This window comes from Harpia harpyja, chromosome 6 (assembly GCF_026419915.1).
Source record: "Harpia harpyja isolate bHarHar1 chromosome 6, bHarHar1 primary haplotype, whole genome shotgun sequence".
Classification (NCBI taxonomy): domain Eukaryota; kingdom Metazoa; phylum Chordata; class Aves; order Accipitriformes; family Accipitridae; genus Harpia; species Harpia harpyja.
The window spans coordinates 59,323,817-59,384,764 of NC_068945.1; the positions used below are offsets into that span (position 1 = coordinate 59,323,817).

Genomic DNA, 60,948 nt, shown 5'->3' on the forward strand with positions numbered 1-60,948 from the left:
TCTCTTTCCCTCCCTTCCTTCCTTCTCTTGCTTTCTTGTGTCTCTTTCTCCTGTTTTCTTTTTCTCTCTTTATTTTCCAGTTTGTACATATCAGACTACTCTATTTCCTTCCCCAGTTGTTTTACACAACATCTTTCAATTTCTAACCACTTTATTTATTTCTTTTTCCAGGGAATCCAATGAATTTGTTTTCTCTTTTTCTTTTTAGTTTTGTAACAATGGCTTTTTGGCCATGTGAGAAAGCCTTCTTTACTTTTTATATTATAACATTTCTTCCAGTCTGCTCTGTCTTTCTTTGTCTTTTCTTCAGAAAAAATGACCTACTGATTACACGTTATCAGATAGGGTTGCTTATACTGAATATAACAAGAGCATGATCACAAGTCCCTAGGCAGTCATAATCTTCCGAAGCTCTTCTAACTTTATCTCATATAATGAGGCTTAAAATATGGTTTCCTCATGCTGGGTGCAGTATCTTTTGTATAAAATTAACATCTTTTTTTTTTAACTCATTATTGGTTTCGTAAGTGTTCAGCAGCTTTTCATTTTATCATTGTCTAAGTGTCTAAGGGGTAAGCCTAATTTGTTCTCTGCTTCCACTCGGTAGCAGACTCCCCCTGCCCACCTTCTTAGAGTCTGTTAATTAGGACCTACTCATCTATGCACGCTGCAGAAGGTGTCCATAAGATTTGACCCTGTAATATTTTTCTGGTTCCTCTGGTGATGGGATCCACAATATTAATATTTCAGAATATGAAATGTTAATTCCTATTCTGTGATTTTATAGGCTTTCTAGTTCTTTTTCCCTTCTCTCTGTCATGTGTATGCCACTTTCTTCAGTGTCTAATTCTCTCAGACTCACTGCTGCCAATCTTTTCAGGAAGGTTTCTGGCTATTTTATTTTTGCTCTCCAAGAACTGTTTCTTAACGTTACTGTCCAGTTGACACAAACCTGGTGAATGCTGCAGTGTCAGTACCATGGAAGCAGGATCCCAGCTCCATGCTGTTGGGCTGAACAGGCAGCTCTGACATGTGGGACAGTGAGTCCAAGAGGAAGGCTATAGTTCATGTAGTCGTGGACTAGTTCAGAGAGTGTTTTAGTAACATTTCATCAGAAATCAGTACTGACTAATGGGTTAGAAGGGAATGAAAGACTGAATTAACAATATCTTTAAACACTTACTGGGGATGTCTGTAACTGTATGGGTATGTGTGAGAGAGAGAGAGATTTATTTCAATATTGTGTCACCAAACAATGAAATTAAAGGATTTAGACAGTTACCATCTGTTGTGTCTGGTCTGCAAGTGTCCTGACACTCCGAGTTCCTTATGGCTCTGGCTTCTTAATTTGATTTCCTGGCTTAGTGTCTTAATTACTTAGCTGGCTATCTCACTCAGGGTTGTATTATTTTTAGAAATTTGGACAGGCCATAACAAAGTGAAAGTCACCTTGGGAATAGTGTATCCCAAGGAAATAACCAGAAATAGATACTATACAGAAAGGATAAACTTGGGTTGTTTTTTTTATAAGGGATTGGGCCTTATCCAGTTCCACTGAGCTATTTGTGAGCCTTTCCACTTCACTTCACTTCACTTCACTCACTGGACGATTGCAAAGGCATTTCAGCCTTTCTCCTGAAAAGTACTTCACTGTATAAAAAAAATCACTCAGGTGGACTTGAAAGAAGTAGATACAAACCTGTGATTCATGTACACACAGCTATTAAGCACTGAACCCTGATTGTTCCCAAACTTCACCAGCTGGTCTCCAAACTTCCTAGGCACCCACAGATCTCCTTGTTCAGGGCTGCCTTGAGCTGAACTGCTAAGGGACAAACTTTAGCTGGAAAATATAATCAAAGTTCCCTGAGTGACCATGTCCAAGAGTCAGAAAGGTTAAAAGTGAATGAGATAGAGTTTCCTAATTTTTTTTTATAATTTCCTAAGACATTAGCACACTTTCAAAACCTCTCTTCAAACCCTTCAACTCCTACCATCACCCTGTAGAGGAATACGGAGTTTTGAAGATGCCACAAATCCCAAGCATCAGAATATCCAGGCAGTTTATTAATCTTCTTGTTTATTAGATTATTTGAAAGAAGACAAGTGGAGCAACCTGTATCTCTAGGTTGTTCCAGTTAGACAAGAGCAAACCCACCTTAGTTCTTTCAAAGAACAAGTATGGAAACTCAGGCCTGAACATAGAGGTGTATCTGAAATACCTGCATAAGCTGTTGCAAGGCACAAAATAATATATAATTCTGCATTTAACATTTGCTGTCACATAGCTTGGTTGGTCCCTATAAGATGTGCATTTTTCTCATGCCAGTCATGACCCTGAGTACTCTATAGATACCTAGGCTCTCTTTGAATTTTTCCTTTGGCCAAATATCCACAAATTTTGGCATCTAACTGGCTGGCAAAATTTTTCCATGAAAATAGTCTAATATGACAGCCAAATAACATAGATGATGCTTACCCTGGTTTGTATCAGGCAGGTTCTACTTTATTGTACACTGGCAAATTCATAGCTCCAATACCACTGTTTGCATCAAAGCACCATTAGTGCAGTTAGGATCAGTAACCAAAAAGTTTATCTCTGAGTATAAGGAAGATGCAGGTGATCCATCTATAAAGATAAAATAAGAAAAGAGCTACAAAAGCAATGAAAAGCCAGGAGAGACTGACTTACAAGAGCCAGGTAAAATAACTGACTAGCTGTATTTATGTACATACACAGACACAACAGACAGACACACACTCATGGGATAAGCAATCTGTTTAGAGTGTTTCATTAAAGTGCTTTATTGCCGGAGAAGGAATCTATCATTATCTCCTGATTCTTAAGTAGAAAGGCAGCTGAAGAGAGAATTCAAAAGCAATTTCAAATCTACTTATAATACAATACTAGTATTCTATGACATAGCAGTGTGAGTAATGGCAACAAGGTGGGCGTGATACCAAGCAGAACTTGGAGACAAATACATAAAGGTAGAATATAGACATCCATACAGAAATTTGGCTAGGATACTGATGTTAAGCTTCAAATTCTTGCAAAAATTGGTATATCGTGATTAAAGTAAAAACTGTTCCTGGTTTCTATCTTATCCAAGACAGAAAAGTCTCCAAGACAACATGTCCTTCCTCTTACTGGCTTAGTTTCAGACTATAGAAACTGAATTGTTAAATTGTCTTCCAGCACAGTTACAGCAATCCAGAGAGCTTGCTCTAGATTCTTCTCACTTAATTTTAGGCAAAAAAAATTAGCATCTAAACTAGGAATACAGTTGCCCTAGAGTTTCTGTATACTATGTGTTGTAGAATAAACATCCACAAGGAAAATTTCAGATGACAGGAAGTTAATCCTGTATTCCTTTGAAAGATTTTTTTTTCCCCCTAAGTATGATTCTTAAGCCTGTAATTCACTGAAGTATATCTCACCTTTCAAAAGATCTTTATTTTTATTTTACAAAATCATAGCCAAACTATTATGAGGTCACAGACAGACTATGATCTTATATCAGCAAAGTGCACTCATGAGATTAAATTAAAATTAAAATATTCCACTTTCTGATCTCGTTACAAATGTTGAACAGAATAGACTGGGCACTCACAAAAAAAGATGCTAATCACACGTTATTTTGAATCAATGTTCATATACTCACTGACTGGTATGGAAAAAGTCTGACACTGCTTCAGAGGAAAATCAAGCACTAAATGTAGCACCTAGTGCAGCCACAGGCATGCTGGTGCTAAGAGCAGGCTGAACAGTTGTTCTTGGAATCAAATGTACTAATACAGTTTTTCGTGCTGGATAGCTTTGTTTCTACCTAATTCAACAGTCACTTACAGTGGCTGTAAGTGTAATATTATGATTTTTTTCAAAATGCATCCTACTGGACAGCCTAATCCATTGCCAGAGAAGGAGTGTGAACCAATTATTTGTGTTGTCTGGAAATAATAAGATTGTAGACTAAGGGCAAAAAACCAGAAGATTAAATGCCAAGTTTTTTAGTTTTATTATGCTGTCCTCTTAGTTTCTAAGCTTATGGGATTTACTGCACACGTAGTATCCCAACATTTCATTTTTGGTTTTCTTTTAGAAGTATTCCAGAGTAATAGAGAGCTATCTTATCAATAACGAATGTGTGTCACTGTTATTTCTCATGATAGAATAAGTAAAGTGATTAAATAAATCTTTACCCAAACAGTCCAAATGAAGAAAATGGCTCTAACTTTTTACTTTATATGCCAGACTACAAACAGGAGGTTCATAATTCTCATCCTATGAAACAAAAAAATAAACTATTACTAGTATAAACTCAGCTGGATTTCCTTCTTCCACCTGTCCAACATCCAGTTAATCCCTTGCACAAACACATACCTACATAACTCACAAACATGCACGAACACACATGTCAAATCATTATCAGTCTACTGTCATTTGATAATACAAATGAATAACTATCTGTTGCTACTATACATGTTTAGAAAGACACCCACAAAAGAAAGCAGCTACCTACGGATCAGGTTAGATAGACTTTAATCAGCACTGATAAATTCACACATGCAACTATTGATTTCAAATCCCAATGATTTTGTAACAAAGAGGTCAATGCGAAAAAAAGCATCCATCTGAAGCTGGACTTCTGATATCAGAGAGACTGCTGAGTAGTGTCCATGAATAAATATTGAAAAATTGGGTGATATTTAGAAATCTTTCACATAATAACACTTTGCTGGTCGTGTCCTCTGATGTATTACTGTTTCTCTTTTCCTCATGTGTTATAATCTGCTAATGGCAAACATCTGTAATTTATAAAACATGGTTTATTAGTCCAACATATTTTATTTCTGCTGTTATGCTCAGAATCTTGTTTACGGGAAAAGAGGAAAGTCCTCATGTAAAGCACAGAATTTATTGTTAACATAATTGAAATCTTAAGAGTTTATTCAGGAATCACTATGAGCCCAGATCTAATTATTATAGAAAAAGCAAAAGAAAAGATAATTAAAATATTTAATACTTCTATAAAGAAATAGTATCAATAATGATAATAATTATACAGTTTAAATTGTTATATAGACACTTCTTAGTTTCTATCCCTTTTCCTGGTGTTGGACTCACTGTTCCCTTTCTCTTCTGGATCCCAGATCAGTGGCTTGGTCTGGTGCTAGGGGTTGTTATGGTGAGTTGTCCAGAGTCCCCACCAAAAAGATGGTATTTGTGTCAATGGTTTATTCTTTCTCACTCTATGATCCACTTGGGCAGATTTTTATAAGTTTGCTAACACATTTTTACACCTTTTCTCATTTTGCATTGCTCTGTAACTCCACGTTACATCTGAATTTACTGTATGCAGTGAGTTTTGCAGATGTTGCATACTTTTTTCTCATCCCTAAAACTAGCTTTGGCCAGCTCCACATCTGCATTTCTTTAACTGACCACTAGTGAGTTGTTTATAGCCATTGGGTGTCCAGTGCCAGACTGTGCTCAAACTCTTCTCACCCCAGCCCTGCACTCCTCTGCACAGCATCCTGCCTCTCTGTCTCTCAAGTTCTCTGCTATTGTGCCAGGACTTTGTGTTAGAACCGAAAATACCTCATTCTGCACAAAATATTTACTTGTCAGTACAACCTCTATAAAACTATGCTTGTACCATTGTCATGGTTTAACGCCAGTAGGCAGTGATAAGCAAAGGTAAACCAAACTAACCATAGCCACCTGATCAGATGAAAAAATCTGTTACAGCTAAACCAAGTAAAAACAAAGCTGCAGGTAGGGCAAGACAAGTTCAGACAAGCAAATCTGACAAGCCTCAGTCCTCAAGCCTTGCAAACTCAGTACAAAGCTTGTGGTCTGTTACCAGCAATGGCAATAATTTATTATAGGGGTACATGGTTATACTTGTTAATGTTCAAAATATTATCACTGAAAAAAATCCATACGGGCTTGCCCCTATCTCACACAGTAAATACAAAGTAACTCTTCCTAGTCCAGTTCAAATAAAATAAATTAAAAATAGACATATTCTATTATGTCTATTGCCAAAAGTTCAGATCACAATTAAGGTAAAAAATATCCATATGAAAAGTTTTCTGACACAAAATTGTGACTGCACCCAGGCACAAACTTTCCTCTGAGACGTAAGTTTGACAGATAATGCAGGATACTAATGAACTTTGTTTTTGCCTTTTAGATAGCTAAAAAAGTTCTCAGGAAAACCTGCCAATCACTGAGAATAGTGCTGGACTAAGATTTAACAATGTTTTGCCTTTTCAGGCATTATGAATAATGATCACTAGCTTCAAAGACACTAGAAACTAAAGTTTTCCTGATGATTTATGAGATTATTAGTATTTTCTAACACAGTTCCACAATAGCTAGAATGTAGTGGGCAGACATCTTCCAAAGTGTTTTACAAAAACATTAAAATTTATGTTACATGAAAAAGAAAATCTTGCATTCTCTTTTTTCCACATTTTCCACTGCAATGCCCCAAAATGTTCCATTTCAACAGTAACAAGCTGAACCTGCCCCCCAGTCAGTTATCTGCTCTTTCCTTCTATGATGCTTTTCATGTTGTCTAGGTCTATATATAATATGCCAGGGCTGTGAGCCAAATTACACTTGGCAGACAGCTATGCTTTACCATGGCTCAATGAGTTTCCTATAACCAGGTAGAATAACACACTAATTTTTCTAAACACACCTCATGTGTGGTTTATATATATGGCCTAATTTCTCAAATATACCTTACTGAGTATTTGCCAAAGTCTGTCAAGCAAAAGCTGAATTATGCTTTTAATTGTCACTAATTGCACAGGACTAAAATAGCATTTATATAAAATAAGCCTTTGATGAAAGTGTGAATTACTACTTTTCCATTGCTGGGTATCACTCTGGATTAATTTCCAAAGGCAACCGCCAGTGATAAGCTCCAAAAGGTGCAGTGTCAGCCACAGTTTTAGTGCTTTGCAGAGAGGTAATATTACTCAGGTTGCAATGGTGTCTGAAGAAAGGACCTGCCAGTCAATTTGCAATATATGTCTTTATAATCTGTTCCCAATTAAAAGAAATAAATCAAACCATGACCACTCAGCTAGTCTTCCTTTGTAATGGTGTAAACAGGAAAGTAGTTTTAAATGCTTATTTTATTAAATACTCCAATAAATGATTTAGTAAGTTAAATAAAGCTGCGTACTGTTCCCTGGTGATTGCTCGTTACTTTTAGAAACAAAATATAATACAGTCAATCCATACTTACATTAAGATGATATAGTTTAAGTTAATGAAGTGGTAGAATAAAGAACAGTGGGTGAGCCATGAAGCTGTGAATGGTTGCAATAGAATCTATTAACAAGACGGCAAAATCTGCCCTGAATTTTGTAGTTGCCAGCACAGCATAGAAGAATCAAAATAGCTCTCTTTAGCCTCAGATCCACATTGTCTGTTATGCTTTTTCTATGCCAAATGTTAAAGGCACCTTGCCACAAAAAAAAAGCCTGAGCCATACAGATAAAAGAAGTTGGATTCCTTTTATTAATTGCAAAATACAGATCTGAAAATGCTATACAGAATTGGACTTCTCAATTCATGGTCACCACCATTCTTCATTCTATCACATCATTAACTTAAAGTGTATCAGAAGTATTCAGACACAGTTTATTTCTTCTGACCCTTTGTACAAATAAAAGACAATTCAGAGATAAAACTGCATTTTACCAAACAAATCTTTTTTCTTTTTTTTTTTTATTGGTTTTCATTTAGGCTTATTTCTACTTCTAAGCCTAGATTTTAAAATAGTATTATCAGTCTTTATGATGTAATGGCTTTCAGAATCGACACTTAATAACAATGAAGAGCATATTCTGGTGTGAATGCATTTCTTTGATTTACATATACTGATTTGGATGTGAAAGAACTTTAAAATTTGTTTCAAAGCACATATGATTCACACTGCAAGCCAGGTAAGTATTTTCTCAAAAAAAACATAGTTTCTAAGATAGCTGTAATAGAAACTGTTATCTATTTGGACTAAAAAGCAAAGAGGCAGCTTAATGTGTACAAACTGCCAATTTTTATAAAAGGTTGTTTTCCATTTACAGAGCATATACAACTAAAATTATTGTTTTCAACTGTAGCTTTGTTTACACCAATGTTGAAAACTGTGGTGCATAGTTCTCACAGGATTGTGCTCAGCTATTTTATTCAACAACTCTATGAGTGATGGCAGTATGTTTTAATGTGAGAAGAATGAGCATCAGCTAATCTTGCCAGGGCTCAGAACTGAGCTGAACTAGCTGGGCATCATACCTCTATTTTCAGAATGGGGGGGACACCAAAATGTGGCATTATTTAAACTTAATCTTCAGGAGTTTCAAGAAATCTTATTATGTTTCTTTAAAATTCAGACATCCATACAGTGTCATCATCTAGTCTTTCTTTAGGTAAGAAGGTATATTCAGAGGGTGATTCATCCCATCCTAAAATCAGTATTTGCAAGATAGTCTCATATATTAATTAAACTTTTATCTGTATATCAGATTGCTCTGATATCCAAAGTCAAGCAGAGACCTCAGATCTACATATGCCTCTTTTCCCATCATTCTTCCAGCTGGAGGATGAAGGACACAGAGAAAGTTCCCTCGTCCATTTTGGGGATCAGTTATCAGCCAGATGCAGGCAGTGAACCTCCAGAAAAATGCTGATGGGTTTGGTAGGTTTTATTTTTACAAATATATTTGTCCCATCCCACTCATAGCTAAATGTCTGGGAGCTTCTGCTTCATCTGTCCAATTGCATTATTAGGTGGCCTGTGAATAATTCAAAAGGTATTTAATAAGGATCAAAAGCATAGGTCACAGCAGATCAACACTTTATATTGTGCATGCAATATAAACATGGGCGGTGCCTTTGTTTAATCTGGGTCTGAAAAATTTGATCATATATTTCAGAAATTTGAGACACCTTAGGCAGAAAACTCTATCTCTGAGAGGCTGTTGTATCATGTCATTGATTAAATATTCAAACCTCTGTCTATTAACAATACATTGAAACAATTTCAGCTACACACACACACACACAAATTACCAACATGATATATTACACAATACCTGTGAGAAGTGTGACAGAGTTCTTTTCTTTTTAGCTGTACTTTCCTGAAATTCATCTCACAACTTCTCTTCTTTGCTTTTGTGCCCTCTCCATCCTTATTTTTGGCCCAGTTTTACAGATAAGTAACTGAACTAAAAAAAAAAAAAAAATTACTTTTTTTCAAGCTTTCTCTTGGAAAAGTGGTTACGAGCCTATTGGTATCACTGCTTGGTGCTTACCAGAGAGGTAGCTATAACTGGCTTTGTGGTTTGGTATTTCTCATCAAAGTTCTCCTTGATACTTCTGTTCTTAGATTTATTACTTACAAATTCTTGCAGCTCACTTTCTTACTTCATTGTGATGTTTTTAAAACTTGGCTACCCTGTACAACTTAAGTACTCTTCTATCAATGATAATTAGTCATCTGAAGCATAAACAATCCTCCACTCTAGGTTAAACTGGTGTCAGCATGTTGTGTTGGCTGGAGCCTTACTTATGTTTGTCTTCACTTATGTTAAAAGACTAGTCCTTCCAACATGCTGTGGGATAGTCTGTGCAGACCTCCACATGCTCACCTCTTTTGTTTTGTTCAGGCTCAGCCTTCCAGAGAGCGTTTCATTGCTAAATGGAAAGTTTTAATTTGGCTTTCCCTATTTTAAAATATACATGTACTTGCCTTCCTGGAAGTCTACAATATTTCACTTGTCTCAAAGGACTCCTGGCAGACTGCTTCAATGTCATTTTTGTGTTTAACACATGACTTGGCCACAACTTCTGTTTGCATGATTCGGATGAGACTTTAAATACTTTGAGGTTAAAGGATCTCTCAATAGTGGGTAGGCATATTGTGTAATTCTCTTTTACAACAATTGTATTTTCATATCTGAATCCTACTTAGTCTGCATTAAAAGATGCTTCCATCATTGTAATAGCTTTTGAGTTTTCTGGGTAGCAAGCTGATTAAATAAATCATAGAGGCAAACTACATTTATAAGAAGGCTTCTCCTGCTGTAAGATCACAAGATGTCTACAAGCTTGATAAACTACATGGAAACTGTTAATAATGCTAGAGAGACATGTTTTTTGGTTGTTTTTTTTCCGACCACTACCACTGGTGATGGATAGTACAATGCAGTCAAACAATGATATTTACTCAAATGCAATAAAATCTTGCCTTAGAAACCGTAAAATAGATCTATTATGTCTGAGAGACGCTTCAGTGAAAATAAGACTAAATAGAACAAAAGTGGCATGTTTATTCCTAGTGCTGACCTGTACTTGGTTAATTTTCAGCCATTGAGCTTTATTCGTATGTACACATATAGCACTTTACATGATTTGAGCCTGGTAAAGAAGCTTTTATACTGTAGTCGGTTTATAAAATGGCCTCAGTGTAAATAAGTATCCAACCCATATTTTTAAATCATGTCCATTAAATAAAATCAGAAATTGCAAAATGAAAACTCTTTGACTTTATTAAAAACATGCATGTCTACTAAACATGAGAAGGCTATGGAGTCTGGTTGTGTGGCAACTCAGAAATAAAATAAAACTATTGGAAGGTGAAGAGGTAAACCTTATTGGGAGGGTAGTTATTGACTAAAAGACAATGTAAGATTCTGAAGCCATCACATAAAATAGTTCTCCTTAGGCAGAAAAATAAATGAAAGGACAATATAAAAAAAAGATTACAATTCCGAATGCTTCAGTAAAGATAGCTATTAACAAAAGTCCAGTGTATGAATTGAAATGGTACTCTGCTATAAATTTTAAAGTTGAAATTTGAAATCATATTAAAGTTCTGCTGAGAAGTTATTGATAAAGGGTGAAGAGCTGATCAGCAGATGTAGAGACTGCAAACATGGCTATTATGTCTTGTAGACAGTCAGAAGCTCACCAGTAGAAAGTGTGACAGACTGTTTTACTGACATCTAGGACTTGACAGAATTTAATTTAAAGTTTATTAGTCCTTTATAAACTGAACTGTATTATAAACAGTGACCAAATAACCATAGTAATTAAACAACAGGTGGCCAACCCTACTCACAGATCACAAAATCTCACTTCCACAAGTCTTTGTTTTCTTGTGCTCACTAGAGGGAAGTAAACATCTGGAATCCCCAAACTAAAGCAAACATTTATGATGGTGAATCATAGCTCAGCAAGCAAAGAAAAGTATGAAATAAATTCCAGTCTTCATTCTGCCATCTTTGTTATTTTTAAAGAGTAAACTTTTACTTGAAATAGGAAGATCAGAGACTTCTAACAAGAGATGCAAGTTAGGAATATATAAACATCTTGGGATAGTAGACCCTACTAGTGCCATTAAGAGCTCCACTGGCAGAGACTCATGTAATTCCTAATAATTTCTATAAATACACATCAGCATTGCTATACAGTCACATTATCTGTCACATGTTCCACTCCACTGCAGCTTTTTGGGTTTCTAGGTTTTTTTATTTTATTTTCCAGATAAATCTGCTCTGTGCCTGAGACAGTGATACCATCATTTCTACAGCACTATGATTTAAACAAAGACTGGATCTAGTTAGAGAATGGTGTTCTAATGCTGAAGCATGCAAGGCAATAAGAACTTTTTTTGCTGGCAATCTGCAAATGTCATTGTGCAACCACAAAGCTATTAATATTATTATTTAAATATAACAAGACAGAGAAGAGACAAGATGAGAAGAGAAAAGAAAGGAAAAGAAAGGAAAAGAAAGGAAAAGAAAGGAAAAGAAAGGAAAGAAAACAAAAAAAAAGAAAAAAGCAAAGCAAAGCAGAGAAAAGCAAAGCAGAGAAAAACAAAGAGGAAACAAGAGAAAAGCAAAGAGAAAGCAAGGAGAAGAAAAGCAAAGAGAAGCAAAGAGAAAAGAAGAGAAGAGAAGAGAAGAGAAGAGAAGAGAAGAGAAGAGAAGAAAAGAAAAGAAAAGAAAAGAAAAGAAAAGAAAAGAAAGAGAAAAAAGTAAGAAAAACTACTATAGTAGCAAAAGACTGAAATTATCTGTCTATAACACAGACTTCAGTGGAGTAATGAAATATCCAACCTAATTTTAAATGATCAGAAACAGTGATAAAAAGAAGGTTTCATATAGGTCAGTTTTTGCTTCCACTTCTACAGGACTGTAGCTGACTCTCCATAGCAGGATATATTTCATCTAATGGTAGATATCTACAGATCAGCTTCTTCTCCAGGCTTCCTTAATAATCTTTTTGACTATTAAGAATAATGAGAGTAGTCAGATCTATCTTAATGGAGTTGTCTAAAAGAACTCTTTTTAGAGTACAATTTTTCTGACATATTTCTCTCCCTTACTCTAAACTGAACCTGAGAGGACAGGCTCAGGTGCAGAGCTCTAGACTGTAATCAAAATTCAGTGAATTAAATTCCACCTCAAGGCCAATTACATATGTGAGGTCTGAATTCCAGCATAATCAATTAAAAGATTGACATTGACATGAATTACCTTGCGTAGACAGTGTGGCATCAATGAGATGAAATTGCCCATAAACTCAACACTCTAAATATTTAACTTTAGCAGAGAACTTATAAAATACATTTTAGTATTTAACATTTATAATGTTCTTTTACTTTCTAATCTGAAAATTTGTCAAAAAGGCCACACCAAAATGGCTTACCTTCCACCTAAATAACTCTTTGTATCCAACTTGTTTCCTGACTTTAGGCAGTTTCATGCTCACAATTTTACTTCTTTTTGGAGAACCTCAGAAGTGTATTGTTCTTGCCAGTTCTTCATTCCAGGGGCAGGATTTTTATGGAATTCAAGCCTCTCAATATAGATCTCTAAAGCAATTTGTCTCTATCAATCTGCAAACTCTCTCTCCTTTGAAGTTTAGTCTCACAGAAGGTTCAAAGCATTTTCAGTGTTAAGACAGGTTGTATAAGGCCATAGCTTGATGACATAATAAATATGGATGTGGAGAGGAGACAGAGAGAAGCAGAGGAGCTGGAAATGGACAAAAGCTTCTTTTTCTGGCAGCAGAATTGTTAAATAATTTCATCTTTATTGTATCATTGCTCACTTTAGGCAAATGAGAAATGGAACAGAAAAGGAAGGAGACATAACAGCAGGTTAAATGTTTATACGAGCTAAGAAATGCTTCCTGCCTTAAGGACTGGCAGCACCTCAGCACTTCCAGGATAGAAGTATCAGAGTCTCCATGTGGAGCCAGTAATTACCAATGCATCTCATATACAGGTCTTGTTGGAACTAAGTTAGATGAAAGACAGATGAGGACCAAGGCAGAAACACTGGATGAAAATGTTTTCTTTAAAAGATAAGAAAAAAGTAGACACGGAGTGTGCTTGGACATTTTATATAAAAGTATTCTCAATTTATATTACATGGAACTGTTATACAAGAGTGAGTTGCAGCAGCAGAAAGTATCACTTCAAAACTCAGTATATGGTAAACCAGGTTTTCTTCTATGGAATTAAAGCAAAAATCATGAGCAGTAATAAAAAATAAGAAGAGTCTTGACTATTTAAGCACGAAGTATACCTTAATTTCTTGCACATCAAATAAATTGGCATTTGTGTCTAATTCTATGGGGTGATGTTTTCATTTATAAGCCTTTATTATAATTATTTAAATTAAACAACAACAACAAAAGAGGAGTTTTATATGAGCAATGCCAAATCATAGAAAATCACAAAAAATTTAGACTGGAAGGGAGCTCTGTCTGTCATGTAGTCCAGGCCCCTGCTCAGAGTAGGACTAACTTCTGAGTTAGATCAGGTGGTTTGGGTACAGTTTGATTTTGAAGATCTCCAAGGATGGAGATTCCCCAACCTCTCTGAGCAGCTTGTTTCCTTTCTTAAATAGGTGCATAGTATGTTCTTTATTCCCTATAACTAGTCAGCATTCTTATTGTTGCAACCTGTCACAGATGTTTTTTGCCTTCTTGCCTCTGAGAAGGTTTTGGCTTCTACTTCTCTATAAAAACTCTTTAGGCATGAAAACTGCAAATAGGTCTTCTGTTAGTCAGAAAAAACATAGATCTCTCAGCCTCCCATTATGTAGCAGTCTCCTAAACATCTAAGTGGCCTTCCACTGGACTCTTCAGCTTGTCAATCCTTCTCTTACTTGGTGACCCAAAATGGAACACAATATTCCAGGTGAAACCTCATGAATTCTGAGCAGAAAGGGATACCTTCCTCTGGTTATGCTTGTCCTGATGCAGTCCAACATGCAATTAGCCTTTATCGATACAAGGACACTGCAAATTTGTCTGCAAACCACCTACGCTGTTTTCGGGAAAGCTGCTATATAGCCACTCAATTCATAGTCTCCGCTGATCCATCCCAGATGCAGGACTTTGCATACGTCTTTGCTGAAACTCATGAGGCTCCTTTTGACTTATTCCTCCAGCTCACTAAGGTCCCTTTGAGCAGCAGCTCTGCCTTTCAACATAATGACTGCTCCTGCCATTTGTGAAGGTTTTAAACAGCATTATCCTCAGTACTGACCCCTGAGAAAGGCCACCAGTTAGGAGCCAGGCAATTGACCACCACTCTCTGAGCCCAGCAGTTCATCTAGTTTTCCGCACACCTTGTAGTCCACCCATCCAGTTGATATCTCCCCAGTTTGGCTACAAGGATTCTCCAGGATACTGTGCTGAAAGCCTTGTTAGAGTCAAAGTAACTGACACGCACTGCTTAACAAGTTACTTCATCATAAAAAGCAATCGTGATCAGGCTCAATCACCAGGTAAAGCCCTGCTGGCCAAGTCACCTTCCTGTCCTGCAAGTGCCTGAAATTGGCCTTCATAAGGATTTGCACCACAATTTTCCCAGGGACTCAGTTGAGACAAGCAGCCAACAGTTTCCTGGACTCTCCTTCTTGTCCTTCCTGATCATGAGCATTACGTTTTCTTTTTCTGTGACCGTGACCTTTGAAAGCAAGTCATCTCCATCATCTAGCTATGGGCCCATGTGGTCTTCCCTTTGCAGCTGATGATAAGCTGTTGTTTTGCCTTTAACATTCTTCACCAGTTCCAAATCCAGACAAATCAAGGTTTGGTCTTCCTAATTCCATCCCTGTGTGCCTGTGTGATCCATCTACATTCCTTCTGGGCAGACCCTCCCTGCTTCTGCCCTCTCTGCATTTTCTTTTTGTATTACCTCTGGGATTCCCCATTCAGCTAAGCTGGCATCCTGCTATTCTTCACAGAGAGTTTCTCATAAATAACAGTTTTATATTACAATAGACTGTTTTTCACAGCTTTCAGTCACAGGGGCAGATACTGACATCAGTTAATCTGCTTAACTCCACTGAGTTCAGTGAAGGTACTTTAGTTGGTGTCAGCTCTGAATCTGGGTCATTCATAGAGTTTTAATCCATTATGATTTACAGTGATGAAATTGTATTGTTCATGACACTGCAAAATGTATTTACAATGTCTTTTACATAGTACTTTGGCATAAGAGTCGATACACTGGAGCACTAAAGAAAGAATATGTGATTCTATGAGGTACATGATTGCATTTTGCAATGTATTCCCTAGGTTGCATTTTTTTGTGTGTTAGAACATTATTGCATTGCTGTGGAATACAAGTAAAATTTTTAGAATACTTACTTCTATTTTAGTTTTAAATTTAATATTTAGTTTATTTTATATTCATAAATCTGTCCTTAATATGTATATACGTGCTACGTCCTTCTTAGTAACAGGGATCTACATATGTCTATAGGCACAGATACAAAATTACCTCCTCCGTATGCTCAGGAAATGGAAAAGAAGATATAGTTACATATTCTGCACAATATTTTTTTCAGTCTATGGTATAATCTCGTATTACTGCAACTGTGGTTTTCACATACACAGTCCTTCATTTGAACAAAACAATAATGGTTTGCAGAATTTTGCAATTATAAATTTAAGTATCCAATGGCATATAATGCATCCTTATACATGAGAAAAAATTTCAGCGGCTCTCCTTGTGTTACTCTCTCTAGCTATAAATTTGGTTCTGTTCCTTATAAAAACATGGAAATATAGAACTTGAAGAGATCGTATTCATACTCACTAGGTCTAATTGCAATCTGACATCATACTAATTTTGCTTCTGTAGTTTTAGTATTATTTTACGCCTATCACTTGACATCAGAACATCAATTGTGATAACAGCAAAGGCAGCATTGTGTCTGATGGGATCAGGTTTAATATCAATACTCAGATCTACCAGTCTAGCTGTGAGAGAATACTGAGATTCTGTTTCACTGTTCAGTGCAATTAAAATCTTTAGGTACTGGCAGAGTAAACAATTGTATATTTTTTCTGAGCCACATTTTTAATTAATTATGGGGTAGGATAAAAAAAGGTCTAATTTAGCTAACATTTAACGTAACTTCAGTGTGCAACTTTGAATAATCTTAGTTTCACAGATTTTTAGACCATCATTTATTGTTATAATTAGATACAAAATGGAAAGATTAAAGAAAAAAAAACAGGGTTTTTTTATTCAGTTCACACTATCAAATTAAGCTGTACAGAATTTTAAGAATGGATAGAGTCTGTACCTGGCTTTTTATGAAACACAAGAGGGTTTCCTAAATTGCCTCCAGAAGTGGTGTACTTAAGTTTACTGAAGCTGGCCAGTCCTGGTATCCAAATATGACTCTCCCAAGCAGGGAGTCTGTGCAGCTATTGTCAAAACCATGTTTGTGTAAGCACTGGTAGCCTGTTAGTTAGCACGAATCTCTGTCACAAAAACTGTGGCAGTACCTGTGGAAAAACAAGTCAGTTTACGATTATCGTCTTGATAATACATATTGGGAGACAGGACAATGCAAAACACAGAAGAAACCTGACAAAAATAGATAGATGGGTGAGTAAATAAATAAGTAAGCTTTGCAGCTTCTCAGCAGTCCTGAAAGGAGAACGGTTCTTTATCTCCTGCCTGTTTTGCTCCCAGGTGTACTTTTACATCTTTCTCCGAACACGTCACGTCTCCCGCACTGACAGTGGTACACAGCACCTCCCTGCGCAGCACGAGCCTGTGGGTCTCCCCGGGGAGAGATTCTGCGTGACAGCTGTGGAGCCTGCTCAGCCTCAGCCCAAGGCTGAACGCAGGGCTTTCTGTGACATGCTATTCAAACAAGACAAATGTTGCCAGAGTTTTGGCAGCTCGACCTTAACACTGTAACCTTTCAGCCTGCACTCCTCATCAAAAAGGACCCCAAAGTGCCCTAAATTCTCCAACAATTGCACTGTGTCCAGATCCATCTAGCTAGTTCAAATCAAAGCAATCCCCACATAGAAATATGCTGCATTAAACTAATGGATGATTTGCTCCTAATTATATAGACAAGTATATACCCAGCATTAATAATCTGTAAAAATATATCAGCAATTTACATGTTCACTAGCAGGCAATTAGAGTTGGGGTATTTCAAAAACACATAAAGAATTTTATTGATTCCTGATGTTTGGCTTTTATATTGTTATTTACAGTGCTTGCTTCAGTTGTTGAGAACTGTCTTCTTTTACAGCTTGGGGGAGTGTGTGTGTGTGGAAATAATCCCCTTGTATTTAAGGTATTTTTGTGAACTAGATGGGAGCATAGTGTATTATTCCTGGACAAATGCCTTGGGAAGAGCCTAAAAGAAGATGAACTATTGACTTGACCCAAAGACTATTAAGTCAAAGAAGGTGTTTGCACAAATTTAATGTTCTTATAGATGGTATACAAGAATATTATGCTTAATTTGTGAGCTATACTTTCATCTTGCTTTCCCACCAACACAAAAGCATTTGGGGTTTCTGGAGCTATAAGTCAACCACCATCACTGCTTAATTTTACATAAGTGAACCTAGGTCCACTAACATCATTGGAATCACCCCACTTGGCTTCAGCGGTGTTTGCAATTTCAGCCAAGATGCAAACTTAGTTTTCCTCTTTGAAGTAAGTGGAGTTAAAGACATTTATACTAACTAAAAACCTTGTATTAGTATCAACAGGTACAGCTCATCTGTGAATAAATAGATGGTACATAGAAATGTATCTATATAAGGGGAAATGAATTTTTTTACTTTACTAACAGACTTTAAGAGAAAAGAATGTTTGGTCAAGGTAACCAAGAGGATCTGGTATGAAATATCAAAGGGGTTTTGGGGGGGTATGGTGGGTTTTGTTGCTTTTTCTTTTGTACTGTTATTTTCTACAATAGGAGAACTTTGTGCAACAATTTTGACAAGCACTTTGAGCATTTACATCTTTCAGCTGCAAGGTAGCACAATTTATATCCTCTAATTATTTCCAAGGTTTGCAAATGGTCCCTTTGTGATAGGAACCTTCCATCAGATACATAGATCATCAGTGTGTGCTAAAACTGCATCCTTGCAAAAGTGTCAGGATCACAATTTAAATGTTTAGACTCAATCTTTGGTAATGATTTAATTATACTCATATTTTGTCAGGCATCTAGAGCTAGCACATTCATTTGAATAGGATTTGTACTGGACTTTGAGGAGGGCTAAATATTATTGTATATGCTGAAATACATTTCAGAGTACTCTCCTCCTTGCATCTAAGTTTTATCAGCCAGATCCTACAAGAAAGATCAAACTTCTTTTATTTGCACTTCTCTTCTATGAAACTGAAATGATTACATGGTTAATACATACTGTAAGGTCCTTTCTTCTACAACGACAGATACAGACATGCTTTACTTTACACGGCATGAATGTGTATCATTAGAATCAGCTGGACTATTTACATGGCATAACACTAGATAAACATATAATTCTTTGCTGGGCTGAGGCTTAACCTTATGTATAAGTCCCTAATTCATCACAGCTTTATAAAGTTCCACTGACTTTAACTGAGTTACTTGTAACACTTAAATTATAAAAAGAGACAGAAAGCAAAGAGGAAGGTAAAATCCTTCAGACTTAGGCAGATGCTTGGCAGGGACAAGTTTACAACAAACTGTTGAATTCTAGCAAAATTATAATAGGATGACAAAAGGCAACATACCTTCGAGCATTAGGCAACATTAAATGGATTTTGCTGCTGCCATAATGATAATTAGTACGTAGAACAGGTTATACAAAAATCAATAAGATTAATAATATATGATTCCCCCTCTTGCACGGTTACAGGAATACATTTGGTATTAATGCTAATACATTTAATTTAATGGATTAATTTGGAGTCAGTGCAGAAGTAATGGACATTTAGGAAATTGTCAGTTTGTAATTCCATATGTTTAGTATTAAAATAAAGTGCCTCACACTGGTACTCTGGTAGATGTCACTTCACAGTGAATTAAAATTGCTTCAGACCTCAAGAATCAAAGAATTCAAAATTATTCTGCTATATAGTCTCACTCACGGATATAATTAAAGGTCTGTCAGCACTTTCATTACATAAAGCCATTTTTAAGCACTTTTTAAGTTGGCCATGACATTTTGCTTAAAGCTGGTAATGGGCTGTGAGTTTCCTGCCCGGGAGTGAATTTTTGTTTCTTATGAATGTAATTGGAATCAGATTATTTTCCCGTGTTTCCCATCCATGACAAAGGGGTTAAAGACCATTGTCTGTTTTTTACGTTCCTCCCACACGTACAAAACAGCTCTGTGCTTCAGTTTAGCACCTTGCAGATAATTAGATTCCATCGGCACATAAGCAAATAAAACAGATCCAGGGCACAGGCTAGATCACTGGCCCATAGACATGTGTACTGTTTAATATACAACCCTGGTATGGTTTTTGCCCACCCCAGCTAGAGCTTTCCCAATATTCAGGGGCACTTCAGGGAACACCACAAGCTAAGGGCAGTTTGGCTGTAGCTGTGCAGTTATGGAGGTTTGGGGGAAAGAATTTAGTCATAACTCAGATATAAACTATGACAAGACATTTGGCCCTAGGGCCAGAGAAGAACGTCATTTTATTTGCCATTTTTTTATAGATGGCGGGTAGATGAGACTGTTTTATTTACCAGTATAGACCTACTCCTAACATACTTCGCAGAGACAGACTGGTCAAAGATGTTTCCATGTGCTCACCATGTTAGCTGGTACATAGTGGTCTAGGACCACTTTAAGATACCAGTTTGGTTTGAGCTTAATTCTAGATAAGAAGAAATAATTTTCCATGGGAGGTTCAAAACAGAGAATAAAATTGCTCAGCTATTAATACCACTATTTTTACAAAATGCATTATTAGTTAGGCAGAGCTTCAAGAAAATCAAAGGGTGACATTATGACAGAATTATTTAAAGAAGGACAGTTTACAGATATGCTGCTTAATTGACTGTTGTGGGCTTTGGAGACCAGAGGCAAGATGAATATATGCACAGTCAACTGCCAAGGAATCCTTTGAAAGGAAAGTGCTTGCTCATTCCCAAGAGAAATCATGAGATTGTTGAGGAGGTTAAAGGAGCTCAGCATGCCCATCCTCCATTCAGACAAACCTTTTCCAGTATATGGAGTATTTCCAGCACTTCTCTCATCACCTTGAACAGCATCCCAAGTGGAGTCACAAGTTCTTCTCACGACTGAAAGATAAGCAGCACAGACTTTATTTATGAGCAAGTGTCATCATAAATCAGGAAATATGACTGAAACACTCACTTTAATTTCATTAGTAGTCAGAGTAATTTTTTAATCAAAAAATTCACAAAAAATGAAATCCTTGGTGAGAAGATTACTGTATCCTGTTCCACCTCTACCCTTGCATAAGAAGGTAACTAGGAATTCTCTGAGAGGAACTGTTTTGGAAAGGTCAACACCATATGCTTAAAAAAGACATTCAGAAAGCTATCAACAGCAGGAGATTGGTCTGTCTTATAAATATACCAGTAGCATTGTAATACAACTTTTGACACACTCTCTACCTGGAAAATAATCATTAAAAGTAATATAGTGTCACCAGTTCACCTAAGAGAGAAGGAAATTATCCACCTGCACTCAGAATGAATATCTGTAAATAAATGCAGTGGCTGAAGAAAGAACCCCAGTCATAGAAGTACCACTGTTGTTATCAGAAAAAATAAGGAAAAATCATAGACCATGCTACTTCTGAAAAAAATAAGGATAGGCACTTGCTTATAAAATTGGGAGCAAAATAACAAAAAGAAAAACCACAAACAAACAAACAAAAATGCAAGTAAAGAAAGAGCAGAACACATGACCAAGGATCAGCGGAAATATAGTCCTTTCCACAGATGCTTTACACCCAAGGCACATCAGAGGCATGAGGACTGAGAAGGATTTAGTAAGAACCAGACAGATAACAAGGTATGCTTTCCCTTCAGAAAGACCATGGCAAGCTGGATCTACCTTTACTGAGCAGTGGTGATGACCTGGAGGAGCAAACAGCAGGGCTCAGAAGGGAAATTCTCCATTGGAGGTTGCTTTGCTAGTGAAGCTAACTGAACAATTTAAGAAATAACAAGGATTTGGCTTGAGACTGTCACTCCAAGTTAATGGAAACTCCAGATCTAGTGAATTATGGACTCCATCTGCTGTGATTGACTCTCAGTGAATTGGAATTAAATATAGTCTCTGTGTCTTACGCAGATAAGCCATGTGTTTTTCTTGCTATTTTTCCAATTTTCACGAGAATACTTAATGCAAAATGCAATGTTGATGTTTGTCTGACATTCTAGCTGATTATGGGGTGACATAACACAGGAAATTTCTGAAAAGAAAGAAGATTATTGTCTACATTCTTTGAAATAGCAGGTACTTTTGCAGTGGTAAAATACCTTCTCTTGCTGTCACTGCCTCAGACTTTGGAAGCCCTCTGGTGAGGAGCAGCAAGACTGTCATAGTTCAAGGAGACTGTAATCTAATGGTACCACAATGAAAGTTATTATGAATAAATAAATAAATGAGTAGATAAACCAGGACTGCAGTTCTTAAAAGTTGTTTTGAGGTGTCCTGTACAGAGTCAAAAAGAAAGCAGAACACAAGACTCAAGGAACCATTGAAATAGGAAGAGGCCTGTTTTGATCATTTGAACACTGACTGTAGCATCGTATGCCAGTTCATGTAAGGAAAGTATGCCAGTTCATGTGAGTTCCTACACGAACTGCTAAATACTGTTTCAGATCTTGGCAGAATTTATTTACTCCTTCCCCTGTTTAAGAGTGAAATTTAGCAGTAAGCATGTAAGTTTTTCCAAGTAATAAAGAAGGTGATTTTGCCTGTTTAATAGTTTTTGAACAGCCTCTTGTGACCTATGCAATCATTAAACAGTCCAGCAAAATCTTTTGGAATTGCAAGATTATTTTCCTTTACCCTGGTCTGAAATCTGCACAGATTTTGTTTTACAGTACACTATGTAGATACAAGGTAAAGCATGGAAACAGGGATATTGCTTTACCATGTGGCTTGTGAGTGTGAAGGGGTCTGGAAATAACTTATAACTCAAAACATGAATCAGGTGGCTTTATCTGTAATTACTCACTATACTTTTCATATTTTGTTATTATCTGAGCTAATCTAAAAACTAACTGAAAGGAATCTGGCCTCCATTGTTTACTGTACTATTTGAATACTTATTTCATTCGGGCTCTGGGATTTAATTTAGAACTATTCAAAAGGGCTTTTTGTTCTTAAAATGTGTGTTTGCCACTATTGAATTCCTCAAGTTGCATTTCCAGAATGAGAAAAAAAATCACCAAGTACATCTGAGATCTGGTCCTGGGGCTAATTAGGAATGCAAAGGATCCACGCAAACTGGCCTTTAGACTTTGGAAGAAAGCTGACGTCAGAGGAAGATTAGGCATAGCATGGCTTCACCCTCCCATGGCCCAACACTTCTAGAAACCTTCCCATCTGATAGTAGAGACAAAGTGGAGAACAGGGATGTAGCTGATGCTGATGGAAACAATTTCATTTCTTCATTTGTGCTCATAAGGAGTTAGCGAAGGGCTGTTCTGCACATGGGCAGCTATTTTAAGCTCACATCATTGTGCTCATTGAGGACTAGAGAACATGAAGAAAAAAGTGCATGAAAAGCATCATAATCTTCACTGAACTTTTATTAATTCAATCTTTTTATCTAAATTCATGGCATATTATAGATAAAAGAGGAACGTTATTGACTCCACGAATTGCTCTTGGTTCTTTCAACTCCACTTTTTGGAAGTTAAAAGTGGTGGTGGCTGTAGGACAGAGACTCAGCCAGCATAATTAAAGTCAATAGAGTGAAGCTTACTGACTAAGGAATCCTTTACTTCTCCATTAAGTTTATCAGGAGTCTACCAGTTTCATGAATTTATGATGGGCTTTTATGCACCATCAAAGGTAACTTAGGGTGTCATATGTGCACCCTAAGTACCCACTTAAGTACTTACCCACTTACAGTGGGTACCCACTGTACCGTGAAAGCAGTAGATACTTTAAAATGTGCAGATTTTGATTCTCAAACAAGTTGTTCTGAATCCCACCTTTAAGAATATATTCTTTTATTACTTCACCAGTTCGAGTATTCTAAGAATGTTAAACAGTACTTTAATAATTAATTTTATAACACAGTTTATAGATAATAAATGTTCAGTCTCTTGGAAAGATGTATCATATGAAACAGCTCAGTAAAATGAAAAGGCATGTTTTGACTCTGTCACAACCCTCCTGTGACACAGAGGTTGGACAGTGTTTTCCTTTTAAGTCTATATAACATTATCCTAGGTATGGTAATATAAATACTACTATCTTAAATAAAATGAAACTTCAGCTTAAGCTTCATGATGGTGTATTCCAAAATAAATTAGCTGTATTGCATATTCTTTCTTAAAATAAGTAGGTCAAGCTATTGTTAAAGTAATACCCCTTTATTACTGTTAATAATCATTGATTGTCTTCTCCAGTCCTTAGCCAGTTTAATGCTATTTTCTTATTTTCAGGCCAACAGGCTGATTGGCAAGCAAATCACACAGCTGCAAGGCCTGCTAATTTCAGCTTAAACTCTGAGTGTTCAACTCTTGAAAATCAGGTCAGACGGCTGAGGTCAGAGTCTGGACTGCTATCAGTTCCCTACCTTCCTAGTTCAGACTGTGTTAAAGAAAAAACTCAGACCAGCTGACTGAAGAAGTCTTCTCTGGCTTTGAAGCTTATAGAATTATTGCTAACATTTTTTTTTTTTTTTTTTTCCCAAAACACAAGGACTCAATTGACTTTTTTCAAGGTGGAAACAAGCGTAAATAAAAACAACATTTGGCTTTAATAGGCTGATTTACATTCTCTGGGTTCACGTAAATGATATTGATGCAAGAGGTCGTACTGAGGTCACTATTATTGAGTACAACTGGTCGGAATTGTTTTGCCAAAACACTTTTGAGTGAAGGAAGATTATTCTGTTTGTACTGAAAACTTTTCATTTTCCTGAAAGTTTCTGTGATGAAAAAATATTTCTGAAATTAAAGTGTTTTCACTTGGAAAATTGGAAATTTGAATTTGTTGTCATTTCTTGTATTGCTTCATTTGACTAGTCAGACACAAGTACAGGGAAAATAATTTTAAAAGTATAAACATAAGAAATTTCTCACAGTCTCTAAATACATCCAAAAGCAAAAAACCTGGGATTCTTTACTGAACAAACCATGGAGACTTTTCAGTGAGAAAACCTAACCTTTTGCAGAGTGGAAATTATAAATTCCAACTGTTCTACTCAAGGTTCAAACCTCTTCTCAGCTTGTGAGCTAAATATTTCATTCACTAACCATCCCATCCCCTGCCCCTCTAGTTCTGATTTCTAGATTCTAGTAATTTACTTTAATTTAAAACACAGCATCACTGTGCCAATGCACAGCAATATGGGACACACCTTGATGTCTTTTAGATCTTCAAAGACTATTAAGAGGGTGTATTTATATTAGGAAAGTTCTGTAACATTTCTTTTTTACAACAGTTTGGGCACTTCTTGTTGTTTAGCTAAGCTATACAGGAAGTCACTGTAAGTTAGAAAACTTACTCAAGAACTTGAATAAATAATAGGCTGGTTAACACCAACCAAGTTTGGGGCTATTGCATTTAACTTCAAGAAATATATGAAATAAGGACTTTAAAGTGAGCTATCTTCCAAGAAAAGCTATAGTCATTGTGGTTACATTGTAGGTCATATCCAATTCTCAGTTTTGAATTTGCAATGAATGTGTTCATCTTCATAGTCTGAGATCTCCATATCCTAAACCCAAAGTAGTATAGGTATAGCATAATTTAGTACAGATCCACTATTCTGTTTGTGTGTTATAATAGACAATATTTACCAAAATGCAAGAGAATATATTAGTTCTGATTAGATAATTCATTTTCACTTCCTAAATTACTCTCCATGTTTAATGTATACACGTGCACTCCTTTACAACATTTTCATAAAACAATTTTTGGATGGGATTGTGATCTCTGTTACTTAACTGAAACTCCATATTTACATCAGCATCTACATGCCTGACCACTAAGTTAACCAAAAGAGAAAACCAAATAATTGCAGCATTTTATTAGTCTTAAGATGTTGAAAAGCACCCCTTTAAAACCAGATAACATCTTACATCATGAAACAAAAGAGATGCTTCTTGAAGGCAAAATAATATGTTGAAAAGGGTGGTTTTGAAGTAACCATTGAAAATAACATTGAGATTATATTTCATTCATCTATTAGGAAGAACTCCTCAGACACTAGGAAAATCAGACTTTCTCATTTTATTTTCACTCTTTCACTCCAGAAGCATGATCGGGATCTAAAATGTCACCTTTAATATTCTTTTATTTTGGTATTAGTGTTTAATTGTAAATAACTCTTCATATTTTTAAATATTCCTGGCATAAGAAGCGATGGATTGAACTTGATCGAGCTGTTTTCTATTGATTCGGTCTTGTTGCCTGTCCCACTGCTGGCCACGTGAACTGCTTCAGTTACTCCAGAGGTTAGCCGTATTATTACAGTTTGCAGCAGTGCTATGGATATCACTGGCCAGCACATTTAAATTAATTATGTTTTCCTGAAGAAGAAATGGGACAAGAAACTAGGCCAATTATTCACTGTTAACCAGCAGAAACACATTCACACTAGTGGTCCCAAATGTTCCCTAGGCCTCTGTTTAAAATTAATCCATCAGAAAATCACATGGAGGATGCTCAAGACCCCCCTCCAATTATTCAAAATCATGTCATTAAATCAGACAAATGCTGGCACTGCAACTCAGCAGGCGCTAATTTAACCCATATGCTTTGGGACTGTTTCTACATCCTTTTGTCCTAGCCAGCATTTATGCAAGAATTATTTTCTTTTCCTATAAAATAAAATTGTATTATAAGATAACGATACAATTTTAAGCCCGGTGGATTCTAAATGGAAGCTGGATAAATATGAAAAAAACCCCTTCAGCTCAGCAAAACATAGAATGACTTCCTGGAGACTAACACTACAGAAAGGAAGATCTAAAAAGGGCCAAAAATCTTAAGACTGGAACAGTGTGGCCAGCAGGAACAGGGAGGTGGTTGATCCCCTGTACTCGGCACTGGTGAGGCCGCACCTCGAGTGCTGTGTTCAGTTTTGGGCCCCTCACTACAGGAAAGACATTGAGGTGCTGGAGCGTGTCCAGAGAAGGGCAACCGAGTTGGTGAGGGGCCTGGAGCACAAGTCTTATGAGGAGCAGCTGAGGGAGCTGGGGCTGTCTAGTCTGGAGAAGAGGAGGCTGAGGGGAGACCTTATCGCTCTCTACAACTACCTGAAAGGGGGTTGTAGTGAGGTGGGTGTTGGTCTCTTCTGTCAGGTGGCTGGAGATAGGACAAGAGGAAATGGCCTCAAGTTGAGGCAAGGGAGATTTAGGTTAGGTATTAGGAAAAATTTCTTTACTGAGAGGGTTGTCAAACATTGGAATGGGCTGCCCGGGGAAGTGGTTGGGTCACCATCCCTGGAGGTATTCAAAAAGCGAGTGGACAGGGTACTCCAGGGCATGGTTTAGGGGGCACGGTTAATGGTTGGACTCGATGATCTTGAAGGTCTTTTCCAACCGAAATGATTCTATGATTCTATGATTCTATAAGCATGGAAGTCCAGCCACCATGGAATTACGTTCTATAACAAAAATAGTCAAGATAAGATAACTTCCTACAGATACATGACATTATTCTGGAAATACCCTACTGAAAATATTAAATGTGTGCCTCCATCTCATCCTCATAGTCACCTTTCTTGTCTTTCTACACTTCTCTCTTCCATTTCTTCATGTTGTTTCTTTCTTGATTTTTTCCTGCTTGGTCACTTTTTTAATATCTTCCCATATTTCTCCTCTGTTTTATCTTCTCAGATTATTTCCCATTCTTTCCCATGTTTAGTATACCTTCCTTTGAAATCTGTGTGTGAAAGAAAGGGACAAAACAAGTTAAGGCTTAACATCATTTGGATTTTTCTAAAATAATGTTGTCATTATGCACAATGCAGAGTGTGAATAATCTATACATCAGCTTCTCATACCGAGACTCATTCCAAAAGGAATATTGATTAAATTATTACATTGATTTGTATATGACTTAGTAATGCAACTGTGAGATTTTTGGTATTTGGAAAAATAATAATAATAATAATAAAAAGCACTAAAGTTTGGGGTTTATTAGAATACTAATGAAAAGAAAAAGAATAAAAAAGTTTTCCAGTGTAGTCATGGCTAGTGACATTACTCCATTGGACATTTACTATGTGGTTAAACAAGTTTCAGTGCAGTAATCCCAAGAGGATGATGCAGGAAGTACTTACCTATACAAAAAAAAAGAGCTGCATTATTTATAGTTTTGATTTGTGTTGTGATTGTGCCAGTGCATGATTTAAGAAGTTTATATGGGGTTTTTTCGGTTATTGGTTTTGTCTCTGTAACAGCAACTTACCATCTGGAAATGCTAAAAGTGCATAAAAGAAATAGGATTTATATGCAGAAACAATATCCTGCTCTTCAAACTTTCTTCAGTCTGGGCTATGCTTTTGTATGCAAGCTGCTCTTCTCAACTGTCATTTGGTTTTTGTTTTTGTAATTGGTCATCACCAAGAGACTCAAGTATGTAATTCTGTGAACGCTTCTGTGTATTAATGAGTGCTTCAGCTGATTAAAGAATAGGCCTCTTTACACGAAATTCAAGGGGTGTATGTAGTTCAGACTGAGATATTTTTCTTCATTTTTGTAAGCAAAGTGAGAATTGTAAAGAACTTTTATTTAAGAAAAATCAAAATGTAATATTACCAAAGAAAGCTCATGCCTTGGACTCTGCAACTTTTCTATGAATTTGACTTTCTTATCAATGTCGTACAACTGAGAACAACAGTGAACTTGATAAAAGGTTGGTTACAAAATATGATGTTTGAGTCCAGAATCTTGCTGCCTCAAGGGAAAAGTTGCCTTAACCACAGGCTTTGGAATCTCATCTCAGGATAACCAGTCCTTTTGCTGAAAGAGTTTTTAAGGTCTCTCAGCCTGCTTGCCAGTAAAGTTCCTGAAGCCTTAACTGGCAAAGGTTTTCCCTGCTGCCTCTACAAAGCATTGGGTGACCATTAGTCACCTCTCTCTCTGATCAGTTATGCCCTTCCTGGTTGACATGCAGGTACAAAAGGCAATGACAGAGCAGACAGAAACTGTAATTAAAGAAAGTAATTGATACATATTTATAGTCATTTCCATAGGAAATTTCCAAAGATGGACTGGCTGAACCAACAGTATGGAAAGCTGAGGGATGGAGACTTTACAGAAGTGCCAGGGGGAGCAGAGGAAACAGTTCAAACTAGTGGAGATTTGGAGGCTAAAAGGGCACAGACTGTGTAAGTGACACATTGCTGATGGATGGATGCATTTGCAGAGTTCCCAGAAAACATCAGACAGAACAGAGAACACCTTTAACTGGAGATCTGCAGGAATTTTTTTAATGATTTTTTTTCCCCCACTGTGACTCACAGCTGGGAGGGGAGGTTGGGTGTGAACTTCGCAGGGTATTGGCTCTACAAGAAGTGTTCCTGCTCAGCTTTCCTGCTCGGTTATCAAAGTGTGGTGTGACTACAAGACCTGTGGAGTCAGGATTCTGCGCATATGGACCAGCACCAAAATTGCCTATAAGCTGGTCCTGCTATGCTAACTTGAAAGTTACCAATTAGTTTAAAAAGGGGAATACCCTGAAAAAGCAAATACTCCAGGTCTCAGTCAGGACAAACTGTAAACCCCTATCAGATGCCTATCTTCCTTCACATACTCTCAGGGGAGGTGTACGTTACTGACAGTCAAAAAAATTCCCCTGTATAGCTGCATTCCCCAGAGAGATCATTAGGGGGAAAAAAACAGAGCTGAACATTTCAGTTGTGTTAGTTAAAACATGACTTAAATGTGCACAGTTACCAGAGCAATTAATGTGGTATAAGAACCCATACAAACTAGAGTAGCAAAGCCATATGATAATTTATACAGTTTTTCTGAAACTGTTGACATTTTTTCCCTCTCCTCTGAGCAGCTGTAAAGCATTCTTTCATTCCCTTCCTGTGCCTAGTGAGATCCAGGAGGGAAAGCATCCTCAGCTTTGCCTCAGGGGACACATGGCAAGACACACTTTTGTGATACTGATACCTCCATGAAGATGAGTATATATTATCTAGTCACCAAAAGCTCCCTTTATGGTTAGTGAAAAGAATTAAGCACCCCAAGTATGCGATTCATGAAATAAACAGGTAATGCACCTCACAATTGCCTATTTTACTCCTTTGACTATAAATAAGTCTTATTTAGCCCCAAACTAGACACCTAATAAGCTAAAATTCAATTAACTATTTCCCTGCATATGTTTTCTTCTCCATGTTTGTCTTTTTGCAGGCTCTAAGAGTGTTGCATTCCATATGCTACTTTGGGTTATTTTGTATTTGCCACAGTGAAGAGCTTCTGATATACAATGAATAATCATTCTGTGGTACTTCAGTTTTTTGACAGAATCCATTTACAGGTAGCATCAAAAGTATTATGACTCAGTTTGAACCCAAATAAAATCAAGTGACAGTCTCTCAAGTTTGTGCACTGGAGTTGTATTTAAAATTTGTTTTTCCAGGCTGTGACTTTCTAAAGAATCTCGCCTCAATTTCAGTTTTAGGGAGTTTGTAGTGAAAATGCAGGTTAGTATATAGTTTTGGACTGAGAACATGCCTTTATAAATGCCATGTTCAGTTACATGTTAACAGCTTAGCTGCAAGGTAAATTTCATATATGAAAAGCGGCCATGGAAATTGTTAGAATAAATTCTTTCTGAAGACTTGCCACTCCTATTGTCTAATCCTCTTCCCCTCTCCGCAGGATTTTTATTGCTTAATATATCTTAAAGCAAAATCCGTCTTTAAAATCAATAGAAAGAAATAGGAAGAGTTTAACAAAGAAACCATCTTTTTGGAATAAACATTGTTTACAGATCATTTTGTAGTCTTACTTTGGGGTTGGTTTCATAATCCGGAGCTGGTTCAGAGGTTTTATAAATCATTCACTATCTGGATCCACTGAAAAGAATGTAGTTGTTTTAGCTAAAAAATGCAGCAGACAAAAATGAAAAACAAAATAGTTAAATGAGCAACATGATTTTTTTCCTTATGCCTTTTTAAAAAGTTCTCTTGAAAATAACATACTGTGAGCTAATATTAATCATATGAGGATAGATCATGTAAACAAAGCCTATCTAGTGATCTAATTCCAAACTTCAGAAGGACTGTGAATCCTGTTAAATTTTCGTTTTTATACTTCCAAACCATTTTTATAATGTAACATTTATTTTTGATAATGCTCAGAACTATAAATCATTTTGCTTTACAACTCTTGAGTCTTAGGATTTATGAATACAGAAGAAAATCTGTTTCCTATTTGTATGCTCTACTGTTTGGAATTACATGCTAGAAGAAGAAAATCTGTCCTTATACAAATGTGATAACACAAAAATATATGAAGGTGCCCTTGCTTAGGTATGACTAGTCAGCCTCAATTGGGCAAATCTGGTGTGTTATGTTACTTGAACTATATAACAATAAATAAAGTTCTTGGCTCACAAGAGAAGGAATGCTATTACAATATATATGGGCCATGTACTTCATTCTGTTTCTGCTTTGTGACTGTAATTCACTGTCAGACTCAAAGGTTGAGGATCAAGTGTTCCCAATCTAACATAAATTTATATCACCTTTATTCCCAGTGAGTTCCCAGTCTGGGCACTATTTGTCTTAGGGTGTAAATTCCTTTCTTTGGCTCAGACTAAAATTCTATTGCACAGCTAAGTTACTGTTTTCCAATGGAAACTACTATGCATCCATCAAGTATTGCTCACCTAAAAAAATAAGAATATTAATCAAAAAATTCCCAACCTCCTATAGTCGAATGCAAAGGAGCTTAGTGCTTTTTAAATACAGCACAGAAACACATACTAAATGTATTTGCCTTTTCTGCATTAGTACAGAAAACCCCTCTATATAGCAATGGGCCTAACTTATAAAAAAGTTTTCTTTTGTTCCTAATATACTTTAGAAAATTAAATAATTTGGAAAAAAATGTGTGCAGTTTATACAGACTGACAGAACTAGAATTCTACAGTGTTATAGACAATCAAGATGCTTCTGCAATCATTGAATTCTTTTATAAAGATATGTGACCTTTTACATGCTGAAAATTTAGATCTATGAACAAGAATGCCAAACAATATCAAAAGTCTATTCCGTTCAAGCTAGTATAGTGAAGAAAAATTAGTCTCTGAAGGCAGTGACACATAAAAGAAAATGTAAGTGTCTTCATTTTACAGTCTCTTTTCCTATGGGATTTCATAGAAAAAATTCAAATGTGGTTACTTCAGATTGCTTTCAATAACATTTCAAGAGCATATCTTTCGATTTAGACATATCAACCATCCTCTTGCTGTGAGCCAAAGCAATTTCACAAGAGCACTGTGAGCTTCACAACTCAGCCCTGGATTGACTAGGTCAAGAGAAGAAAGATTAGGAACATATGACACCAAAGAAGAAAAATCTCCTGGGTCAGTAGCATTTTCCTCTCTTTTAAGGTCCAGTTGTCCCTACATTCCAACTGAAGCATCGTAACAGAAAAGAAAAAGTAAATGAAAAATACTTATTTTACAAAAGGGTAATTAAAATAATTGACATTTTCAGACTTATACATACATAATTAGCCAAAAATCCATTCTCAAAGCACACTTTATCACTTGCAACATATGTGTGTTATTGTGCTCTGTGCTGAGTGAACACCCTAATACTTACATTTAAATGGCATTCTTATTCAATAATCCATCTGCTCAAATGATGTTTCAACCAAGGCTCTCAAGTTCAGTTTGACAGACCTGAATGGCTACATCATCTTTCCAGGGATACCCCCCTCGCTGTTTTCCACAAGGATTTAGATGGACTTCTGTTTATCTTTGGCTTTTCTCAGGGAAAACGGTGGAAAAAGAGCATGCCTAGGCTGCATAATGTGCACCTCACAGAAGTCTTGGAGTCCAGAAGTCTTTTCTGGAGAAGGCTCATATCACATCAATTTAGCAATTTTCCCATGTGCGTCTCCTTCCAGGCATCCTCAATGACAAATCAGGACAAAATGTGCAGCTCTGTTGATTATATAGGGCATTTTTTTAGCATGTTTTATAATCTATTTCAAGACTTTCTTCAGGATATGGATCTCTTGCAAGAACCGTATAGACAGCTACTGAAACAGTATACATTTCAGGAATCAATACTGACATGCCTAGGCCATAAAATAAAAATAGGACAAATTACTGTGACTGAATCAAGTTTGTCTAATTTTTTGAAAGGTCTGACTTTATTTACATTGAAATATGCATTGCATTATAGTTGTCAGCACTATCTATAGTTCTTAGGCAAAAGCTAACAAAACATTAGTTGATTTCAATTAAATTAATAAAAAAAAAGACATTGAATTTAATTAACTCCAAGAAGAAAAATGCATAAACACCCAAGCATAGTTAAATATCATTGTCTAACAAAGGCCATATGTGATTTAAAGGTGGAAGTGTATCAAGTAAGAGTCAGCTAAGAGACTGACAGCAGAAGTTGGGTGTTATACTGGTTTGTATTCATTCTTGAAATGCAGCCTTTTACTGGAATTATTTTACCTTAACACCTCTCAGAACACGAAGTCAAGAACAAAAGAAGAATGAGGAGCTAGTGTGGACCTTCCAGATGCCTATTGTAAATTAAGAAATGGTCCTTTGCCTACCCTTTTCAGGGTAGATAAACGTGTATTCCCACCGAACAACTACACAAGGCTCATCCCATTCCTATTATTTATCATTCTACTCCTTTAGCTAAAAATTGCTATAGAAAATTTTCCTGCTGACTGCCAAGCTGAACAACTTTGTTATAGTGTGTCCCCGTGATTTACCATGTGCCAGTGGCCTTTTTTCTTGTCCTAGACTGTATTCTGTAGCTCAGAGACTATTTTGTGCCTCAGACACCTGGCACACTATAGTTCTGGTCCACTGGATCAGGTGCTACTTATGTAAGGCAATCATTCCTTTAGTATTATTAAATAAACACTCAGTCTGCCTAGCTAAATACTCTGCTTTCATGGCAGTGGAAGAGTTAGCTGAAGGTATGCATAAAATATTGCATTTACCAAATTGCAAAGACCATTTGTATCATGCAAATAAAACAGAAAGAGCCTATAGTAGGGGTTTGCATAGCATACTTTTTTTTTTGCACCCTAGAAAAATTCTCCAAGCCAAATCTACATTAGCTGCTACAGAAGATTGGCTTAATACCTAAAAGGAGAGGCCAGGGCACTTGTTCAAACAGATCCAGTACCCCTGGCTCTTAGCGCAGCTAGCATAACGGAGATATAACCAGGCCATGTTTTGAAAAGCAGCTGTGAAGTGAGGGGTTATGCAAAAGGCATGTATTCCAACTCTCTTCTTGGCAGGGGTGATTTCCAGATTCCCAGTTCCATTGCACTCCATCTAAATAGATTCAAGCTCCTTGAAATTTATGTGACTATACCTAATTTTTCTCAAGCTAGCTGAACAGTCATGATGAAACACAAGAGTAGGCATAGTAATATTACCTTGTGTTGTTTATTTATCTTTAGCTGCCATGTAGTATGCTATAGGACCTGATTTTGCTTGCCGTATTAACACACAGTCTTCTATTGGTTGTGTCATTTCAGCTTTACTGTCTACAACATAGGCAACACAAGATTTATGAAAGGTCATATTTTATAAATCTTATCTTCCTTGTAGACATGTATCTCACACTGCTGTTCTCCTGAATAAACTTAGAAGTTCAATGCTAACTTGCCTGCTTGCATGGAAAAACCTGGTTTGCGTTCACGTTATTCAGAAATATCATTAGCGTGTAGAAGGCAATAGAGAAATTTCCAGTGTCTCTCAATTCTCAAGGCATAGGATAGACTTTGGGCTTCTCAAGTCTGTCAAACAGGCTGAAGAAGCATAATCCTACCTATATGGATAGTTTGGGGTATGGTTTTGTTTATCTGTTTGTTTATTTTGTGTTTTGCTCATTTTTTAAGGAAAATGAGCAAGATCTCGTTGAAATACACCATTGATTGCTACTATGATGGCAGCAATTTTAACTTTCCCAGATATTTAAGGATAACAGCCTATTATTTCATTTTCTTTATTTCTTTTAAAATATAATAAATAAAATATAAAACTACTACTACTACTAATGGCTTAGAATGCCTTATGGAAAAATCCATTTCAGAATGTGGCTTGTAAAGAGAACATATTAAATGCAGTTATCAAAGAACATTTTTAGCAGTAGTCTAGTTAAAATCCACCGGAACTACTGAGACTGAAAATAAAATTTATCAATAATGTTTATATGGAAAGAGACATTTTAAGCATTAATAATGAATATAGCAGGTCTTGTGTTGCACAACCCAGCATGACAACTAAGGTTCTTTCACAGTGGAAAAATTTTCAGGTAGTCTAGAGTCAGCATAGCTGTTTTATATCATTTCCAGGCTCAAAGCTGAATATTCATCAAAGGTTCTAGCTAGGGAGTGTTTTGTGGTGGGAATAGCCAGAGGCTATCTTCCATTAACATCTTTTCTGAAATATTTGTGAGCATAAAATCCCAAACATCTTCACATTATTATTGCCAATGTTCTTTTTGGTGAAATCTGTGTTACCTCAGTAGCAGTAAAGTACAAAAACAGGTGAGCAGATGAAAACAGTAGTATTAATTCTTGCTTTGGTACTAAAATTATTTTGGTACTGAAGTCCTTCGCTGAAATTTATTTTATCAAAGCAACAAAGAATCCTCAGAACCAAAGAAAATCCACATTTAAAGTTAAGAATGTGCTGAAAAAATAATAATTCTATCCTTGAACCAAAACCAAGAACATATTGAATCAAGGCTTAAATGCTGTAGATCTAAAAACTGAAATACTACAGAAGCTGGAAAAAATTCTCATTTATTTTGAAGACAGAAAGGCACTGAAGTAAAATAAGATCTTAGCTGGCAGAAGTTTTCCAGAATAAAACAAATATGTGAAAGATGATGTAAGAAGCATGAGTAGCTGGATTGAAAACATATAGAATAAACAGAAGTTTATAACACTGTTTGAGAAACAGGAAAAAGACATCTAGGCTTCAAAGAATCATGCTAAAGAAAGGAGACAAATTTTAAATCTGTTCAAAAGAGATGACATTTCAGCAGCTTTCTAGGGTGGTTCCTCAGCCACAGCTCCTCCTCTTAGTGTCCTAGTTCTCCTGATTTTCAACAACAATAAACACCTGCCAAAATCAACCTGAAATCTATTTTCACAAAATACAAGATTACCAACTGAGTTAGAAGGACAAACCCAACAAAATGCTTTTAAAATTTTAAGAACCATGGTATTTTGGATTCTATCCATATGAAATACTGTTCTTTTTTAAATACGTGAGTGCATTTACTTGTATTAAACAGCTCTGGGAATTGTCACTGTCACGAAGGAGATTAGTGTCTTGCACTCTTCTTGTGGTACTTTCAACTTCTGAACCAGCCTGTGACTAAATTTTTATAATGAAAAACGTTTGCAGTACTAATGCTGACCTCATTTGTCTCTTAAATGTTAAATGAACTTTAACCTTATGAATCTAAGAATTCTTCTGTAAAAACAAAAATCTGATCATTTATACATAGAAATGGAAAATATTGGACTTACTAATATCCAAGTAAAACACTGTCTGTAGAACAGAAAATGAACAGGTGATAACACTATTTGTATCTCTTTCTTTTCCTTTTAATCATGTTAGATTTGTTCCAGCAGGTTTATTTTCAGTTACATTAATAGAATGCAAAGGAACAGTCTCCCCCAAAGTTTTATTTGCTCTGGAGAAAGCACTACTGTCTGTTACTCCCAAACTGGAGTTTTGCAACTAGATTAATGTGAACATCTGTTTTACCAGGTAAAATGAGGTGTTTTGAATATTAAATAATGCCCTATTCTGCATACTTTGCATTTCTTAGTCATCATTACCAACAACTGCATTTCAGAATTCAGGACACTGAGGAAGGAAGAATTAGCTCCCTGAAAGAATAACTCTATCCTAAGTATTAAAGCTCTAGTCACTCTGTTGAGTAATAATGAAAATGTCTATATGTGCATTCGCTTTTGAGTAATGTGAGTGGGCACGATGGGTACAAACTGAAACACAGGAGGTGTCATCTGACCATCAGCAAAAACTTTTTTACTGAGAGGGTGACTGAGCACTGGCACAGGTTGCTCATGGAGGTTGTGTAGTCTTCCTCTTTGGAGATATTCAAAAGCCTCTTGGACTTGGCCCTGGGCAACCAGCTTTTGGTGGCCTTGCTTGAGCACGGAGGTTGGACAAGATGACCTTCAGAGGTCTCTTCCAAACTCAACATTCGGTGATTCTGGGTATATCATATGTTTGTGCTTCTATTTTTCCAACCTTATTGGAAATTCCTGTTTGCTCTCTCTTTTCATAATGCTTCAAAAAGAGTGGGTAACAAATAATTGCATACAGCAATTCTCTTTCAGCCATAATACAAGATGAATAGACAAATTATTGCCTATATCACTTATCTGTCACCATTTTCAATATTGTCATCTGTAGTGAAAACTCTTTAGATTGAGTGAAAAACTGGATCATTTTCATTAATATCTATTTTGGCTGTAAATCAAAAATAAAACCTGGTTTGGTTTGATTTGGTTTTCAAATATTGTTCATAGCTACTCCAGTAAAATATGAGCAGTGCAGACACAGTTGTATCTGTCTCTTGTTTCAAATTCCTCTAAAGCTATGTTTTGAAAAATGTTTCAGAAGTTCAGTCCAGGAGGAAAGTATTTTTCAAAATTCTGGGACTTATTTTAACATTTTGCATAGGAAACCCTTTGAAAGTTAACTTGGACAGATTTGGAAAACTGGCCAAGGCTTAACTCTAAGGTTTTCCTATCTGTTTTCAACATGACAACTTTAATTATTACTTTAGTAGTTGATGAATTTTGATTAATACTAATCAATCTCAATATATTTTTATTTTTTAAAAAAGAAATGTTTTATTTTAAGCCAATCCAGACTTATCCTTATCTAAACCTTTCACAAGAATGGACAGAAGGCCTCATTTCCATTCTATTTAGCTTTAACCAGTGTTCATTAAACAGATTCTGTTCTGAATTGTTTTTATGATAATAATAACAGTGGGGAGTTGTTGATATGGTTTTCCACCTACACATGGAATATCATAACAATGGACTCAGTCTACATACTAACATGAACAATCTGAAGCTACTTTAAATTAAATCAGTAAGCCAGAAAAATAATTAATTCATCTCAGTTTCCAAGTGATTTGTTCCAATTCTGCTGTCAGTGGATGAAGATATACTTCATTACAATGAGCACTAGTGAATTGGCAAGGTTTTCTGAGGGTTCTCAAAGACAAGTCAAAATCTGACTGCTCATAAAGCCTGAACTTTCTCCTGTATAGGGAATAGGTCTCCCTGGGTTACATTTGAGATATGTTAGCAGAAAATGAGTGGGATATTTTAAGACTTTAATTGTGTATTACTACTTCATTAGAGTTACAGACATTGCAGAATTGCCCCTGAGTCAAAACTAATGACCAGATTTTCACTTCTATACCTGATTTATCTTCAGTAGCACTCTCCTGGCCAGTGTTTGTACTCCAGGGGAAACCCGGCTGTACTTGCTCCTAAATGTTAATATGATATTGTCCCTTAACTGACTTAAAGCATGCCAGATGGGATGCTTGCCTAGGAACATTCCCAGGGTCCTGTCCTAGGAGAATCCCTGAATCATTTCTTGAAAGGCCATGATGTATGTCTGACATAAGGCCGGCAGGGTTTTTTTTCTCTCAGAAAGCTCTTGTCATTCATATTTCCCCAGTTACAGAGAAAAGGGTTTGGGGGAAAAGCATCACCATTCACATGTTCCTTCAACAAATTTAGGATCAGTTACATGCAGGGGTTTCAGGAAAATAGAAAGTACTTATTGTGAAATGCTTTCTTTCCCCATGGAGAAAACATTCTTTCAAGTTGTCAGTTCATACCTTTTTACCTCAGTTTCAGAACTGAATATGTTGTTATTTGTAATGACACTAGCACCTGAAAAAAGCATAGATAACCACACTTAGATAATTTGCATGCTTTCCTTGAGATCTGAAACGTGATTTTCCTTTAAAATAATATTTTAAAGGCTTTCACTTGCATGTCATACTCTTTGAAAGTGCACATTTATAAATGCAATTTCTGTGGAATGTAATTAAACAGAATAAGGCAGAAGTCCACTGTATTAAGCCAAGGAAGACTCTTGGGGCACAGGTGGGAGGTAAGCTTTCCCTTTTCTCTCAGTGTAAGTTTCACATGTCTTTGTTTTGGATTGAGCATCAATGGCATAGTCTAGTTTAGGTTGTTCTGGATCAGTTTTTAATTATAAACTGTACTTTTAAACCTATCTTGGAACTGCATGTTTTAAGAAAGTAAAACTTCAGGAAGTGTGTGAGGGCTTTTAGAACTATGGCTCATTAAGAGGACTTCCGTGTACTTCCACTGTCAATTCTGCATAAACTTATAAAAAGTTTCCTTTCTTGAAATACCTTGTAGTGGAATAGGAGCATGCTGTACTTGATCATGCTTGTGGAATGTCTTTTGTAAAAAGAAAATATTTTGGAAGCTACATCCATGGAATGAACACAGATTCCAAATCTGACTCTGTCCAGTAAAGATGCTAGTCAGAAATGTACTTTAGAAAGAAAATTGGGAACTCACTCAAGTCAATGTTAAATTCTTGTAAGTTGCCAACAGTTTGGTAAGATTCTTTCCTGCCAACAGCAATAGGATCATAAGTTCGGCTTAGTTCTGTGGCAACAGGTTTGATCTTACTGAGATTCACTGAGTTAGTGATAGATTTGAGATCAGCTGTAACCTTAGAAACCAAGATAAACAAAGAGACTTGAGCAAGTGAGAACCCTTCTAAAGACAGAGAAAGATAATGACATCTTTGTAACAGAACAGCTGAACTGATCTTCACTTGTAGAAGTTCTTCCCTCCAGCATTAATTGAGTCTCTTAGCTGAACATCTTATTTAGGCACTGACTCGATGCACCAGACCAAACAGCTGCATCAGTTTAAGGCATAAACCCCTCAGCTTTCTGCTTTGGTTTTCTGCCAGAAGTTATGCAATGGGACTGGGGTAATAGAAGCAAATGTGTTTATGCCTCAGTACAGATTGATTGGTGCAACTCCATCACTTCAAGCTTCAGAGGTGCAAACACACTTTTCTTCTGCCACCCCATTTCAGATTGTCCAGCAAAGTGATAAGGTAAAAACTACCTTCAACCACAACAGCTAGATTTGCCAAAGGTTTTGGTCCTGTTCTTTTTAGTAACTCACCTAAGACCCCTTATTGTTAATCCATTTTTTAATGTTCCACTTTTTGTATTGTTTCTCTTGGTACATAAGACATCAATCCTCATTGCAATTTTAACCAAAAGGATTCAATGACAGCACAACTCATGAGAAAGGAAATTTCCAATATAATTTATGCAGAGCTGTTCTCTCTGATATTACAATCAGAAAATTAATAAAGACTCACTTAGTTTGTATATCCTGGCAAACTCATTAGGTGCTTTATGACAACCAGGGACAAAGCTGTGATGTTCTTACGCTCTATTTTTTCCTCTCATTCAGCTACCAAGAAGTTAACTTCCAAAAGCAAATGACTACCTAGCCCCTCTCAGTTAAAGGTGAAGAGGTACACCAGGAATTTGCAGAGGAAAGAGAACAAACTGAAGCTGGTGAGCTGTTGTTTCCAAGTCTTAAGCTTTATTATGTCATTCTCAGAATATCTACACTTTCATAAACAAGACTAATGATATATTCAAGGCCTTGTTGCCACAGATCTAAAGCACTTAGAAAAAATGAAACACATAGGGCCAGGTCCTAACCAGTGTTTCAAGGAAGCAACAACATCTCGTGCCAGCTCAACGTGTAATACTTCCTTTGGACGTTTTTAAGCAAAATTTACATTTTTCATTTAGACATCTAGTGATTTTCTGTCCTCAAAGTGCAGCTAAACTAGCCTATTAATATCAGAAGAGCAGGAAAAAAAAAAATGTTTCAAAACTGCATTCAAACCTGCTCCTGCATGAGACTGAGAACAACTGAATGTGAACTTATATGTTCTCCTGCTTCCTTTATATGAAATTGCTTAGAAACGGAACACAGTTGAAACAAACACTTCAGTAAGCTCCTTGAAATGACCCAAAGCTAGCCTTTTTTTTTTTTTCTTTTTGCTAAGGGGCTGCAAATACTTAGGTCATATTACAGTTGATAGCAGTTTGTTTTGTTTGTCTGCCATAGCTGCAGATGACAGAGATCCAAAATCCATTGACTTGAATAGGCTTTGGATTGACTGTGGGGAAAGGATTTCCACTGTAGATAGGAATGCTAAAAACATAACCATTTAAGGCTCCAGTTTCAGAAAAATTATTCCAGCCTCTCTCTTTCTGTCTTACACATACACACATTTGCTTAGGCTCAAATTCTCTCTCCTTTGTTCATGTTAGATAACTACAAAATCACTGAAGCCATTCAAAAAGCAAGGTGTAATCCAATGTGAAAAAGCTTTAAATACTTGCCTAGGGGTGGGAACTTTCCCTCCTGGCCTTGTTGAAAAGCTATCAGGTACACCCTCAAATGAGGTCAGCAGATTCCTACATGGTTTTACGTACAACATTGTCATCAAAAAACTCACTGGTATTAAAATCACATTAAGTTGCAAAGTTAGGTACTCTATGGATAGGGTATGCCAGAACTGGAGTTGCCCTTTCTTTGCCAGATAGAAACAACCTAGCCTCAGGCTGGCTGTGCTTTTCCAGGACTATAATTCACAGATGTAGAGTGACTGGTCCAGACAGCACTCACCAACACATGCATGTCTCAGACTTCCTCAGAACAGCTGAAAACAGGACTGTTTCAGTTACCAAGAAAAGAGGATTGAGGCACAGCAGCCAAGTAGCTTGCTGCTATCAATCATTTATTTTCAACTTTCAAAAGAAAAGAAATAATTTAAGAGCGCCAGGGGTGCATGAGAGGAGGAGAGTAATGGGGAGGGAGAGAGGAAGAGGGAGAAAGGAAAGGGAGCACTGACTCAGTGAATCACTTTTTTTTTTTCTCTGAACAAAAGTTCAGACTTATCATGAGCAACTGAAGATCTTCTGAACTGATAACTTAAGTATCCCAAGGAGACAAACAGTAATTTTCAGTTTCATCTTTTTTTTTTCTGTGCTAATCCAAACAAGTAATAGTTATGGGTTTCATTAAATCCACAAATTTCTATGATAACCAGATACTAATCTATCAAAATTGTACATAAATTAACTTGGAACAGGAAAAAAGGAAGAAATTAAACATTTTTTGCAAACAGAAAGATGAAATTTCATGCTGAACACAATAAATGCAATTTCCAGAATTACCTTAGGTAACACAGACATTGAAGACACACAAAGTGACTGAAGCCATTACAAGGTGACTTGCTGGGGATTCTGGAGACCTAGGTGCTCTTCCTGGCTCTGTCACTGGCCCACTGGATTAATAAGGACTAGCCACTTCTACTTCTGTCTGTTTGCTATTGCCTTTTTGATTCACTTTAGGATTGATGGCAGAGAAACATTGAGAGATATATTTCACTCAATACTTTAAAATATCTGTTCCCTAAAAAAGCAGCAGATGAAAAGGATGTTGTTTTAATGTACACGAGCCATGTTATTAGGATGTGTGATACATGTCAGTCACTGGAGCAGACAGGCAGAGGAAACTGGAGGCTGAAATCCATCTCACAAAGACACCTAGATTTAAATGCTAACATGTGAGTGAGGTAAATAAAGATCTAGTCAATGGAATCTGGAGAGTTATTTCAGATGAGACCCATGCATAGGCATAGGAAAGCAGTGCCATTGGATATACTCTGGGGTAGCCCACCTTGCCTCCAGCTGCCAGAGGATATGAATGTCCCAGAAGTGCTGCATCGTATCTCTCAGCTCCATGCAACTGACCGAGTTACAACATTAGATGTCCATGCTTAGTCAACTGAATCTTGCCCCAAATAAGTGTTTACTTTGAAGATACTCACTTTAGGAAGAACTGAATAGCCTCTAGGTGTTCACTGACTATACTGTATGAGGACTCAGTTCAGTTGCCCTTATATTGGGGTGTTTAGTGCCATTTAAGATGCCTTCAGGTGTCCTACCTGGACTCCAGCTGATGCTCCAGAAGGGCACAGTGTTTCCATGGGTCCTGGGTCTTACCTGTCTCATCCATGTGTGCATTTGGGACACCCTAGGGCAGCCATCCGAAATGGCACTGGAAGATTCTGTTTGTTAGGTTAATAAATGCCAGTGACTGTGATGAGGGTTGAGATGCTTATCTCAGATGTAGACACTTACATTTAGATGCCTCAGGCTATGACTTGGGTCTTATTTTTCCAAACCCCAGTAGGTTTTAAACTTAGCATAGGTGTCAAGTTTCTCTGCAGGGGCATAGAGGCAGCTCTGTGAAAGCACAGCAGTGAAATATGCGGCACCTGCAGCGTTTGGGGACTGAAAATCAAAATATCCAACATGTGGTGATCACCAAAGTTAAAAAGCAGTAGAGCTGTAGTTTCTAGAATTAAATCTATGTTTGTAAATTTTACCTAGAACCTCAACTTGGCATCAAAGCAATTTTTGAATTCTGATCCTAATGACCATTAATGTCTCAGTTAAGACCTGTTAGCAACTTAAATATAGTTTTAAGTAACTAAGGTCGGAACAGGTGTCAAAATTTCACAGTTTACATACTTCAGTTCATAGATGTTTTCCATCATTTTAGACTGCTAAGATTTCTTTTTATTCAGAACTGTTTGTGAAAACTTTCTTCTGAAATATAAATTTCCTGCAGGCCTTTTTTTTCTGTTTCTGAATCTTTATAAAAATGTATATCACAAACGTACTCCCGTTCTTACCACCTCTCTCAGTAAAATAAAGAGAATGGATTGAAATAACTCTAAAAAACTTGTATTCTTGTTCCAAACATTGTTTTTTGAAATAGCACACTGTTTGAAACAAAAGCTTCCTGATTAAAAGCCAATATATCTATTGCATCCTGGTGATAGTTATATTACAAAGACACATGCTTTCAGTACTATGGACTACATGTGAATTAAACATCTGCCTAGTATTATAACATCAATATAAAAAAAAATATTAGAGCATCAAATTATTATCTTGCAAAGCTGGGAGACTTGTCCTACCTCTGGGGACTTTCAGATATTAGACTGATGCAATACTTGTTCTTAGCCAAGTAAACTTTGTGCTATTTTTTTTGTTTCATTATGTATAAATATGTACATGCATTGTTTATAGACTGTGTATACTAAGCAAGGCCAGGTCTGATTCACAGCTGTGAAATTAATCATGCTCTATGTACAGGGGATTTCAGGGAAAATTGTTTTATATCAGTACTCTGACTCTTCACAGTGTTCCTTTTCATGGATGGTAAAGCTTTAAAGCAAGACAGCACAAGTGGTAAATTAAATCTATGATTATGTAACAGGCTCAAAGAACAGAAGTCTAAAGGTACAAGCAAACAGAAGAGCAAAGTAACTGTCATGGTTTAACCCCAGCCAGCAACTAAACACCACACAGCCGCTCACTCACTCCCCCCCCACCCAGTGGGATGGCGGAGAAAATCGGGAAAAGAAGCAAAACCCGTGGGTTGAGATAAGAACGGTTTAATAGAACAGAAAAGAAGAAGCTAATAATGATAATGATAACACTAATAAAATGACAACAGCAATAATGAAAGGATTGGAATGTACAAATGATGCACAGTGCAATTGCTCACCACCCGCCGACCGACACCCAGCCAGTCCCCGAGCGGCGAATCTCTGCCCCCACTTCCCCGTTCCTATACTAGATGGGACGTCACATGGTATGGAATACACCGTTGGCCACTTTGGGTCAGGTGCCCTGGCTGTGTCCTGTGCCAACTTCTTGTGCCCCTCCAGCTTTCTGGCTGGCTGGGCATGAGAAGCTGAAAAATCCTTGACTTTAGTCTAAACACTACTTAGCAACAACTGAAGACATTAGTGTTATCAACATTCTTCACATACTGAACTCAAAACATAGCACTGTACCAGCTACTAGGAAGACAGTTAACTCTATCCCAGCTGAAACCAGGACAGTAACTTAAAACATGTATTGAAACATAAACATACAAGCTTCAAAGCATAAGTCAACAGCTCAATACATTAACTATTTGGCATAAGAAAGACATTTATTCTACAAACTATTCCTTCAGCAATCTCCTTCTCTGATGCAGATAGCAATGCACAACAATGGAAAGTTGGAAGTCCTGCCTGAATGTGCAGGTAACAGGACCTCAAATGGAAAATGATCAATGGTACCTCTCAAAGTGTGAATCCAGATTAGTTTGTAAACAGCTTCCATGCATCATAACAGCAGCAAATGCTTTTTGCTGGTTCATAGCCTGAATTGCACCTTTTAGAGTTGTGCCACTGGTGATTTTCTAAAATTACTTTGATCATGAGGCAGCACAAACAAAAGGGATTAAAATTTGTCTTTCTTTTACAGTCAGGGAAATAAGAACTCAGGGTTCTAAACACACAGGCAATTTTTTAGTAAAGTAACATCTATGTCTTTCAAACATGGAAGAAGTTCTACTTCCACATATGTTGTGTGGGATTATTGGAAAGAAATCAACAATCAACAAGGTGGCCTGTGCAGTGAGATTCATTGCTAACGCCTTGTAACACCATAGAAAATGCAATGCCACAGGACCTATGGGACCAACGTTCCCCTAGAAGAGAAGTTATGGACTGAGCAGGATCCGCATAGCACTGGAAATGACACTATACAATGAAGACAACTGAGTCCTGCACATCAATTCTTCATTTTATCCAAAGAGATCTAGAGACATGTCTCTAGATGTAGAAGTGTTGGATGGCAGAGTCCCTGGCCACTTGTGCAAAATACGTTCCTTCTTCACTCTTCTTTTTCATCCTTCTACCCAAGAAAGACTTGTTCAGAGGTATTCTGGATGAGGGGCTGTGATCCAGTAACAACCCTAACTGAGACAGGAGCACAAGATCAGGAGCTTCAAAGAAGATCTAATCTCATTAGATCACTCAGCAGGCTGACCCAGACTTAATAAAAATAGCCAACGGATGGAGTCAGATGCTTCTGAACAATAATTCTGAAAGCGTGTGTACTCAGCAAAGATCCTATAGTCACAGGACTTTTACGTCCCTTTGCTTGAGATCCACAGCCTAGGTCTCTCTCCAGAGCCAGGTGGTTAGCATCTTTCTAAGAAATCCTGGGAAGAGATCAGGCAGCTCCCTCTAAAACAGTTTGCACCAGTAAGACTCCAGTCATTCCTCTCCCTAATCACTAATTACAGAGTAAAACTTCCTCCTGCTTTCTCTGATTCCAACATCCTTCTTTTTGAATGCAGCTCCAGTGTATGAAGGGGAGGTTACCAGCATGTGGGATCCCCTGTAGGCCTTCATTACGGTACTGTCTTTTACTGAGAACAGGTTGGGCATAGAAAGAGTGATGGGAATGGTCTGACCGACAGAGTATTATGTGAAAGAGAGAAAATCACCCCACTAACAACTATGTTTAAGAAAACCAAAAAATTTGGCACCTAAGCCTGGAAGAGGGTTTCAAGCACTAAACTGTAGTTTCGTAGACATTCTTAACTGCAGCCTTGAGATGTACACCAAAACACTTCGGTGAAAGAATCTCACAGAAAACTGCTGCTTTGGCATTTCCTATTAACTGTCTTAGTACTGTTGAGCCAGTTTGCAGAGCCTGTCTCCAACTGAGTACGCAGGATACAGAGCAGAGATCTGACTCTGCCTTGTGAATATCATCCCCATATATATGGCACCTGAATTTTAGGCAGTGCAATGTTAAGCTGAATCAGCCCCTAACTCTTACCTGAAATTCAAGTGAACCAAAGAAAAAAAATTTTTTTGACCCATTGAACACTGGACTTCAGCAACTCTAAACATTTTTGAGAATTAAAATTTTTATGTTAATTCTCTGGTTAACAATTTTTACTGGAAGGTCTAGATTTCTGGTTTAAAATAGTAGAGTGGAAAAGATTTTTGAAAGAAGAGTAAAATCATAAACTTAACAGCTGAAATTTGTAGAACTCATTGTTCTTCCTGAAGGCATAGGCCCACGTAGGGAACAAGAGGTCATTAAAGTTAATAGTTTTCCATTCCATCTATCCATACTAATTTTAGGACTTTACTGCTTCAGACTTTTGAAGCCAATTCGTACTGAAATCATGATGTGCCATACAAAATAGGAATTGGAACATGCTTATTTTTTTGGCTCATGACAGTTAAGTAGGTGAAATCATCCTGTTTTAATTACAAAGCAACTCCCCCTCCAACTATGTTTCTTATGTTTAATGTTTTTCCCCTAATAAAATGCAAAGGATTATTACTATATAGAAAAACTTATGTCATTTCTTGACAAAGAAGAAATATATTTCCTGTCTACCATGTGTCTAAATATTGTTCACTTTTCTAGTTCAAACAATATCACCAAGTCAAGAGTAGCTTTTGCATAAAGCAGGATTTGACCTCGTTTAAGTCCATCATGAAGAAATTTAGGGAAAATGAGTAATATGCTGAGAAATGTTAGTCTGAAGTCACAGGACAGGAAAAGTGGTTTGTAGCAGTCATCTTCATGATAGAAGTACATTTCCTTGTATTTAATAAAAGTAAGATGGGCTACTCAGAACCAGGTTATGTTCCCCATTACAATCCCTACAAACAAAAGAACTGCCCCCCATCCTACATGTCAAGTATTCATTACATATTTTTGATTTGCACCTTTAAGTGCCAACTGATATAAAAGACATTATGTCAAACATTTCTCATAACTGTTGTAAAAGCTTGTATCCTGAAAGTGCCATGTCTTGGGCTCAGAAAACATGTAATTCTACTTAGAAGTAGATTTCTCCTGCAAAAGCAAATGCTATGGGCATTGATTCAGAAGGACAGCTGTCAGAGAAGAAGGAGTTATGTTCTTTTCTTGATGTCTATCTCGGTGCCAGATTGTATCCTCAGAGGCAAGAAACTTGGATTCAAAGCTCCTTAAAAGTGAAGTCTACTAGGCACATTCATCTTTCAAGAAGAGGGCCTCAGCTACCAAACTCTTAAGGTGTTGCCTGCTCCTCCTGGTGGAGCTTTTGAAATAGCTTCTGTCTGGATTGGGAGCAAAGGAACTTACTTCTCCCGGTCTGTGAGCACACTGTTCACCTGAGAAGAGTCTCTATTCCCACTGTTGTTTCTGTGGTTTACATGATTCCTCCTTGTATAACAAGCATAAACAGCCCTAGAGAAGGAAATAAAATTTGCAATCCTTTGCTGATGTCCAGAATAGGAAATCATATTCCTTTCTTCACATTCAATAAATTATTGAAGATTTCCATGAAAAATAGAAAGTAAGATGTTGACCATTTCAGTACTAGGAAAAACAGTGAACTAACATTTCATACGACCTGAAACAATGCTTCAACTGTTGCTTTGTTAATGACACTTTTAATCATAGAATCATAGAATCATTTAGGTTGGAAAAGATCCTTAAGATCATCGAGTCCAACCATTAATGTTTGTCTTTATTTGTTTTGAAAGGGAAAGTTTAAAGAGTTTTCCAAGCTGTGAATCCTTATCTCAAATACAGTGAAACATATGAGCATCTGTAATACAAAATCTCTCTTTTCCTCAAATATGTTATTAACAGATGTCTGCCTCCCGCACATTCTGCAAACTGCTTACAGGTGGCAGGGAAATTGTTTTAAAACACTATAACAAAGACTCAGACTAAGCTTGTACCACCTACCCAGAGAGACCTTAAAAGATCCCCAGAAAGTCATCACAGAAGAATAACACAAGGTATTAGAAACAGAAGGGCATTCTTCAAGAAATGGAAAATGCTTTCAAGCAAGGGAAGTGGAATTAAGCATAAACTCTGGCAAGTCTAGAATAAGATAGGCCAAAAATCACTTTGTTAAATAATTGTATGAGGGATAAAAACGGTGAATAAAAATTCTTTAAACATATCAAAAGCAGGAAGCATGCCAGTTTGTCTTCAGGGCTGATAAGTGATATAAAAGGTAAAAAAGAATTTCTCCAACAAGATGCAGTCATAGCAAAAATACTAAGTGAATTATTTGCATTGGTGTTCACTATAGAGGAACGTAGGTAAGCTCTGACACTGAGCCTTTCCTTATGGCAGACAAATCCAAGGAAATAACTCAAACTGAAGTGTGCTTAGAAGAGTTTTAGACTTTTGATGAGGTTTTTATCATTTATAACATGAAGAAAGCAAAATAGTTTTCCCTTGAAAACTCAAAATCAGATTATATTTCAGATTGTCAGAATTGCTCAAATCAGCTTGGATGCTGAAACAGTGAAGGTGCTGAATGAAATGGTGGATTTTCAAAGAATCTGTCAGGAGATATCCAGGAAACTGCACACTAGTAAGCATCTTTTGTCTTGGACCAAGCAACTAAACTGCATAATGAACCACATTAATAAATATGATGTAATAGGGAATACTCAACATGAGTTTTGCTAGAAGAAATTGTGCTTCAGTACAGACTGTTTGAGAGAAACAAGAATTACAGGTGAGCTACCTAATATACATGGATTTTCAAAGAACTTTCAAAAAGTTCCTAAACTTCTTAACCTAACAGGAAAGGTCCCTGCACAGATTAATGGTCAGTTAAAAGCTGGGAAACAAATAATGGGAACAAATAATGTGAAATGTTACTAGTGGTAACCCATGAAGGTCTGCACCCATGAAGATCAGTGCATGTAGCTAAACATAATTGGCCTGGGGTGAAGAGGAACAGAAAAACTTTGTTGATATACATCTTTTCAAGGCAGTCATGCCAGACACTGACTTTAGAAAGTTGCAGATATCATATGATACTGAATGATTAGATATTAAAAAGTCAAATGTAAATTAAGTGTTGATAAATACAAACTAGTTAAAAGAAAGTCTAGTTACTAGTATGTCATGATGGACTTCAGATAAACTGCTTTCAGTGAGGAAAGGATTCTTTGGATCATTGTTATTTCTCTAGAATCACCAGTTCAATGATCACCAGCAATCAGAGGAAAATAGAATGCTAGTAAAGACAGAATAAGAAACCTTGTACCACTGTAGAAATCCATGGCAAACACAGGCCTTCTATCCTATGTAAAGTACTCCTTACCATCTCCCTCTCCAAATAAATACAGTAAAACTTGTAAAGGTATAGAGAGCTATGACAGGGATGATGAGAGGTAAGGAATGCTTTCCATATGAGAATATTTTAAATAGACTAGAACTTTTCTCAGAAAAAGAAGGAACTGAGAGTGATTTGATAGGTTGTAAAATCATGAATGGGCTGGAGAAAGTGACTGGGGAATAATCATTCACTGTATTTTATAACACGAGGATGAGAAAGCACCAAGTAGAATTATCAGGCAGTAGGTTTGAAGGAAGTAAAAGGAGTACTTTTTCACAAAACACCTCATTATATTGTGGAACTCACTGCCACAGGTTACTTCCATTGCCAGAAGTGTAAATGGGTTCAAAAACACATTAAACAAATTAAAGATTGGAAGATCCATCAAAAACTAATAAACCTGATGATGTGGTGCAATCTTCAGTTTGAGAAAGCCCCAACGAGAGATGGCTGGAAGCTGCATGGCTGTGCAGTTACCAAAGCATTTGCTCACCACTATCAACAACATGATATTGGCACAGACGAGTTTTAAATCTGACTAAAAACAGTTGGTTTTATATTTTTAACTTTTGTCACAGTTTCCAGTGAGTTCCCATTACCTTGAGCACAATTCCTGAGGTACATTGCCCCTGTGTTCACCCTTTAGTGACTAGCTTCATCTGACTTAATTTATTTGGGCCTATATGTTGCACATGTACATCTTCATTCATCTTCGACCCTTGGATTATACACATGAAGAGAAACCAACATTCATTTTAGGTCAAATCAGGACCACATTTCTCCCTCTGGAAGTACATGTCCCTTTCCCTTGGACACCTAGGTTTTTAAATTAGGCATCTCAGTTCCTTTGTAACAGTTGGGTAGGACAGATCTGGATGGTAGAGCAGTTTTACATTCCCTTGGCTTTATTAAAATAAAAAAGGAAAAAAAAAAAAAAAAAAAAAGAAAGGGGTGACAGGAAAGATGAGATGATATGTAAAAACAGAGGGAAACTATGAATACTAAGTTAAAAAAGAAATTGAAATAATTTCTGATGATTGTTAAAACTTGAGCTGGCCAACAACATCATGATGTAGTATTTTTTAAATATGTAACACATTTCCACACATGAAAATTTCAGTCTTTTAATTTTATTTTTAACCCACCTTTTCCAGCCTCCTATGTTTCAATAATACGAATAGAACACTGAAAATTATTCATCCATTAACCCCTTTCTTTGTCATTGAACTGCACAGGAATGCTATTGAAGGGGAAAAAAAAGTCACAGTTTATAAGGAATTTAACTGAAAGTACAATGAAGACTTTTTCATATTTTTAGAGAAGACCTAACAATCTAAGCAGAAACTGTAGTGATCGACTTTTTTTTCATCACATGCACTGTATTCTATTCCAGATATTATAAAGTATCTGTATACAGATCATTTCACAAAAATGATTCAATGCAACCGGCTCAGAAATAGAAAACAGCAAATAGTTCTACTAAACACATAAGAATAACATAGAAGACATTAACCTGAAGATATTGGGTTCATTTAAAGAACAGGGAACATCAGTACAATATGCCGATCAACAGTATTGCTTTAAATATGGAAACTAAATGCATTCAAAGTTTAACAAACACACTTTACTTGACTATTCTGGAAAAAGAGACAAAATGCAATAATGTGGTTTAATTATGTTACAATGTTACCAAGTCATATAAGACATGGCCCTTGTAGAGAATAAATCACCATATTTTCTCTGTTGGTTTCAATCTGTTAGGTATGCCATCAGCCCCATCTTTTCCTGTTATACAAGAGTTCAGGAAGGCATATGCTTTTCTCCATATATGGATAAAAGGGATCAGCCAAATAGAGATTTCCTCTGCATTATAGTACCTTTTAGCTCATTGGTAGCATTTTCAGGAGGACTTTTCTAATTCCAACTCCAATTCATCAGGGAACTGGTGAATGACTGATCAGTGTTTTAGAAAATGTTAATTTTCTTCACTAAGAGACCTATACTATTGTATTGCTATCAAAGAATGTAAGAGAGGCATCAGCTTTTGTAGAATGTGCTTTTATACTCACTTCATGGGCAAGTCCAGCCTCATCTGAAACAGCTCACGAAGTCATTAAGTCGTTCTTATAAACTTTGAGTATTTGCACCACTTGTCCAATTTATGTATGTCTAGGTTCCAGGGCCTACAAGAGTCTCTTTTAGGCCCCTGAAGTCAGTTCCCAACATCTGTCACCCATAAGCCAGGTAGTATCTTGAATTACTTCATGTATGGCTACAGTTTCAAACTTTGATGAAAACACATTTATTTATGGAAAAGTGTCCCGATTTTCATAGGTCCTGTACAATAAGCCTTTACCGAGGTTTTCTAGATAAAAATTTAAGCCCAAAGCAGGGAAGATTCTTTAGGTGCTTCAAAACAGATTAAAATGACCTATGTTGGCATATCTTTTTTTTTTTTTTTTTTTTTTTTTTTGCGAGGGAGCTTCTGTGAGAGTCATTTTGCCTCTACTATGGCAAAATAAAAAAAAGGTATGCTTTGACAATAGCCTGCCTGCCTTGTTGCCAGGATGCTATTGCTTTGTGTTTCAAACAGTTGGAGATTGAGAAAAGGTGTTCCCTTTCAGTACTCAAATTTCATGACACTCCGCGATTTTTTTCCCATCACATGGGAAATCCCACACAAGGGAGACGATATATATGAGTACAACTTGCAGTTACTTCGAGATGACAAATACCATGATGAAACAAAAGAAATTTCCCATTAAAATAAACCACATGTCAGATCTCAGCTCAGATTCAGCCAGCTCTCAACTAAGGACATATGCCTTAGCTGTAGATCACGGAGTAAATACATATCTGCTTTACTCAAAGTGGCCCGTAGAGAAACAAACAGAAATATGAGCTAGCGCTGACTATGAGAATAAACAGAAAAGCCTTCCAAGACCAGGCCATCTCATGCTTTTACCAATGTAGCCCTGAAAGGAAAAGATGCACACACCTCCTTGCCTTAGGCAATGCTTAATTACCTTATATCAAAATAAGCTGTGGAATTCAAGGCCAAACGTATCCAGTGAATGCTGGATCTCATACTGCTCAGGGTATTTCGTGTCACTGGATATAAAAACCATGAAGAACTGAACTGAACTTACCACAGGGTCCAGCAAAATATAATTAATTTCCTTCGCCATAACTAAACAGATTTCTCAGGGCCTCTATCCAATTAAAAATAATAAAAAATAAGTTTGGGGAGTAAAAGAAATACTGGAAATAGGGAAGAAAAAATGATAGAAAACTCCCCTGTTACAAGTGATTAGCTTTCTTTATCCTTTAATTAGGCAGACTGGCGAGATAAACTACATGCTTAGCATTCAGTTTAGTCCCCTCAGACTGACTCCATCCCCACAAAAAGCGATGCTGAAGTGCTTAGGAATTTTTTGATGGATTTTTTTTCCTTAGTACTGCATTGTTTCAACAAAAGGAAAAGATTTTTCAAAGTGTATACATTAACAAATTTTCTTTGGGCAAAGTTTCATGTCTACCAGGAAGAAAACTCAGAGCAGGAATGCTGTTACTGCTTCTACCTCCTCTGTCTTTCTTTCACTCCCTTAATCATACTCAATTCTCAATTTCATAAAAACTAATTTTGTCTTGACTCAGACATTCAACAAAATCTACACAACGATTACTTTCAGGTCAGCCTGCTTTGGTGTAATTCCTTAGATACACACTGGGGAATAATGTATTCCAGAAAAAACAGGTGAACTAACTTTCCTGATGTGAGAAAAAGAAGTCTTGAATGGCTGATAGGGTTTCAGGCCTGATATTTGAAATGTCCTGGCTGTAAGGTACATGCTGTCCTTCTTGGATGAAAAGTCAAGATTAATATTTTTCTAAAATATTCATTTCATTTAATTCAAGACCCAGTCATGAGTAAATTGTATAGTCCTTAGTAGGTCATCAATTTTTTTTTCTCAGCTGAAGTAGTTGAACATCTTTTAGGGAGTTCTTCTATGAATGGGACAATCGTTATCCACACACTTCATTGCAAAGAAATAGGAATAGATTGTTGTAGGGATCCTAATCCGTATGTAAAACTCCCATTCCAGTTGAAACAAGCACTATACAGTAACAGAAGTAACAGCAATTCTATTTGTGGTCTTCTTTAGGAAAGGAAAAAAAAAACACCACCAAAAAAAAACCCCAAACCCCATCCCAGACATGGTTGTATTTCACTGTAAAACTAGATAACTAAAATCATTTGTGGTGAAACTGAGTTTAAACAAAAGTCAGACAAGGCAAAATTACTATTGCATATTCAATGGATATACAGCAGTGCTTCAATACTCACTGTCCTAATTGCAAGGCTATACCTGTGATAGGTGGATGATAGCAAAAGTGTCCATTTCTATTATGGTGTTGACTTTACATTTCTTTAAAAGATCCATTGGTAATAGTTTTACTATTTTCTATTTTTGCCACAAACATACATTTATTGCTAACACTTCTAGCTAGATATCTTGGGTTTAAACTTAAATAATAAATGTTTACTTAATTTTTAAAACATTATGTTTATTACATTTTAAAAGCACACACATGCACTCACTGATCCTTTTTGGATCAAAATTTGATGAATTAAAATTTAACTTTTTAAGCAGAATCTGCACAAACCACACGTGCTTTGGGAATTCATTTTGTTCTCTGCTTCAGGATGTTTTATGCAATTCATTTATGTACCATTCAGTAGAAAGCAGGAGAATCAGCTATATAGGTAAGATAAGGCACAGAAGACATATAAGGTAGAAGTATTTGTATAGCTAATGCTTTCAGGGATAGGCTGAATTTCCAAGGTTTTGGTTCAGTTATTGATTAAAAATAATTTATTCTTGATTATTCATATTAAATTATCTACATTCTTTCTCATGGCCTTCAGTATATATTCGAGTATGGAATACCTCGAAGCTGTGGGATGTTAACAGTCCCTCTGCCTTTTGCTAGGTAGGCACAAATTAATTCCTGTAGACGTTTCACTCTGGGTAACTCATCTGATACCATCAACCCCGGTTTCTTTTTGCTGGGAAACTACTAAGATTCTCACACTTGTTTGCCATCAGAGGCAGTGGTGGTATCCACAGCATTTTTACATACATTTTTCACTTGTGAGGATGAAAAAAGAAAATATTCAGCTGAGTTTGCTTTAAGCATGAGACATAATTATAGAATCCCATCAAGCCATAGTAGATTTTAATATATAATTGGAAATCAAGATAGTAAAGTCATGAGCAATAACAAAACACAAATTAAGATAATACTTTATGTATTCCCATGTAGAGATCAGCTCCAAAATAAATTGTAGATCTTGTTGAACCATGAGTAGGTAGATCATGTTATGGCTCCTCTGCCCAGAGTGACTTTCCCCTTGAACATTATCATTCCCTGAAAAAAGCATTTAAGCTGAATCCAAATCAGAAACCATATGATTTTATACTCATAGTCTGTGGTTCTGGCCTATATTAAAAAATAAAAATTTAAAAATTGCTTGTAGTCCAAGGACCATAATGATCCAAAAGTCTTAAAATGATATGCTGACTAAAACCTACTGAAGACTGAACATAAAGACATTTTTTTCTTCCACGTATTTCAGCTTTCATTGTATTCCATGATTTCCTGTATTTGCTAAATTTTATACTATGTTTGGTTTTACCTCTCATAACTATTTGGAAAAATGAATATTTCACATTAGTATCATGACACATGATATTTCTTTCTCTTTCATGTCCCACAGACAGTAAGTCACCTGCCTCTCTTTTTTCTCTCCCATGTAATACAGCTAACTTAGTCGTTCTCCTGTGAACACCTCCTCCTTCATCTTTGTTTCACAGTTATTAACAATCTTTTCTCCCCAAAGATCTAATTGATAACATGTTTAGTAGATCTTGGAGCAATCTCTTTCTGGCTTTGAGGGTTGCAGCATTTCAGACCTGAAGAAAGGCTTTTGTGCTGGAAACCCTATTTATTCAAACTATATCAGCTGCTCTAATAAAGGTGTTCCCTAACAGGAAGCTGTCTCTCAGTGAGGACACCAATTCATGAATAAAAAAATCTGGTTTTTGTTATCCATTAATCTATCTTTTATTTTTAGCTCAATAATAAAAAAAAAGATGAAATGTGACTAGCAACTAATATAGTGCTAATATAATGTGGCTAGCACAGTATGACTGACAACTAATCACGTACCACTAAGAATAAATAATTCATGACTTTGTGAATAACCACTGAAATGTAATGTATTCACAAATATAAAGATCATTGATAATTACAAGTAAAAAAAGAAGTATACAGAAGTTAGTATCAATGACTTAGAAAATGAAAGACTAACTTTTCAATGAACAACCCAGCTGAGGCTATATCAAAAACTTGGAGGCATCATCTTTACAATTATAGATGGAGCTGTATGATTTCACCTTTTTTGGTATTATATTTCAAAAACTCTTTGTTGAAAGAAATGGCGTGATGGAGACAGAAGTGATGAATGCACTGAAAAATTGCTTCCTGTCATAAATGACTTTATAAACCTACTGGGAAATTTTTCATGTCTACATCTGGTAGATGGTGACTAATGCAGGATAATCAAATTAGGAATCATTCAGCCAGTAGGGACTAGTGACCACACGAAGGTCCAGTGACTAAAGCAAGATTAGAAGTTGATATGTGTAAATCACAACTGATTCTAATCAGAAGCAGATGCCTGATTTCAGACAGGTCTTCATGGACAAGATGTCAAAAAAGATTAGAAATAATCAAGTAGACGGAGACAATGAAATGCAGACTACATTATAGTACAAACAATTGATGGAATTCTATGCAAGTAGGTATGCATAGTTTAAGTGCACACTGTCCACAGGGAATATATATAACAACAAATAAATTACTTTCTACTTGAAGTTGTGTAATTTAAATGAATAATATTTAATGTGCATATCATGTAAACATATTGTGAAAATGTGGAATAGCTGATTAATTTGGACATATGAGATAATATTCCCATTCTCTGATTTTTCTGTGGGCTAGCACCATTAGAATCAAGCATTTGTTGTTAATTTATAGACTAATAATATGCTTTTGAGGATTACATGTTTATATTTATCTTAAAAGAATTCTAACTGCAAAATAAATTTGCTGTGGTATTTATTATCTCAATTTCTTTGTTTTCTTCTGGAAATTTTACTGCAACTCCATGAAACCTTTCTATAATTACTGATACATATCTTTGTTTTCATTTTACAGGTCCTATGTGGAATGTGTACCAGTGCCTAATGAAGAATACAGGTGCTAAATAAAGGGACAGTATAATTTTTTCTATTCTAGTCATTTTCACAAGCCATTGTCATAGTTTAGGGGTATTGAGTATAGTTATGTGTCTCCATCAGTACTTTGAAGAATAAATACTAAACATATAACACCTCCTTCTCATCCTCCCTTATTCACATAGGCACAGAGAACTAAATATCATGAATCATATGTTTTATTACACAGGTTTGAATTTATGCAGTACATCTTATACAGAGAATGGTCTAAACTGTATCTGGAAGGATATATTTTGCCATAGAAGGATTTCTAGTGCTAGCAGAAGACAAAAATACACTCTATATAAAGCCATGAGAATATTTTATTGGTAATAAGCACAACAGTGAGCATTGAGAAAAGAAGTTTGACATTCAGATAGCAGAGATTTTAGCAAAGTGCTTGTGAAAAGCCAGGGTATAGGTTAACTTTACTAAATGAGATATTTTTATGATTCTTCAAGTTTTAGTTCTTTTCTACTTTTGATTAGGTGATTTTCAGACTCCGATTGTTTGCCAACTTCTCAGTCTCAATATTCGTGTGACTCATTACACATTACTCACACTTTTTGATTGGCCAGCTAAGTCTCACATGGCTCCATCTCCTGTCTGGATGACTATTTAACACACAAATGATATTTGCTGATATTTAATCATAATTCTGTACGTAAATTCTCCTGTGAGTTGAGATTTAAAGGAACACATACACAAACACTACACTGACATAAATGTTCTTCTAAGCCAAAGAACAATTTAGACAAAGTAAGAGTTGGAGAATATTAGTAAAAATGTGAGTTAGAGGCTTTCCTGCAAACTGGGTGGGTGGGAATAGACTGAGCATAAAATAAAGTTACATGTTTACTTTTCCTGACTGAAAGGGCCATAAAAAAAAAAAAAAATCAAATGGATTTTTCCACCAATGTCTATGAGTTAAATGTTCTTTATTGATTTTAATGGTAGGATCTTCAATATGGGTTTGGGCATAATGCAAAAGTTTGTTTCCGCTATCACACTTATAATATGCCTGGAATCCTTAGAGGTAAATATGATGACATTTGAGTAATAATCCTGCACCACTAAAAACAATGTCAGTAACAGCAGGCTCAAGCTGCTGGCTGCTATTAGAGCACATATAAGTCATATATACTAAACATAGTGTCACTAATCCAGGGATGAAATCATACTCCAGTGCAGAAAATAGGAACTTTGACTTACCCAGCCATATACAATAGTTTCCTAAAGATCAAGACAAATGTTTGTACTTGTACTGTTTGTACAATGACTGATAGATTAAGAAAAAAAAGGAATTTGTGTGAGTGTGTATAAGATATATTTAGAAGGATAAACTCATGACTCAAAACACATGTATAATTAACATCTAAGTCCTTTTCAGCTTCTGAATGCAAACACTTAGAAGCAGGAGAAATTAGCAAAAGCAGCAAGTATATTACACACACTCAACAGACAGGATTTTTGAGCATGAAAAAAACCCACTCTTTTGTTAATTCTTTGAATCAACAACATATGTTGTTTACTTATTGTTGCATCTTGCAGAAAAAATAAAGTTGGCTTCAGAAAATAATGAGCAGATGAATTTTGAAGAAAAAGGACTGTGTGGCTAGAATTACGAATACCAGACAGTAATGCCATTATACTGTGGGCTTAAGGTTTTTCCACAGCAAAATAATAGCCTGCCAGGCAGACAAACAAATTAGCTGATGATGGACCTCCCTTCCACAACTAACCTTTAATCCAAGACAGCCCATTTAACTAATGAGGAATCCTCCTCTTGTATTACTATGATAATATGAAAGTGGTGTGGAACCGATAAGCTGAAAAGAGTCAGTCAAGTTTTTGACCTTTCTCAGAAGTGCCTTTGACATCAGCTAGATGAGAATGTGAGGACTCAGCCATTTGAGTAAGTCTCCAGTGATCTGCCCCTAGAAAGTCTCAAATAACTTCCTTAGTCATAACAGGCACTTTGGCCTGACTCACAAAACAGACTAGCATGCAAGTTCAACTCCCACTTAAAATTGTTAGTGGTTTGAGTTCATCTCACTTAGCTTTAACCAGCTTAAATATAGGGGTCTAGTCTAAACCAGTCCCTTTCCAAAATCCCCACATAAGTTCCTAAAAAATTCTCAGTTTCTGAATTTTCCTCATGAAGTCCTTAGAATTCTGCTCTGAGGCATGTGCTTATTTTGAGTTAAATATCGTAAAATATCTTAGCAGCTATCCTATACTTTACTGCTTTTGGACTCGCAAAACAGTTTTCCAACCTCTGACATCTGTTGACCAGCAAGTTCAGAGTACATGCGAATCCTCACAGAGGTAAAGGAGGACGAAGTGCTACCCTTCCTCTACACAAACTTTTATCTATTTGATTGCTCAGATGATGGAGCATTCAGCCTTTTATTCCACTGTCACATGATATGGCTTGAACTTACTTCCTTCACATTACAGTAGGACTTAGTAAATGTGCTAAGTAGTAAACTCTTTGGAAAGAGGGAAGAAAGAGAGAACACAGATTTTCTTTCTTTTTCCAATTTTTACTCAAGCTGGTCTAATTTTCACATAATGAAATAAGACTAAGCCAAGAAGCGGGTGAGTGTATTTTGTCCTGAAGGCTGTGGAAATAAGTGTGAAAACATGTCTAAAATGTAATGTAAGTCTAATCAGAATTTGCATGACAAAAGCAAGATATCATAATGGAATTGAGAATGTTGCATTAGTACTGTTTGCAAAAAATGGACAGAACTGTGGATACATGTTTTGGGGCAGGTGTTCTCTTTAACTCACTTATCATTGAGTACAATGTTATCTCACTTTTTGGCAGCTCTGCGAGAAGACTTCAGTGTCAAAAAAGAAGTAAAAGGAGGGATAAAAATATACAAAGGTTTCTTTGCCCTTAATTTTTTTAAGTCCACATTATAAGAGATTCCATGATAAAGAATGGATTTAAAATAAAGACCTTGGAATCAGAGGTTTTCTTCCAAATCAGCCCTTGTGTCTTTGATATCCAGAGTTAATGACAAACAGCTCAGCGCATCGTTCATTTTTCTCATGCCGTCACTGTGGATCTGCTCTGAAAAAACTTCATAACATGCTCTGATACTCAGGGAGGAACACTGGGACAAAGCAGTAAGAATTTGTTTGTACTGCTGCGATGACTTTACCAGTCCTGGTTTGCATGACTTTGTTTCTAATTTCTAAAGAAATGTTTAGCCATCCAACCAAGTATAGCTGTCTTTCTAACTATACTTAATCAAAGGCAAAGGCCTAGGTAAGCATATCATGAAAGGGACAATGCTTTTGGTTTATTGTTTGATACAATCAATAGGGCTGTATCAAAGACTACTGCCATTATTTTCTTCAAGTTTTGTTCTGGATTAAAAACATCATGAATTATCAGAAAGAGACCTATTTGTTCATAAGCTCCTCTCATTCCCACAGTACAATAGTATTTGAAATGATGTATTCTCCCTTGAAGGTGGAGCTTCCGTGGTTCCTCTTAGCCTGCTGTTCCACACTCCACAGATCTCACGCTTATGAAATTGGTGATTAATTGTGCCCTGCTCTTTCATTTTCTTATCTATTACTCCAAATTCTTCTCTCTGCCTCATTCTTTCTTTGTTAAGGTGTTGCTTCGGTATCGTAACTGGTGGTGGAGGCTTTGAGATGTATTGCCCATAAAGTTCCCATGAGCAAG

General features: G+C 36.5%; 1 long non-coding RNA gene across 3 annotated transcripts; it reads right to left on the reverse strand.

Moving 5' to 3' along the window:
• Positions 1–4,640: 4,640 nt before the first annotated feature.
• On the reverse strand, positions 4,641–42,122 carry LOC128143526 (uncharacterized). 3 transcript variants are annotated; one of them, XR_008235783.1, is made up of 5 exons: positions 42,060–42,122; positions 30,518–30,608; positions 27,265–27,430; positions 20,539–20,622; positions 4,641–4,809 (listed from the first exon to the last, which is right to left on the reverse strand). It is a non-coding gene; the product is annotated as an uncharacterized LOC128143526 (long non-coding RNA). The 3 variants fall into 3 exon arrangements; XR_008235782.1 differs by lacking the exon at positions 4,641–4,809 and adding an exon at positions 13,663–17,210; XR_008235781.1 differs by lacking the exon at positions 4,641–4,809 and having other exon boundaries at positions 20,015–20,622.
• Between the last annotated feature and the right edge of the window lie 18,826 nt (positions 42,123–60,948).